Raw genomic sequence first — 72,089 nt, 5'->3', positions numbered from 1 at the left:
TGCATCTAAGGCCCTACTGGCTGATGGAGTTTATGGATGATAAAGGTGTAAGAAGATTTTTCAGATTAGAAGACCAATTGAGCATCTCAGCAATGAGACTCTTTTGGAAATGCAAGGAAAGCTAAATCTCTCAGAATCTGATGAACTGGAATTCCACAGGCAGCTCCAAAATCAGATTGAAGAAAATAACAGAAAGCTTAGAAAGAGATCCAGACCTTCAAGGAACTAGATAAATCTGCTCAGGCTAGAGGAGCATCTTGAAAATGACTGTGAGCAAAACTTTGTACATTTTTTTATTTGAAGCACTTTTCAGTAATATCTACTTTCTTTTTAAAGTTGTATTTTTAGGGTGTTTTGTTATCATCAAGTATCTCTTAATTTATGGCTACAATTCCAGTAGACATAAATTGGGGGAGATTGTTGTGTATATGTTGTGTATTTGATGATTTCATGAATAAAACACCTTGGAAGATTTTACTTAGTGAAATTATGTAGCACTCGACAGATAAGATTTATAGTCCTAAAGGATGACCCATTATAGTCCCGACGGATGATGACTTATTATCCATCGAGTGAGTATCTTATGTAACAATAAGTCTATAGCATATTTCTGCATACACCATTGTATAGATTCTGTAAGTAGTATTCAAGTCATGTTGACTTTAACTAGATATGCAGAATAGGTTGATTAATTGTACATAGATGATGTCTTGTAATTCTGCATAAATGAAATGAAGTCAAGTGTCAGATTGCTACCCGGCGGATAAACTACAATGAAGTCGACGGATGATCAACTAGAAAACCCGACGGATGATCAATGACTCGACGGATGATCATGAACCCGACGGATAAAGAATTCAAATATCTGTTGACAGTGACAACATAGTCACATGCATCGAGTGGATGCAAATGGAATGTGGTAGCCTATTCAACTGGGTTTTCGAGAACAAAGAAGCATTGCCATTTCCATGATATTATGAAGATATTCAAAGCTACTATAATAGAGCAATGAAGTAGCATTATAATAGACTAGATAGTTTTGTTTTATTATCATGTCTCATTACTTTGTAATCTTGGTGATATATAAACCAAGAAGTAGCAACTAAGAAACTATCGAACTAAGCAACAAAGCAGAGAAACATTTGTAAGCAGAATTCTTAGCATTTCTCTGTACTCTTAGTTGTTCAATTGTTGTAAGCAGCTGTGAGCATTTTGCACACAGGGTTCTCTCGATATATAATATATATCTCTGGTGGAATATTCAAATCCACCAGAAAGTTTTTAAAGACTTTTGTTTTTAATTACTTGTGATTTGATTTATTTAAGTAACTATTCCGCATTGTGCTAATCAATTCACACTTATATATATATTCGAGTTAGAACATTTTTATTTCAAGAAAAAGTTTCAAGAATTCCATTCAACCCCCCTTCTGTAATTCTTGTCATATTGTTAAGGGACTAACAAGTTTCATTCTTCTTGTGCAAGAAATACACCCAAGTGTACCATGTGAACTCATCCACTATAACAATAGCATATTTTTTCTTTGCAATAGACATGACATTGACTGGACCAAATAGATCAACATGCAGTAGGTGATAAGGCTCAAGAATTGATGACTCGGTTTTACTCTTGAAAGAAGATTTTCTTTGTTTTACCTTTTGACATGAATCACAAAGGCCATTCAGGAGCAAATACTGATTTTGGCAGTCCTCTCACAAGATCTTTCTTTACAAGCTCATTTATGTTGTTGAAGTTTAAATGAGAGAGTTTTTTGTGCCAATTCCAGCTTTCTTTAATTGGTGCTCTACTCAACAGACAGATTGCAGAACCATCAGAACTTGTTGAAAGCCTAGCTTCATAAATGTTACCATGCCTGTAACCTTTCAGAACCACTTTGCCTGTAGAATTGCTTACAACTTCACAGTGTTCTTCAAAGAAATCCACATGATAACCTCTGTCACAGATTTGACTCACACTTAGCAGATTGTGTTTAAGTCCTGAGACAAGAGCTACTGTTTCAATGATGACATTCTCAAGATTAATATTGCCATATCCCAGAGTTTTTCCCATGTTGCCATCTCCATAAGAAACTCATGGGCCAGCTTTCTCCACAAAGTCTGAAAGCAGGGCTTTATTTCCAGTCATATGTCCTGAACATCCACTATCCAGTACTAGGATGTTTTTCCAGTTGTCCTGCAATCACAAAGACCACTAAGGGTTAGTTTTAAGGACCCAGACTTGCTTGGATCCTTTGGCCTTTTTAAGTTTGTTAGCATTTGCAGCGGATTTAGTTTCAGAGATTATGCTAACATGTTTTTTATCAGACTTTATATCAGACTTTACATCATACTTTATTCGATAATAATCATTGTACAAACTATGATATTTCTTACAAGTATAAATGGAATGTCATAAACTACCATAATGAAAACAAGGATTTTATGGCTTAAACCTAACAGACTGATTCTTAACTCCCGACTTAGGAGGTAAATAGTTTATATTCTTATTCTAGCTGTAAAAAGAAGCAAGATGGTTAGAGTTTCCATAGTTATAACATTTCTTTCTAGGAGCATTAGGAATATGCATATAATTATTGCTTTTATTCACACCTTCCTTTCCATTCCTATTTTTCCTAGCTGCCTTTACCTTGTTGACATTCCTTATTTCTTTCAGCTTATGCCTAAGCTACTTCTTTGTCATTAAGCCTATATTAACTTCAGCTGGTTTATCCTGTTCTAATTTGTCAGAAGTTGACTTTTCCTTAACTTCTGCTACAGACTCTTTCATCTTTCCAGAATCAGACTTTACAGTTTTAGCTATAAACTTAACAGGATTCACCATTGGCTTAACAGTCTGTTTAACAACAATAGGCTCAACTTGTTCAGTTCCTTTTTCACTTTTATCATCTGTTAGATATATTTAATAATGTCATGGCTAATATGTTTTATGTTTAGCTTTCAGATCTTACGTGAACAGGATAAATCAGTACTTAACTGTTGATCAGTACTTATACTGGAAGTCAGGATTTAAGGATATCAGTACTTATATTATCAGGAGATAATCATCAGAAGATAGATATCAGAACTTAAGTGCTGAAGGACAATCAGATAAGGACAGTAGCTGATTAAAGGAAAGAAGATCGAGATAAACATAAGAAGAGATATGTATGAAGAAGGAATTCCGTGAAGAATGGAATACTTGGAAGAAAAGATATCTGATTGATATATTTTAGGAAGCAGAATTATATTACATATCAATTAGCGATTATCTTGTAACTGTGTAGTATATAAACACAGACATAGGGTTTACACTATAAGTGTTATCATTATTAGAAAAGATTATTCATTGTAACCCTAGCAGCTCTCGTGATATTTGTTCATCACTGAGAGGTAACAGTTCCATACTGTAACAGAGTTTATTGTTTCAATAAAGTTTGTTTTCTGTTACTTAAGATCTTAAAGTTCGATTTGAGTGTACTATACACTGTATTCACCCCCTCTACAGTGTGTGTGTGACCTAACAATTGGTATCAGAGCCTATCTGTTAACTTACATACAGTTAAAGATCCAAACACAATCATGTCGGACACAGAAACTCCAACTAAGCCTACCACAACTGAGGAACCACCAAAGACACAAATTCAGAGTCGGTATGAGACCATCAGAGTCCCCATACTGAGACCATCTGAATATCCCATATGGAAGGTAAGGATGACCATGTTCCTGGAAGCAACAGATCCAGAATACCTGGATAGAATCAAGGAAGGTCCTCACAAACCAACCAAACTCGCTGTTGCAGTTGCAGGTGAAGCAGCAATGACCGTACCAAAGGAGAAGAGTGATTATACTGCTGAGGACATAGCATCAATTGCTAAGGATGCTAAGGTACGACACTTACTGCATAGTGCCATTGATAATGTAATGTCAAACATGGTAATCAACTGCAAGACTGCTAAGGAGATATGGGATGCTCTGGAAACAAGGTGTCAGAGAACTGACACAATTAAGAAGAACAGGAAGACAATACTCACTCAAGAGTATGAACACTTTGACTCAAAGACTAATGAGTCATTGAATGATTTATATGATAGATTTGTCAAACTTTTGAATGATTTGTCATTGGTTGATAAAGAGTATGATCTTGAAGATTCAAACCTTAAGTTCCTGTTAGCTCTTCCTGAATGCTGGGATTTGAAGGCAACAACAATAAGAGATAACTACAATCTTGATGAAACAACTCTTGACGAAATCTATGGAATGCTCAAGACTCATTAGCTGGAGATGGAACAAAGAAGCAAGAGGAAAGGAGGAAAGTCAAGGACAGTTGCTCTTAAGGCTGAAGAAGAATTCCCCAAAGCAGCTTCCTCAAAGAAAGACAAGGGTAAAGCTCTTTTCATAAAGTCTGATACTGAGTCATCAAGTTCTGAGAGTGATGATGACTCAGATTCTGAAAGCTTGCCTGAGACTGATGCTGATGAGGAGATGATGAAGCTGTGTGCTCTTATGGTGAAAGGAATCACCAAGATTGCATACAGGAAGTTCAGGAAGGGAAAGAAGTTTTCCAGGAAAAGCATAAGTTCTGATAAGAAGAATTTCAGAAGATTTGAAGGCAGAGGAGGAAAGTATGACAGAGGAGATTACACCAATGTTAAATGCTATAATTGTGGTGAGAAAGGCCACATATCTCCTGACTGCAAGAAGGTAAAGGGTGACAGAGGCAAGGCTCTTGTCACAAAGCAGAAAAGCTGGACAGACACTTCAGACTCTGAAAGTGAGGAGAACTATGCATTGATGGCAAATGCTGATAAAGAAAGTGCTGAGAGCAGTTCTGAAGCTGCTGAAACACAGGTACCTCAGACTACTTATGCTTTTCATACTGATGATATTAATGAGTTGAGAAGATATTTAAAACCATGTTTGTTAGTTATAGAGATCAAACCTTAACATGTGAAAGATTAACTTCTGAAAATCTTGCTTTTAAGAAAAGAAATGATTTCTTAGAAAAAGAGTTAGTTATATTCCATCAAACTCAGAAGGATAGAGATGATGCTTTTTATGTTAGGGATGAAGTGCTAAAAATGAATGAATCTCTAAAAACTGAGTTAGAAAAGGAAAGAGAGATAATCAGGACTTGGACTAACTCTGGCAGAACAACTCAAAATTTGCTAAGTAGTGAAAATTGGAAAGAGGGCTTAGGTTATGGAGAGAATAAGAATGATAAAGGAACTGAAGAAATTAAGCCTGTTGTTAAGCAAAAGCCAAAGTTAAAACCTGTTAAGTTTGTAACTGTAAAGTCTGATAATGAGAAATCAGAAGTTAAAGAGGAATTAACTTCTGACAAACTAAAACAGGAAAAGATAGCTGAAGTAAACATAGGCTTAATGACAAAGAAGCAGCTTAAGCATAAGCTGAAAGATGTCAAGAATGCAAACAAGGTAAAATCACCTAGGAAAAATAGGAATGGAAAGGAAGGTGTGAATAAAAGAAATGATTATAAACCTGTTCTTGATGCTCCTAGGAAAACATGTCATAACTGTGGAAGTTCTAACCATCTGGCTTCTTTTTGCAGGAAAAATAAGAATATTAACTCCTTACCTTCAAAATCAGGAGTTAAGAGTCAGTCTGTTAGATACAAACCACAAAATCCTTGTTTTCATTGTGGTAGTTTATGGCATTCCATTTATACTTGTAAGGAATATCATAGTTTGTACTATGATTATTATCAAATAAAACCTTCTTTGAAGAAAGTTTCCATTGTTCCTTCTAGTGTAAATTCTGATTCAAAGTCTGATAATGTAAATTCTGATAAGAAAAATGTTAACATAAACTCTGATGCTAAATCCGCTGCAAATGTTAACAAACTTAATAAGGCCAAAGGATCCAAGCAAGTCTGGGTCCTTAAAACTAATAATTAGTGGTCTTTGTGATTGCAGGGCAACAGGAAAAATATTCTAGTTCTGGACAGTGGATGTTCAGGACATATGACTGGAAATAAGGCCCTGCTATCAGACTTTGTGGAGAAAGCTGGCCCAAGTGTTTCTTATGGAGATGGCAACATTGGAAAAACATTGGGATATGGCAATATCAATCTTGGAAATATCATAATTAAACAAGTAGCTCTGGTCTCAGGACTTAAACACAACCTACTGAGTATAAGTCAAATCTGTGACAGAGGTTATCATGTTGATTTCTTTGAAGAACACTGTGAAGTTGTGAGTAAATCTAAAGGCAAAGTTGTTCTGAAAGGATACAGACGTGGTAACATTTATGAAGCTAAGCTTTCAACAAGTACTGATGGCTCTGCAATCTGTCTGTTAAGCAGAGCATCAATTGAAGAAAGATGGAATTGGCATAAGAAACTCTCTCATTTAAATTTCAACAATATAAATGAACTGGTCAAGAAAGATCTTGTGAGAGGATTACCAAACACAGTATTTGCTCCTGATGGTCTTTGTGATTCATGTCAGAAAGCCAAACAAAGAAAATCTTCATTCAAGAGCAAGACTGATTCATCAATTCTTGAGCCTTATCATCTTATACATGTTGATCTATTTGGTCCAGTAAATGTCATATCTATTGCAAAGAAGAAGTATGCGTTGGTCATAGTGGATGAGTTCACCAGATACACATGGGTGTATTTCTTGCACACAAAAAGTGAAACTGCATCTATCTTGATTGATCATGTCAAACAGCTGGATAAAATGGTCAAAGATTCTGTGAAAATTTTAAGGAGTGATAATGGCACTGAGTTCAAGAATTTGATAATGGAAGAGTTCTGCAAAAGCCATGGAATAAAGTAGGAATTTTCTGCTCCTGGAACTCCACAGCAAAATGGAGTTCTTGAAAGGAAGAATAGAACTCTCATTGAAGCTGTACGTACAATGCTTGAAGAAGCAAAGCTTCCAACCTATTTCTGGGCTGAAGCTGTGCAGACTGCTTGTTTTACTCAAAATGCAACACTCATTAACAAGCATGGAAAAACACCATATGAGATGGTGAAGAAAAAGAAGCCAAATCTGAAATATTTTCATGTATTTGGATGCAAGTGTTTTGTTCTCAAGACTCATCCTGAACAGCTATCAAAGTTTGATCTAAAAGCTGATGAAGGAATCTTTGTTGGATATCCACTTTCCATAAAAGCGTTCAGAGTCTATAATTTGAGAACAAAAGTGGTCATGGAATCTATCAATGTCTCTTTTGATGACAAAAAGATCACTGGTCTTAAAGATTTCATTGACCATGATCAGCTGAGATTTGAAAATGAAGACTCATATTCTGATACTGAAAATCCTGACAGTCTAAGTCCTTATACTTCAAACTCTGATGGATTAAACTCTGATGTTATTGAAACTGTGGTGACTATGTTAAAGGAAGATGCACCTATGCAGGGGGAGCATACTCAAGATCCTACCACATCTCAAGAAACATCCGAACATGCATCTGGCTCTTCAAGTTCTGATTCGTCAAGTTCTGATAAGCCAAGTTCTGATAGTGCTGAAAATCTAAATACTGAAGAATCCAACTCAGAGAGCATAGTTTCAGGGGGAGCATCAGAAAATGAAAATGAAGATAGCATAGATCATGGGGGAGCATCCAGTTTTAGAGAAAACCTTCCATCTGCAAGGAAGTGGATAAAATCACATACACCTGATTTGATAATTGGAAATCCTGATGCAGGTGTCAGAACTAGAACAGGTACTTCAAATGAGTGTCTTTACAATTCTTTTCTCTCTCAGACTGAGCCAAAGAAAGTGGAAAAAGCTCTTCAAGATGTTGATTGGGTGCAAGCAATGCAGTAAGAGTTGAATGAATTTGAAAGAAACAAAGTCTGAACCTTAGTACCAAGACCAAAGAATAGATCTGTTGTTGGTACAAAGTGGGTATTCAGAAACAAAACTGACAGTGATGGCATAATTACAAGGAATAAGGCAAGGCTGGTTGCAAAAGGATATTCTCAACAGGTGGGAATTGATTATGATGAAACATTTGCACCAGTTGCTAGGTTAGAAGCCATAAGGATATTTTTGGCTTATGCTGCTCACAAAAAGTTTACTGTCTTTCAAATGGATGTGAAAAGTGCTTTTCTCAATGGAGAATTGGAGGAAGAGGTATATGTTGAACAACCTCCAGGTTTTGTAGATACCAAACATCCAGACTATGTCTACAGACTTGACAAAGCACTTTATGGACTTAAGCAAGCTCCTAGAGCATGGTATGAGACTTTAGCTCAGTTTCTTCTGGAAAGTGGATTCCACAGAGGGACAATAGACAAAACACTGTTCTACCTCAACCATGGAAAGGACTTACTTCTGGTCCAGATTTATATTGATGATATCATTTTTGGATCTACAAATGACAAACTTTGCAAGAAGTTTGCCAAACTTATGCAGTCAAGATATCAGATGAGTATGATGGGGGAACTTAGCTATTTTCTGGGCCTTCAAGTCAAGCAGAATGAGGAAGGCACTTTTATTTGTTAAACCAAGTACACCAGAAACTTGCTAAAGAAATTTGGAATGCAAGATTGTTCAAGTGCATCCACTCCAATGGCCACTGCAACAAAACTGGATAAGGATACCGGTAAATCAGTAGATATTACTGACTACAGAGGTATGATTGGCTCTCTACTCTATCTAACTGCTAGTAGACCTGATATCATGTATGCTACCTGTCTTTGTGCAAGATTTCAAGCAGATCCAAGAGAACCTCACTTAATAGCTGTAAAAAGAATCTTTAAGTATCTTAAAGGAACAGCTGCTCTGGGATTATGGTATCCTAGAGAATCAGATTTTAAACTAATAGGTTACTCAGATGCAGATTTTGCAGGTTGCAAAATTGACAGGAAAAGCACAAGTGGAAGCTGCCAATTTCTTGGAGGCAGATTGGTTTCTTGGTATAGCAAGAAACAAAAGTCAATTTCTACATCAACTGCAGAAGCAGAGTATATTGTTGCAGGAAGCTGTTGTGCACAGATTCTTTGGATGAAGAATCAGTTACTGGATTATGGGTTAACATATTTCAAAATCCCTATTTACTGTGATAATCAAAGTGCTATTGCTATGACAGGTAATCCAGTTCAACATTCAATGACAAAGCACATCAGCATCAGGTACCATTTCATCAGGGAACATGTGGATGAAGGTATAGTGGAATTGCATTTTGTTCCCACAGATCAACAGTTGGCAGATATCTTCACAAAACCATTATGTGAAGCTACTTTTACAAGATTGGTAAATGAACTTGGAATGGTTTCAGGTTCTTTCTCTAAATCTGCTTAGACTTGTTCTGTGTTATCAGACTTTATGTTTAGTATTTACAGAATTAATCTCATTGTGTATTCTGTGCTTAATTGATAAATGTCTTTAAGTACTGACTGTTATCTGATATATGTTTCTAAACTATGATAAGTGATATGTTTGTTCTAGTACCTATTCAATCCTATGAGGATAACTGTGCTAGATACTGACCTAGTAGTCTTCAATAAACAAAATGATTCCATGGAAGAAGTAATTATTTCAGTGGAAATCTTATGACACTAGCAAATTCTGATAACTGAGCTTAGTTAAGTTCACTTTGTATATCTTCTTATTAAGTCACAAATTAGAATAATGCTACTCATCTGTTAAGTTCTGATACTAGTAAAACTGCTGAATGTACTAAGTGCTGATAGACCTCTCTTATCAAAAGAAAAAGCAAAAAGATCAAAGATTAAAATTAGGTACTCCTTTGAGATCTAGAGTAAAAATGTGGAAGGGACGACAAGTGCATTGCTGGTATTAAGTAAATATGCATCATAAAAGCAAAATATTTTCTTGGTGACTTTTCACACTCTATGATTACTGGAGAAATACTCTGAAAATAGCATAAATTCTGATAAACAGTCGTGACTCACTTACACTGAGAAGCCACTGTAAAATAGAATTTCAAAAGATGCATAAAATTAGCACAAAACAGTTGAGGTGGACTCAAGCATAAACTCATTCTTCAGTAGGTTTCAGGACAATGACAGATCTTTAGCAAAATTTTAGTTATGCCTTATTTCTAAGATGTACTGAAGTGAATCAGACTTTACTCTTTGTCTATTTTTAGCTTCATGCACACACTAATCACTCCATCTGAATGATGAAAATTTATGTGGTGGTCTATGTTATTTTAGATAAACAGTCATTGTGTCATTATTGCACAAATTCTGAGGACAAGTTCTAAGTTACACGTTCTGATGATTAAGTTCTGACGTCCATAACTCAGAACTTGTATGAGTATTTACTAAGATAGGCATTCCTTTTTCGAGTGAAGAAATTATGTTCTGATGACTGTTAAGTTCTAGTATTGGTCTAAGTTCTGATTTCTCAGTCTAATCCTTTACTTGACTTATCTGTGAATAAAATTTGGTAACAGTCTCAGTTCAAACTAGAATATGTTGAAGTGGAAGTTTAATAGTCACTATGATTAGGATTAATGGTATTTGTACTTGAACAGTCCACTGTTTCTTGTGTCTTGTGCGGTCTAGACCATGATTCCTCCTTCCAATGACTGTTATTCTTTTTCAAAGTCTAGGGAGACGAGGTAGAATTAATTCTACCTGTCAGCATTAAATATCTTTGCGTCTCCTGGCATTCTCTTGCCTATATAAGCAGCCACTTCACATTAGTCTTCTCATCATACTTTTATCACAAATTCAGTCTTGTTTTTCATTTACTATCACAAATGGCTGAATTTGGCTAGTTCTACAATTACGGTGATGAGACTGTGCATGTCTTTTTGAATGGAATTCCAACTCCCTATCCTATCACCAACATCCCTCACAATCTCTGGATTCAATTTCCAGAGGTTATCAAACGTGATCTGGTGGCCGTTCGAAGAGACCTTCACCTTCGTCATATCCGTCAGCAAGAGCGAATCATACGACTCGCCATCTTGTTTGTCGAAGATAGGAAGAGGAAGATGACTTAATCTTGTCTTCTTCCTGTTCTTCTTCATCCTCAGCTTTGTCAGGCTTCTTAGCTAGGACTAAAGCTGTTGACGTTAGGATTAGAAGCTTAGGGAAAATCTTGTATTGATGTAATTTCCATTTCATAAATGTATTGACTTGATATATTAATGAAAATTGTTTTTACTTCAAGATTTTGTCTCTGAGTTATTTTATCTTCTGTTGATAAATCCTGATTGATATTCTGATGACCATTTAAATTTTGTTTTTATTTAAGTTATGATTCTCTGTCAGCACTTATTCATCGAAATTATCTCGGTCATTTTTAACATGATTTATTTTCAGAATATTAATGTTGCAGTGAAAAATAATTCAATCAGTGCTAATGGTTTAAATTTTGAATTAAAACTGTTTCTCTTGATTAATGGAACGGTTTTTCCTTGAAACAAGGCAACTGGGTAAGTAATCATTCCTGTTTTCTGGAGCCCAGTAACTATCCGTTATTACTGCATGTCTGACAGGTGTCCAACGGTAATATTTTTTTGTATAAGTACAGCAGAGAGAAGATTTCTGTAATCTTTTTAATTTCTTCATCTTTTATCTCTCTTCTTACTTTTACTCTCCTTCACTTTACTTTTTCCGTTGTTGTTCATACAGACATTATCTCAAACACCTAACAGGCATACTTGAATCTCAATATTTTTTCACATGGCACCAAAGGATTTAATCATTGATGGAGCAAAGTTTGTTCCAAACAACTATGCTGCAATTCTTGATCATGCTGAAGCTCCATCTGAATTGCACTTTGTGCAAGATCTTCTTGCACATAGTGAGGTTGGGTACGCCTTAACTCAGCCTGAATTATTTTCAAGTCAACAAGTTCTGAGGTTCTGGAGGACTGGCGTTTTTGGTGATGGTGGTAACCGTGGAACTCCCAGTATTATCTTCCAAGTGGGTGATTCATCTTTTGTAGTCACTCCTGGTACAGTACGCAGGGCTTTACATCTTCCAGAGGATTGTACTTTCTCAGTTCCAGAGGACTCAGCCCTTCAGGAGTTAATGGCTGAATTGGGATATGAAAAGAGTCTGACGAAACTTGGACAGTTGAAACGGGCTAATATCAGAAGAGAATGGAGTTTCTTCTTTGATTGCATCACCAAAGCTTTTGGGAACAAATGTTCAAATTTTGATGCTATCCCAATTTTGAGTCAGCACATAGGGTATGCTATTATCCATCAAACTCATTTTGATTTTGCAACTGGAATAATTGGTTTTATTGGGGATAGGATGACAGAGGATCGAGATGTTGTTTATTTTGCTAGATTCTGTCAACTTATTTACACTTACTGTACTGATGAACCTCATTTAGTCAGCACTCAAACCCCACCTTTTAAGGTTACAAAATGATACTTTAATGACCTGGTAAATGCTGATACTAAGAAGAAAGTGGTTAGACCATTACAGATTCCTAAGTCTGTAAAACAGATCCTGGTAAATGCTGATCCTGATACTTATAGATCTGTTTACTCTGATGTCCAACCACCTCCCACCATCCAAAATCCATCAACCTCAGTACCTACCTCTCATTCTACTCAACCTACCCTCAGAACTTATCTCAAATCCTATCTCTCCACTTCACAGACTGCTCAACCTTCTTCTTCAGCACCTACTGTGAAGCCTACATCCTCTAAGCCAAAGAGAACAAAGACTGTTCCTCAAACACCTCAAAAGAGGAGGAGATTTACTTTGAGAGATGAATCAGATTCTGAGGAACAGATATCTTCTTCAGAACCTGTGGTGGTTGAAGCTGAGAAAGCAACTTCTCAGAAGGATTCTGAAATTGGGGGTTCTAGGCTTCTCAAGAGGCTTAGACGTATGATAGTTCCTGAAACTCCCAAGGAATCCAAATCAACAAGGAAGTACAAGAAACAGAGGGCACAAAGGCCAGTTTCAGATGATGAGGAGGAAGCAGCTAAGGAAGGGGATCAGGAATCTCTGATCTCACAAGACAAGGAATTTGCTCCAGTCACTTCTTCTCCATCAACTCCATCTCAGGAAGCTGTATCTGACAAGGCTAACTCACCATCTGTGTCTCTTGTTGATCCAGGCACAAGTGCTGAAATTGATATTCAGAACCTGGTTGTGCCTGCAATACTTTTCTTAGAAGCTCCAACAGTAAATAATCCTTCCACAACACCTGTTACTGATGCTGTTCAAACTCCAGAGTTATCAACAACACCTTCTCTGCATCAAGATGCTGATGATCAGATTTTAGGTGAGCATCAGGATATGGCTGTTGATCAGAACTTAGTATCAGATCAGCAAATAGAGGATGCTGAAGCCTCCATTGCTACTCACACTGTTGTCTTATCAGAAGATACTAATTCTTTAAGTTCTGATGCTGCAAATGTTGGAGATACTGGTGAAGCTGCTACAACTGTAGATGCTGATGAAGCAGGTCCTTCAGGACATACTCCTCCACCGACTCTTCGTAAGTCTGAACTGGTAAAGGAGTTTGTTATCAGGGATGCACCAGTGCCTTGGAGTGAAACTCCTGCAGGTCAGGAGTGGACTAAGGAATGGAACTCAGTTTCATGTGTTCCAAATGCTTTACATCTTGCTGAGCACTTGACTAAAGCTGATGAAATGTTAAATTCTGATGATTTTAAAACCCAGCTTAGAGTCACTGCATTGAGTACTAAACATCTTCAAAGTCTTCATTCCAATACTCATGCAGAGCTACACAAGATTCAGGAGAACTTTATCAAACAGGAACAAGTTTGGAAAATTGATAAGAAAAAGTTCTTTCAACCTACCATTGACAGGATTGCTTATATTGAGAAAAATCAAGAGAAACAACAAGCTCAGATTGATCAAATTCTGACAAATCAAGCTTCTCAGCAATCGCAACTTACCGAAATCCAGACCTCAGTGGAACTACTTATCTCTCTTTTATTACCTGCTGATGCCAAAAAGGGGGAGAAGGTAATTAAGTCCAAATGCAAAACCAACAAGACACTACAAGGAAAGGATGATGGAAAAGATGACCAAGGAAACTCTGGAATGGGTAGTGGTCATAGTCAAGGTAGAAGGTTTACATCAAGACAAGCTAGTCACAGAACAAGTTCTGATACTGGGAAAAGAATAAGTTCTGCTGCTGGTAAAAGGATAAGTCTGATGAACTTCTAGATCTTGATGAGGAAATGTCAAGACAGTTATTTCTTCAAGAAAATCCAGGGATGGACTTGGAAAGTTTAAAGGAAGAAGAAGCCAGACTTAAATCAGAGAAAGTCACATCTAAATCTGAAGCTTCTGGTAAAAAGTTACTTCCAAAACTTAAAGGCATTGTGATCAAAGAAAGGACACATACTGAAGCAACTTTGGCTAGATCACAACCACAGATAGATCCAAGATCCAAGGGTAAAGAAAAGGTTGGTGAACCTATCAAAGCTTATGTACCTCCTGAGCAAGAAGAAATTACTGATGGAAAAGATGATCTTGCTCTGACTTCAAGAAAAGTTCTTAAAACAACCTCTAACATGGCTCAAGTTGTTCAGAGTCAAGAAATTGTAAGTTCTGATATTCAGAAGAAGCAAGTAACCTCTGACAGAGCTCAAGTTAACTTGATATCAGAAAATAGATCAAAGACACTCCTACCAGGATTCACTAAAGCAAAACAGACTCAATCTTTGAAGACTACTGCAAGTGGTTTTGAAGCAAGAGTAGTTACTGGAAAGGAAGCTAGAGATAAAACTGGATTGGGAAGTGCTGATGAAAGAAGAGTACACAACACTACCAATGATCCAACTTCCTTGAGTGAACCAGGTATTGGAGCAACTCCTGAGAGATTGAATCAACTGGAATCTGTACAGATGGTTTACCATACTTACTTGAAAGAATACATCATGTTGTATTTCATGACAGATGGTAGGGTTTATCATATAAGACAAAATGCCATTCCTTTGAAGTATTTTGAAGAATTGGAGCATGTACTTTTCTTACTTCAAGTGGATGACAGAATAATAGAGACTGCTGCAAACTACTTAAAAGAACAGATTCAGAGACAGAAAAGGCTTTATTCTGTTAAGTCTGACAGCATATATGTTCTAAAGTACAGAGATCACAATGGTGATATTGTTGATATGAAGCCTAATACTGCACAGATCAGAACGTATCTTGGTATTAAGGGACTTGAATTCAATCTTGAGTCTGACAAAGCTTATGTCATAAGACTAGATCAGGAGTTGAGAAAAGCAAAGATTAATGATCTCAGAGCTGCAATCTTTCAAACTGGTGAAGATACTGCAGAGCTTAAAGGTGTTAAAAGGAGAATGATTGATGAACTAAGATATGCTGAGAAATGTTTGTTGAAGAACTATCTCAGAACAACTCCTGACATCAGAGAGATCAGAAAATGAAGAAGCCAAGTCGAAGATCTACAACTGCTTAAATTCTGATATTTATGCAGATTGAAGTTGTTATTAGAAGTTGAAATTGGTAAAAACTTTAAGGACTGTAAGTTGTAGTTATCTAGTCTATTTCTTATGCATTTGTACTTAATGTTTTTGACATCATAAAATATCTGTTAAACTTGTATATTTTGTTAATTTACAAGTTGGGGGAGATTGTTAGATATATTTGATAATGTCATGGCTAATATGTTTTATGTTTAGCTTTCAGATCTTACGTGAACAGGATAAATCAGTACTTAACTGTTGATCAGTACTTATACTGGAAGTCAGGACTTAAGGATATCAGTACTTATATTATCAAGAGATAATCATCAGAAGATAGATATCAGAACTTAAGTGCTGAAGGACAATCAGATAAGGACAGTAGCTGATTAAAGGAAAGAAGATCGAGATAAACATAAGAAGAGATATGCATGAAGAAGGAATTCCGTGAAGAATGGAATACTTGGAAGAAAAGATATCTGATTGATATATTTTAGGAAGCAGAATTATATTCCATATCAATTAGCGATTATCTTGTAACTGTGTAGTATATAAACACAGACATAGGGTTTACACTATAAGTGTTATCATTATTAGAAAAGATTATTCATTGTAACCCTAGCAGCTCTCGTGATATTTGTTCATCACTGAGAGGTAACAGTTCCATACTGTAACAGAGTTTATTGTTTCAATAAAGTTTGTTTTCTGTTACTTAAGATCTTAAAGTTCGATTTGAGTGTACTATACACTGTAATCACCCCCTCTACAGTGTGTGTGACCTAACATCATCTCCATAACCTAAGCCCTCTTTCCAGTTTCCACTACTTAATAAATTCTGAGTTGTTCTGCCAGAGTTAGTCCAAGTCCTGATAATCTCTTTTTCTTTTTCTAACTCAGTTTTAAGAGATTGATTCAATTTTAGCACTTCATCTCTAACATAAAAAGCATCATCTCCTTCTTTCTGAGTTTGATGGAACACAACTAACTCTTTTTCTAAATAGTCATTCCTTTTCTTATAAGCAAGATTTTCAGAAGTTAATCTTTCACATGTTAAAGTTTGATCTATGTAGCTAATAAACATGGTTTTACGATATAATCTCAACTCAGTAATATCATCAGTATGAAAAGCATAAGTTGTTTGAGGTACCTTTAATTCAGCAGTTTCAGGGCTGCCATCAGCATTTGCCATTAAAGCATAATTCACCTCATCTTCAGAATCTGAAGAGTCTGTCCAGCTTTTCTTCTTTGTGACAAGTGCCTTGCATTTGTCACTCTTTCCTTTCTTGCAATCAGGAGATATGTGGCCTCTTTCACCATAATTGTAGCATTTGACATTTGAGTTGTCTCCTCTGTCAGACTTTGCACTTTTGCCTTCATAATTTCTGAACCCTTTCTTATCAGTATTTCCACTTTTCTTAGAAAACTTTTTTCCCCTTTTGAATTTTCTGTAGGCTATCTTTGTAATACCCTTCACCATAACAACACACAATTTCATCATCTCTTCATCATCATCTATTTCAGGTAAAATTTCAGTTTCTGAGTCATCATCATCAGAACTTGATGATTCTGAATCAGACTTTATGATGAGAGCCTTTCCTTTGCCTTCCTTTGAGACAACCACTTTGGGGGATTCCTCCTCAACCTTAAGAGCAACTGTCCTTGACTTTCTCCCATACCTCTTGCTCCTTTGATCTATCTCAAGTTCATAAGTCTTGAGCATACCATAAATTTCATCAAGAGTAGTTTCATCAAGAGCATAGTTATCTCTTATAGTAGTAAACTTCAAATCCCAACTTTTAGGAAGAACTAAAAGGAATTTTAGATTTGAATCTTCAAGATCATATTCCTTGTCCACCAGTGACAGATCATTCAAGAGTTTGACAAACCTGTCATATAACTCAGTTAATGACTTATCAACTTTTGAGTCAAAGTGCTCATACTCTTGAGTGAGTATAGTCTTCCTGTTCTTCTTGATAGCATTAGTTCCCTAGCATCTTGTTTCCAAAGCATCCCATATCTCCTTTGCAGTCTTGTAATGAATTACCTTGTTTGACATGACATTATCAATGGCACTATGCAGCAAATGCCTTAACTTTGCATCCTTAGCAATGGATGAGATATCTTCAGCTGTATACTCATTTTTCTCCTTTGATATGGTCTTTGCTGGCTGATCTGTAACTACAACAAAGAGCTTGGTTGGCTTATGCAGTCCTTCATTAATTCTATCAAGGTATTCTGGAACTGTAGCTTCCAGAAACATAGCCATCTTCACTTTCCGTATGGGGTTTTCAGAAGGTCTCAGTATGGGAACCCTAATAGTCTCATATCTACTGTGGATTTGAGTGTTTTTAGTTTCTTCAGTATTGGTGGGCTTGGTTGGATTTTCTGCTTCTTCAGACATGATTGTTTGGATATTTACTGTATGTGTATTAACGGATAAGCTCTGATACCAATTGTTAGGTCACACAACACTGTAGAAGGGGGTTGAATACAGTGTTTAATACAATCAAATTAATTTCGAACACAAGTAACAGTAAACAGATATATTAAATATAATAAACTCTGTTACAATGGAATTATTCTCTCTCAGTGATGAACAAATATCACGAGAGCTGCTAGGTTACAATGTATGATCTTCTCGATAATGATAACACATATAGTGTGAATCTATGTCTGTGTTTATATAGTACACAGTTAAAAGATAACTTCTAATTGATATGGAATATAATTCTATCTCCTAAAATATATCAATCAGATATCTTATACAATTTTTCTTGTCTTCTAACTCTTTCCATGCATATCTTCTTTTGTATTAGTCTTGATTTTCTTTCCATTAAATCAGCTTCCTTCCTTAACTATAAGTCCTCCCGTACTTAAGTTCTGATATCTATCTTCTGATAACCTAAGTTCTGATATCCTTAAGTTCTGACTTCCAGTTCCAGTAAGTACTGATATTTCTTGTTTGTTAAGATCTGAAAACTAAACATGAAACATATTAGACATGACATCTCAAATATATCTAACATTCAGCCTCTATTATAGAAGTTGACACATATTGTTATTTCTTGCTATACCAGGATACAAGTCTTTGTCCAAGAAACTAACAGCTTCTACTAGTGCTCTTTCTGTCAACCCTGCATCCAGCAAAAACTGCATTTGTGTAGCCAATAGCTTCAAAACCAGTTCCCTTAGGATACCATAATCCCAAGTTTGGAGTCCCCTTCAAGTATCTGAAAATCCACTTTACAACCCTCAAATGTGATTCCTTTGGATTGGCTTGAAATCTTGCACACAGACATGTAGCAAACATGATGTCTGGTCTACCTGCAGTTAAGTAAAGCAATGATTCAATCATCCATCTATAGCTTGAAATATCTATACTTTTGCCCTTTTTATCTTCATCCAACTTTGTTGTTGTAGACATAGGTGTAGATGCAGGTGAACAATCAACCATGCCAAACTTTTTTAATAAATCTTTAATATATTTAGTTTGACTGACAAAGATTCAATCACTTTTTTGACTGACTTGAAGTCTAAGAAAGTAACTTAATTCCCCCATCATACTCATTTCATATTCACTCTGCATAAGCCTGGAAAATCTTTGGCAAAACTTTTCATTTGTAGAACCAAAGATGATATCATCCACATAAATTTAAACTAGGATCATATCATCACCGTGTTTCTTGTAGAAGAGAGTTTTGTCTATAGTCCCTCTAGTAAAATCATGTTTAAGTAGAAATTCTGATAATATATCATACCAAGCTCTAGGTGCCTGTTTTAGTCCATATAGATCCTTGAGTAACTTGTACACAAAATCTGGATATTCTGGATCTTCAAAGCCAGGTTGTTGTTGCACTTAAACCTCTTCTTCTAGCTCACCATTTAGGAAGGCACTCTTGACATCCATTTGATACACTTTAAAATTTGAGTATGCAACAAATGCTAGAAAAATCCTTATTACTTCAAGTCTTGCAACTGGAGCAAAAGTTTCATCATAATCAATTCCTTCTTCCTGTGAGTAGCCTTTTGCAACCAACCTTGCCTTATTTCTGGTAACTATACCATTTTCATCCATCTTGTTCTTGAACACCCATTTTGTTCCATTTGATAGACCTTGAAATTGGCATGGTCTGCATAGGCTAAGAAAATTCTGATGGCTTCAAGTCTTGCAACATGAGCAAAAGTTTCATCAAAATCAATTCCTTCTTGTTGACAATAGCCCTTAGCAACCAATCTAGCTTTATTCCTGTCTACTATGCCATTTTCATCCATCTTGTTTCTAAATAACAACTTGGTGTCAATAGAATTCTTTCCTTTAGGCTTGGGTACCAGCTTCCAAACTTTATTCCTTTCAAATTGGTTTAGCTCCTCTTGCATAGCTAAAACCCAATCAGGATCCAACAGAGCTTTCTCTACCTTTTTAGGTTCTTCCTGAGGTAGAAAGCTACTATAAAGACATTCTTCTTGAGTTGATTTTCTTATTTGTACACTTGAAGATACATCACCAATGATTGGTTCAAAAGGGTGATCTCTAGTCCATTTTCTCTGTTGTGGTAAATTAGCTCTAGATGAAGAGGCCTCATTGTTGTCTTGATGTGTGACAAAGTTTCGATTGTCAGAAACTCCCCCTGAGTTTGTGGATCTTTGACTTGAAGTTGGGGTTCTTTCTGATTGTGATCTAACTTGACTTTCAACTCCTATTGATGGATCAACGGATGTTGTTCTTTGCCTTTTGACGGATGTTGTTCTTAGGTTTCTTAGGCTTGTCCTCATTTGACTTAGGCACTTGAAGTTCATCCTTAGTCAATTGAGTAGAACCTTTAAAACCATTCATCATTGCAGAATTATCATGTACTGGCTGGTTAACATGGAAAGGCATATTCTGTGCAAACATGTTATTCCAGTATGGTATGCTAAATGGCATTTGTGGCATACTAAATATAGCATAATAAGGATTTTATGCAAATGACATATTAGCAAACTGTGCATTCAAATTATGTGCAGGCATAACATTCACAGGCATTGTAGGCATACTGGAAAATGAAGGTGGTGTAGACATAGGAGCAGGCATAACAAGTTTGCAATTAACAGACAAATGATTAACACTACCACTCTTAACACAGATTTTTCTTGGTGCATATTTATCAAGTGTGTATTTGTTATATTTGTTAATTCCTACTTTCCCATTCCTATTATTTTTCTTTTTAGACTCTGCTCTCACTTCAATTTTCTCCAATCTGTCATTCAATTGCTTAAAAGACAGATGCCCTACATTGACTCTCTTGTTCTTGTTCACTTGACTTGTTTCTCCTCGAACAAAGTTCTTAGAAACTGATCCATATTTCTCATTAAGTTTAGCTAGTTTGGCTTTGCTAACTAGATTTCTTTTACTCAACAGATGTGATTCCTCGTCTTTCGATGGATAATCCTTTTTATCTTTCAATGGATAACGTTCATCATCCGTCGAATCCACATCCATTGAAAGTCCTTCTACCAAGTTAGAATCTATGTTAGGCCTCAATGATACTATAAAAGGGGGTTGAATATAGCATCTACAATCAATTCGATTATGAACACAAGTATGTAATAGAAAACAAGTTTATTCAATATATCAAACTCTGTTACAGTAGGCTTTTTTACTCTCTCAGTGATGTATGATATCACTAAGAGCTGCTAGGGTTCCAATGAATAATATTCTCGTGAATGATAACACTTATAGTGTAAACCCTAAGCTGTGTTTATATAATACACAGTTACAAGATATCTTCTAATTGATATGAAATATATCTCTTCCTAAAATATATCAATCAGATATTATCTTCTGTAGTCCTTAACTGTCCAACTCTCCATGCATATCTTTATTTGTTTAATCCGGATCCTCTCCTGTAAATCAGCCACTTTTCATCCCTGAAGTGTATCCGCACTTAAGTTTTGATATAAGTTATGATAACTTAAGTTCTGATAACTTCCTGTCTTCAGTAAGTTCTAATTTTCAATTAAGTTCTGATATTCTAATAATAAGTTCTGAAACTAAACAAATCAGATTAGACATGACATCACAAATATATCTAACAATCTCCCCCAACTTGTAAATTATGAAAAATATACAAGTTAATAGATTTGATGATGTCAAAAACATTTAAGTACAAATGCAATGAGATATTATTTTAAACAGCTAAATACAACTTGCAGTACATGTAGCTTTACCAATATCACTGGATCAATCTGAATCCAAAGTGATTCCTTGTTAAGTCTGTTATCAGCTTGTCCTCAGCATTTCTCAGAATTTCAACTAACTGTGCTTTGACTTGCATCAGCTGAGTGCATGAATTGATGTTCTTTCAAGCCCATCTTCAAGTCTGATAACTCTGGGATGTGAAGAGTCTTCATTATAACATAAGCATCTTCCTTTCAGAATTACTTCTACCTTAGCAGAATTCTTCCTCATTTTCCATCATCTTCGACTACCTTTGGAATAAATTGTGCAACCCTTGATCCAAAGATTCTGGCTTTATCCCTTATGGTCTTTATCAAGAAATTTGACCATCTTCTGGTAACCTCAGACTTTATCTCCAAAAGATAATGAATGAATTGAAGTTCTTTAAGAGACTTGTTCAGCACATCTGATTCTGACATTCTATATGTTCTTCCATCTTTAAGAAATAGAATAAGCTTTTCCTTGACTTTACTCTTATCATGAGTATCCAGTACCACTTGAGCAGATATAACCTTGTCAAGGTGTTTCTGTGTAACTTCCTCAAGTGGTTTGTCAGTTAATAAAAGTGGATCTTTGATAGTTACTTCAACTCCTGTTTTGATCGTGGCTTCGCTTGATCCTAACCCAGGTCTGTCTCTTGCTTCTCTGACATTCAATCCAACAGTCAAGAAATCAGATAGCAGGTTACTTTTCTTAGGATACGATGGCTTAACATTTTTCCATAGGAGTTTCTTCTTATCAGCAATTGTCATCTTGTTCAAATCAACTTGAGATCTGTCAGAGGTTGATGTCTTGATTGTTCAGGATTTGCAGATTCTTCTGTAGCTTGGTGTTCTGAAATATCTTCACTCTGAACAACTTGAGCTATGTCAGAGGTTGTCTTAGATTCTTCTATCATCTTCTTTCTCTTCAGAGTTTCAACAGTTTCATCTTCAGCAGCTGTAACATCAAAGACTTGAACCATCTTGCACACAGGATTCATCAGAATTTGAGGAATCTTCATCTCATGTTTCTTGACTGTCTCCCTAACTTTTCCTTTTCCCTTGTCTTTGGGATCAGTAGTAGTTTGAGATCTAATACTTGATCTAGGAATCTCTGTGGTAGATCTTTCTCTTATTACTATACCTTTCTCCTTAGGTCTGGGAGGCTTCTTTGCATATAAGCTTTAGATTTAGGATTTGTCTTCTCAGCAGCAAACCTAGCTTCTTCCTCCTTTAGAGTCTCTAAATCCATTCCAGGATTATGCTTAAGAAACAATCTTTTAGCAATTTCTTCATCAAGAGTCTGAATCTTGGGATCCTTATAGTAGACAGTAGTCTCCCTTCCCTTAAGCTTCAGAGTTTGTAAAAACTTCTGAGAGTCTTAACTTCAAGACTGAATTAGAATATCAGAACTTGATATCAGAGTTTGAGCATTCACAGCTTCAGAACTTGTATTCTTCTGTGTAAAAGATTTCCTAGAATCAAGAATTAGTTTCTGTGAAGAAACTTTGCTGCTTTGCTTGCATTGACTTTGACCTTTGCCCTTGCAAGGGTTTCCCTGGTCATCTTCAGAATCATCCTTTTTCTTCCGTGTCTTGATTGGTGAGCATTTGGACTTAACTACCTTCTCCCCCTTTTTGGCATCATCTGTCAGGAGTAGAGAAAGAAGGAGTTCCACTGAAGATTGGATTTCATTGAGCTGTGTCTGTTGAGAGGTCTGATAAACCTGTTCTTGTCTAGTTTGAGCATTAGGTCTAGCTTATCAGCTGCTTCCTGAAGTTTATCAACCTTTTCATGAGTCTTGGAGTGTAGACCTTGAAGATTTTTAATACTGAGAGCAGTGACTTTTAGTTGGTGCTTGAAATCAGAACTTGTCAGCAACTCATCAGCTTTTGAAATATGTTCTGACTGAACATGTGAGCTGGGAATGAAGTCAGGTTCATTCCACTTCTTTGTCCATTCAACTCCTCTGAAAGTTTCCTCCCATGGAACATGAGCATCTTCTTCAACAAATTTAAGCAGTGCCTCCTTGCCAAGAATTGGAGCATTAACTGGAGTACTTGCTGGAACACTGTCTCCAGAATTTGATAAAATCTCATCATTTTCTGATAACACCAGAGTGTGTGTAACTGAAGGAGATTCTGGAGCAACTTCATCTAAATTCTGATCTTTAGTTCCAAGATCAAGAATTGGTGTTGTTGGTATCTCAACCTGTAGAATTGGTGAAACAGGAGATGTTGGTTGTTTTGCTGGTGGAGCTTCCAGATAGAGAACAGAAGGAATTCAACCTGTGAATATCAATTTCAGGACTTAACCCTGAATCTTCAATAGTAGCATTTTCTTTGAATGGAGAGATAGGAGGTGTGATCACTGTGTCATGAACAGTGTCTTCAGGTTGAGGTAGAGCTGTCAAAGCTTCAATGACTATAGGTTCTGTTGAGATCAGGGATTCCTGATCCCCTTCCTCAGCATCTTCAGCATCCTCAAATTGAATTTGTGCAATTTGCACACCTGCTCTAGTCTTCCTTGATCTTCTAGATGGAGGAGTGACTTTATCTGTATCAGAACTTGAAGGTCTTTTCCTTTTCAAAATTCCAGAAACCTAAGCTTCATTCTCTTTCTGAAGAGTTGACTCTTCAGCTTCTAATGTCACAGGTTATGATGCAGGAACTTGGACTTGTTCATCCTCATCAGATTCATCTCTCAGAATCATCCTCCTTCTTCTCCTTGATGGAGATTTAGGCACATAGATAGTTCTTCTAGTTTTGGGCCTAGAGGATGTGTCAGATTTTATAACTGGCACCTTTTGAGAAGTACCAGATGTTGGTTTGGTTTTGGATTTGAGAGGTGAGGTTCTGATAGTAGGTGCTGATGGTTGTGGTTGAGAGGATTGTGCTGGTTGATAGTAGGTTCTGATAGTAGGCTATGGTTGAGTATTGGAAGGCTGGGTTGGTGGAGGTTGAGAAGTAGTAGGCTGTGTTGGTAGAGGTTGAGAAGTAGTAGGTTGTGTTGGTGCAATATCAGGATATATGGTTGTGTATGTGTGAGGATCAGAATTTACCAAGAACTGTTTTACAGATTGAGGAATTTGAATAGGTCTTAGTATGTCCTTATTATTATCAGCAGATAACAAGTCTGTGAAGGCCCTTTTATGAAGTTTAAAAGGTTGAATCAAATCACTAAAGGCTTGGGGCTTATCAGAACAACAAAACCTATAAATAAGCTGACAGAACCTAGCAAAGTAAACAGTATTTGGGCCCTCTTTTATCCTATCCCCAATAAAAACCAAAATAGCAGTAACATAATCAAAATGAGTTTGATTAAGAAGTGCATACCCTATTTATTGACTCATAATTGGAATAACATCAATTTTTGAGCATTTGTTGGCAAAGGCTCTTGTGATGCAATCGAAAAAGAAGCTCCACTCCCTTCTGATGTATGGCCTCTTCAGTTGTCCCAGCTTGGACAGACATTTCTCATAGCCAAGATTGGCCATCATACTATGTAGAAGTGGATCCTCAATCTGAGCATTGAGAGTACAAGTTTTCGGCAAATGCAGAGCTTGTCGAACAGTAGACAGGGTAACCAGGTGCTCATTTTCCCTAGTTTTGAAAATGATGCTTGGAGACCCATCTTCACCACCATCATCATAGACTGCAGTCCTCCAAAACTCCAGAATTTGTGTTTCTAAGAGTGCTTGTGGTTGGGTAAAAGCATACCCAATCTCACTGCAAGCCAGAAAATCTTGAATGAAGTGAAGATCTGAAGGAGCATTGTCCTTGCTGAGAATAGCCATATAGTTGTTGGGGACGAACTTGGCTCCATTAAAGATAACATCCTTTGGTGCCAATTCTGTGAGAAATTAAGTGAAATAATGTGTGTTCGCAAGGTGTTTGATAAAATGCCTGTAAGAAAGTCCGTATGAAAATAGAGAGAAAAAGAGAGAGAGTAAAAGAAATAAGAGATAAGGTAAGAGAGAAGTTAAAAGATTTGTATAATCTTTTATCTCTAATATTTATACTCTTTCCATTCAACGGCTCTTTTTGGAAGTAAAACCAGCATAATTAAACCCGTCATGCAGTAAATAGTCAAGGCAGTAATTAGTGGGCACGAGAAATGTGCAGTAATTATTGCACACATGCATATGCAAAAACCAACACACAACCCATTAACCAAATGATTATCACTATTTTAATCTCACTTAGTTATTTTATAAAAATATGACCGTTACAGTAAATATCAAGAATAAGTCAAGTAAATAAATAATGCCACGTAAGCATCAGAGTTTGCATCAGAACTTGACTATTATCAGAATTTAAAGGTCATCAGAACATGGCTTCTGTACTCAAAAAGTGAATGACTGTTTCTGTGATTCTTCACATAAATACTGACTGGTTTCTTCAGAGTTTAATCATCAGAACTTGTCCTCAGAATTTATGCAAATAATGCTGAACTGTTTATCTGAAATAACTTTATCACCACAGTAATTTTCATCATTCATATGGAGTGATAATGTGTGTATGTGTAATTGATCAGATAAAGATTAAAGTCTGATAAACTTTAGTATATCTTAGAAATAAGGCATAACTAAGAAAAATGCTTAAAATCTATCTTGAATTGTGAAGTCTACTAAAGAATAAAGTTATGCAAGAATCCACCTCAACTGTTTGTGCTTATTTTATGCATCTTTTGAAATTCTTTTGACAATAGTTTCTCAGTGTAAATGAATTATAATTGTCATCAGAATTTATGTTGTTATCAGAATATTTCTCCAGTAATCAGAGAATGTGAAAAGTCACCAAGAAAAATTATTGCTTTTCTAATGCATATAACTTAATACCAGCAATGCACTTGGATCTTCCCTTTCACATATTTACTCTAGATCTCAAAGGAGTACCTGATTTCAATTTTTCTTTTCTTTTATTATCTTCAGATAAGTGAGGCTTATCAAGCATGTAATTTATCTTTAAGATTTACTGACATCAGAATTTGACAGATAAGAAGTAATAATCTAGTTTGTGACTTAGTAATAAGATACACAAAGTAAATTTGACTAAGATCAAAATATAAATTTGCTTGTGTTATTGATTTCCACATAAATAACTAATTCAAACATGGGATACATAGTTTGTTAAAAACTACTAAGTCAGCATCTAACAAGATAATCCTCATTGGATTGAATAGTCACAGAACATTCAGAACACTTTTAGATTTTATAGAATCACATCAGATAATAAGCAGTGTTTTAATATGTTACAATTTAAGAACAGATCACATTGAGATATTAAAATCTGTAAACACTGATCATAAAGTCTGATGTATGAGAACAAAAAATAAACATATTTTGAGAAAGAACCTGAAACCATTCCAAGTTCATTTACCAGTCTCGTAAAAGTAGCTTCACATAGTGGTTTTGTAAAGATATCTGCTATTTGTTGATCTATTGGAACAAAATGCAATTCTACTGTACCTTCCATCACATGTTCCCTTATGAAATGGTACCTAATGTTGATGTGCTATGTCATTGAGTGTTAAACTGGATTTCCTATCATAGCAATATCACTTTGATTATCACAGTTTATAGGTATTTTAGAAAATTCTAACCCATAGTCCAGTAACTGATTCTTCATCCAAAGAATTTGTGCACAACAGCTTCCTGCAGCAATATATTCTGCCTCTGCAGTTGATGTGGAAATTGATTTCTGTTTCTTGCTAAACCAAGAAACCAATCTGCCTCCAAGAAATTGGCAGCTTTCACTAGTACTTTTCCTGTCTATTTTGCATCCTGCAAAATCTGCATCTGAGTAACCTATTAGCTTAAAATCTGATTCCCTAGGATACCACAATCCTAGATCAGCTGTACCCTTGAGGTACTTGAAAATTCTTTTCACAACTATTAGATGAGGTTTTCTTGGATCAACCTGAAATCTTGCACAAAGATAGGTAGCATACATGATATCTGGTCTACTTGTAGTTAAATAGAGTAAAAAGCCAATCATACCTCTGTAGTTAGTAATATCTACGGATGCTCCAGTATCTTTATATAACTTGGTGGCTGCGACCATGGGAGTGGATGCAGTTGAACTGTCTTGGATTCCAAATTTCTTGAGTAAATTTTTGGTGTACTTGGATTGATTTATAAAAGTACCTTCTTCAGTTTGCTTGTCTTGAAGTCCTGGAAAATAGCTAAGTTATCCCATCATACTCATTTGATATCCTGACTACATTAATTTTGAAAACTTTTCACAAAGTTTTATATTTGTAGAGCCAAATATGATATCATCAACATATATCTGTACCATAAGTAAGTCCTTTCCATGGTTGAGGTAGAATAAAGTCTTGTCAATTGTGCTTCTGTGAAATCCACTTTCCAGAAGAAATTGAGTCATAGTCTCATACCATGCTCTAGGAGCTTGCTTAAGGCCATAAAGTGCTTTGTCAAGCCTGTAGACATGATTTGGAAATTTTGGATCTACAAAGCCTGGAGGTTGTTCAACATATTGATAAGTGGATTTTATATCCACTTGGAATGCTTTATTACAAGCTTAAATTGGTGTTTTGGACTCAAGTTGTTGGTATTTTGATGTGTTTTTGTGTTATTGCATTTCAGGTATCAGTTATATGAAGAAATGAGCTTTTAAAGGATATATGATAAAAAGTGATCAGATTTAGAAGCCAAGGCCATTTTCAAGTTGTAGAGAATCTCGTTAGCTTCGCGTGGGCAGTTGAATAGCCTAATTCTGACAAGTAGAACTCAAGTTATGGCCAAAAAAAAATTCATCAGAAATTTTTCCAAACAGGAGCTGAGCGCCCGCCCAGAGAGCTGAACGTTCGCCCGGAGAGCTGAGCGGCCGCCCAAGGCGCGGCTGGTCGCTGATTTCGCTAAAAAAGCCTTTTTTGAGTGGAATTTGACGATTTTAAGGGTCCAGGTCCACTAGGGGCGTATATATACTTAAAAAAAGGGTTTTCATCATCCTAAAAGATTGGGATACCAAGGAGAAGACCTAGGATTACTGAAAACCTCTGAAAAAGAAGATCTTGTTTTCAACTTGTGATTCTTGAATTAGTTGTAACTTTGGATGCTCATTTTCGTTCTTGTTGAACCTATATCTCGTTTATTCGTACTTTAATCATTATTCAGTTTATTAAGACCTTATTTTATACCATGCTTTCATTGGAACCCATGGTGACGATGAGTTCAATTATGGGCTAATCATTATCATGGGATTCTAGTGGATTTACTTATGGATTTCAATAATTAATTTGTTTCAATATCTTAGTGTGTGGTGATTGATTGATATCCTAGTATTGGTTATGCTTATTTGTCTTATGTGCGTAGCTAACATATAAGATAGCGTGTTAATCTCTATTGAAGCGACAGTGAATATAGAGGTTTAGAACTTGCCATGCTAGCATAGGTTCATGTATGTGTATGCATGATTAGTGGGTAACTCTAACCGTTTTACTTTCCCTATGTAATCAAGATATATAACTTATACTTAAACCTTTATGTTGTCAAATTCTATAGACATATAGGGTCTCAATATAATTGGTGCCTATTTAGCTTTTATCTCTTTTGTGGATGTCTGGTAGAATGGTACTCGTGCAACGAAAGTTGGCGTTTATCAGTTTCGTGTTATCTGATTAGTGTCATCGTCATCACATTCTAAGGTTAAGAACAATAAGGCTATTGAATGAAGTAGTAATGAAGTTAGAATCCCATGTTTGTCATATATAGTAATTCAACCTCAATTCTCTTAGTTAATGTTATTTAGTTTAATCTCTTAGTTTAATAAAAACCCTATTGTTATTTGTCTTAGCATTGAGCGATAACCATACATTGTTGCATAGGTGCATAAATTGAACTTAACCTAAACCAGTCTCTGTGAGAACGAATCTGATTTATAACTTATACTACTTGCGAACGCGTATACTTGCGTGTATTTTAGCGCATGTTTTCGCCCTAACATATATACCTCTTCTTACAATTCTGCATTGAGAAAAGCACTTTTCACATCCATTTGAAAGACTTTAAACATCTTGTGAGCAGCATAAGCCAAAAAGATTCTTATGGCTTCCTATCTAGCAACTGGAGCAAATGTTTCATCATAGTCAATACCCTCCTGTTGAGAGTAACCTTTAGCAACCAGCCTTGCTTTGTTTCTTGTAATTATGCCATCACTGTCAGTTTTATTTCTGAACACCCATTTTATACCAACAATGAATCTTTCTTTTGGTCTTGGTACTAGGGTCCAGACTTTATTTCTTTCAAATTCATTTAACTCTTCCTGCATTGCTTGCACCCAATCAGCATCTTGAAGAGCTTCTTCCACTTTCTTTGGTTCAGTCTGAGATAGAAAGGAATGATAGAGACATTCATTTGTTGTTGCTATTCTAGTTCTGACACCTGCTTCAGGATCTCCAATTATTAAGTCAGGTGTGTGTGATTTAGTCCACTTTCTTGCAGATGGAAGTTGATCTCTAGAACTGGATCCTCCCCCATGATCCATACTGTCTACATCAACATCTTCTGATGCTCCCCCTGAAGTTATGCTCTCTGAGATTCCAGAGTTTGAGTTGGATCCTTCAGGAATTAAAGAATTAGAGTTTCCAGAATTGTCAGAATTTGGATCATCAGAACTTGATGAATCAGCACTTGAAGAGCCAGTGACTGGTTATGATGTTTCTTGAGAGTCTTGAGATGTGGTATGATCATCAGCTTGCTCCCCCTGAACAGGTGCATTTTCCTTTGGAGCAATTACCATAGTTTCAATGACATCAGAATTTAACCTGTCAGAACTTACAGGATCAAGATTCAGGTCATTAGAATTTACAGAATCAGAATTTATATCTTCATTTTCAAATCTCAGCTGATCATGATCATTGAAATCTTCAAGTCCAGTAATCTTTTTATCATCAACCCTTATTCTTAAATTATAGACTCTAAAGGCTTTTGTGGAAAGTGGATATCCAACAAAAATTCCTTCATCAGCTTTTAGATCAAATTTTGACAGCCGTTCAGGATGAGTCTTAAGAACAAAATACTTGCATCCAAATACATGAAAGTACTTCAGATTTGGATTCTTTTTCTTCACCATCTCATATGGTGTTTTTCCATGCTTGTTTATGTGTGTAGCATTATGTGTAAAACAAGCAGTCTGCACAGTTTCAGCCCAAAAATAGGTTGGTAACTTTGCCTCATCAAGCATAGTTCGTGTAGCTTTAATAAGAGTCCTGTTCTTTCTTTCTACAACTCCATTCTGCTGTGGAGTTCCAGGTGCAGAAAATTCATGCTTTATTCCATGCTCTTTGCAGAACTCTTCCATGATTGAATTCTTGAACTCAATGCCATTATCACTTCTTATTATTTTAACAGAATCTTTGACTAACTTATCCAGCTGTCTGACATGATCAGTTAGAGTAGATGCAGTTTCATTCTTCTTGTGCAAGAAATACACCCAAGTGTATCTTGTGAACTCATCCACTATAACCATAGCATATTTATTTTTTGCAATAGACATGACATTGACTGGACCAAATACATCAACATGCAGTAAGTGATAAGACTCAAGAATTGAGGATTCAGTTTTGCTCTTGAATGAAGATTTTCTTTATTTTGCCTTTTGACATGAGTCATAAACACCATCAGGAGCAAATATTGATTTTGGCAGTCCTCTCACAAGATCTTTCTTTACTAGCTCATTTATGTTATTGAAATTTAAATGAGAGAGTCTCTTGTGCCAATTCCAGCTTTCTTCAATTGATGCTCTGCTTAACAGACAGATTGCAGAACCATCAGAATTTGTTGAAAGTCTGGCTTCATATATGTTACCATGTCTGTAACCTTTTAGAACCACTTTGCTTGTAGATTTACTTACAACTTCACAGTATTCTTCAAATAAATCCACATGATAACCTCTATCACAGATTTGACTCACACTTAGTAGATTATGTTTAAGTCCTGAGACAAGAGCTACTGCTTCAATTATGACATTTCCAAGATTGATATTGCCATATCCCAGAGTCTTTCCCATGTTTCCATCTCCATAAAAAACTCCTGGGCCAACTTTCTCCACAAAGTCTGATAGCAGGGCTTTATTTCCAGTCATATGTCCTGAACATCCACTGTCCAAAACTAGGATGTTTTTCATATTGCCCTGCAATCACAAAGACCACTATTGATTAGTTTTAAGGACCCAGACTTGCTTGGATTCTTTGTCCTTGTTAAGTTTGTTAGCATTTGCAACGGATTTAGTTTCAGAGATTATGCTAACATGCTTTTTATCAGACTTTATATCAGACTTTGCATTAGAATTTATACTAGAAGGAATTACACTAACTTTCTTTAAAGAATGTTTTATTTCATAATAATCATAGTACACACTATGATATTCCTTACAAGTATAAATAAATTGCCATAAACTACCACAATGAAAACAAGGATTTTGTGGTTTGAACCTAACAGACTGACTCTTAACTCCTGATCTAGGAGGTAAAGAGTTTTTATCTTTATTTCTCCTGCAAAAAGAAGCAAGATGGTTAGAGTTTCCACAATTATAGCATTTCTTTCTAGGAGCATTAGGAACAGACATATAATTATTACTTTTATTCATACCTTCCTTTCCATTCCTATTTTTCCTAGCTTCATTTACCTTGTTCACATTTTTAATCTCTTTCAGCTTATACTTAAGCTGCTTCTTTGTCATTAAGCCAATGTTTACCAGAGATGGTTTATCCTGTTTTGATTTGTCAGAAGTTGAATTTTCTTTGACTTCTCTTATAGAGTCTTTCATCTCTTCAGAATCAGACACAACAGTATTTGCAACAAATTTAACAGGATTTACCTTTGGCTTTACAATCTGTTTGATAACAATTGGCTTAAATGGCAAAGTTCCTTTTTCACTTTTTTCATCTTTATAACTTAACCCCTCTTTCTAGTTTCCACTACTTAGAATATTCTGAGTTGTTTTGCCTGAGTTAGTCCAAGTCCTGATGATTTCTCTTACTTTTCTAATTCAGTTTTTAGATAATCATTTTGTTTAAGCAATTCATTCTTAACATACACAACATTATCTCTCTCTGTCTGAATAGTGTTCATCTTGACTAACTCTTTTTCAAGATAGCTATTTCTTGTTTTTGTACTTTAGATTTTTAGATTTTAATCTTTGATTTTCTAAAGTCTGATCTCTATAGCTAATATAAATGTTTTCCAGAAATAATCTCAACTTAGTAAATCTTCTGTATCAAAAACAAGGGTTGATAGAGGTACCTCTAGTTTAGTAGCATCGGAACTGCTATCAGCATTTTCCATTAAGGCATAGTTCACCTCATCTTTAGATTCTGTAGTGTCTGCCCAGTTTTTCTTCTTTGTGATAAGTGCCTGGCCTTTATCACCTTTTTCTTTCTTGCAATTAGGAGAGATGTGGCCTCTTTCACCACAATTATAGCATTTGACATTTGAATTGTCTCCTCTGTCAGACTTTCCTCCTTTGCCTTCAGACTTTCTGAACCCTTTCTTGTCAGAACTTCCACCTTTCCTGGAAAACTTCTTACCCTTTCTGAATATCTTGTAGGCTATCTTTGTGATACCCTTCACCATAAGAGCACACAGTTGCATAATCTCTGCATCAATATCCACTTCAGATAAATTTTCAGCATCTGAATCATATAGAAGGGGGTTGAATATAGTATCTACAATCAATTCGATTATGAACACAAGTATGTAACAGAAAACAAGTTTATTCAATATATCAAACTCTGTTACAGTAGGTTTTTCTACTCTCTCAGTGATGTATGATATCACCAGGAGCTGCTAGGGTTACAATGAATAATATTCTCGTGAATGATAACACTTATAGTGTAAACCCTAAGCTGTGACTATATAGTACACAGTTACAAGATATCTTCTAATTGATATGAAATATATCTCTTCCTAAAATATATCAATCAGATATTATCTTCTGTAGTCCTTTAGCTGTCCAACTCTCCATGCATATCTTTATTTGTTTAATCCGGATCCTCTCATGTAAATCAGCCGTTTTTCATCCCTAAAGTGTATCTGCACTTAAGTTCTAATATAAGTTCTGATAACTTAAGTTCTGATAACTTCCTGTCTTCAGTAAGTTCTGATTTCCAGTTAAGTTCTGATATTCTGATAATAAGTTTTGAAACTAAACAAATCAGATTAGACATGACATCACAAATATATCTAACAATCTAAGAACAAACGAATTAACTTTTTCACGTGTAAGACTATGTAATAAAACAAAATAATAATTCTATACAACTAAGAACAAACGAATTAACTTTTTCAGCCAAAACACATTATCTTTTCAAGCTATTTTTTTAACCAAGCCCCTCTTCTTTTCCAAAAAATAACAAATATAATTAATAAATTAATATTATAACAGAAGAGAATAATATACACTATTTATACGGGTTTAAAAAATTATATCATTGATCCGAGCTAAAATGACAAATAAAAAATAAATATATTTAATTGGATTTGTTGCATCAGGTTAAAATAAAATAATATTCAACCTGAACTAAAATGATATGCTACTCATCCATACTAAAACAAAATAACATTTAAACTGGACTAAAATATAACAAATATAATTGACAAAAAAAATGTAATAGAAATAAAAAAAAATTACGATGATTTAAAACAAACGTGCGTTACACGGGTTTAAGGCTAGTTATACTATATACGTGTTACTTATTAGTAACGTGTTTAATAATATAAGACTTTACATTTCTTAATTGAATTAAATTTTAAAATTTTGAACTTTAAAATTTATATATATTTAGAAAAAAATATTTTTTTTCGAAATATTGAAATCGAAAAAAATAGGGTGAAAAACCTAAATAACCATATTTAAATAACAATTGCCCAAAATAACTACCAGAATTTTAAACTGTCCAAAATACCCGCAAGATATTACATTTTTAGTGGAGTATCACTGACATAGAAGTATTAGGATGATATTCCTTTGTCAGTGGAGTATCGACCCATATACTCCTTTGTCAGTGAAGTAACATGTTAGTATCATCTAAATTTTTTTAAAAAAAAATATAATTTTTTTAAAAAATAAATTTAAAGTGATGCTTCACTGTGAAAGGAATATAAGGACTGATACTCCACTGACAGAACGGAAGAATATCTGCCATGATACTTTACTGACAAAGGAGTATCATCCTGATACTCTATTGAAAGTGGCGTATCATCCTGATACTCCAGTATCTGGTAGGTATTTTGGGCACATTTTTTTGAGAATGACTATTTTGGACAAAAGGATATCTAAAAAAAGATATTTAGGTCATTTTTAAAAAAAAAATATTATATTAATAAAATTATTATATTATCAATTATTAATTAATCGAGATTCAGATGTATTTCAACTTATAGGGACCGAAGACACGGTTATCAGATTCTTGGGCTAAAGTTTGGCAGCCCAACATTCAGATTTCTCATTTACCCATTCTCCGTATTTTACTCATTCATCGTCTCCATCTTTTCTGATATTGGTTTGTAAGAAGGAATAAGGGTTCCTGAATCCTGATCCGTGTATGTATATTAATAAATATTATCAATATATAGGTATTTTTTAAATAGAAATAAATCTTAAAATAAAAATTAATCTAATATAAGATACTTCATCAATGTAATCTAATGACCCCTATGAGCATCACACAAAATTAATTTATATCTTACCACACAGAATATCAGCATTTCCCTCTATTAGTATTGTTTAAAATCCGATTCACTGTATTTTTTTCATCTCTCAACAATCAACTTACATACTACATGTGTTATATTTCGATGTAATTTAGATTTTTTTTAATATATATATATTATGTAATAAAAAATTAGTACTGAATTAGCGAAAAATTTAGATATACATATTTTTTGTACTAAAATATTATTATATTTAGTTATTATTCCCTCGAATATATAAAATTTATAAATATGGTGATATAATTTATGATTCTATAATTTTGTTTTAACCAAAGACCAGATCAAATCATATCAAACTAATTATGTCTAGTTTTGTATATTTAATCTGACTCACTAGTATAATTTTATTTTCGTCGAAATGAATAGTGTGTTCCTTATTTTTTATTTTATTTTTAATTTTGCATTCATGTATTAAAATAATGAATTCATGTAATTTATAATTTATTTTTTAATAATATTTAAAAACCATTTTAATTTATAAGTTAAGATTTATCATACACATTATAAATTTATAAAATTATTCAAACACCTAAAAATCTTATAAGTATAAAAATTTTAACTTAAAATTATAATATTTTTAGAAAACCTCAAACTTCGTCTAAATTCAATCGACTACATTGGATAATCAAGGTAAATATGACATTAATGTAAAAGCCCAAACTTTAATTCGACGGGTTTAAGTCAAATTTAGTTGATTTTTTGTAAATCATCGGTAATGAATTCAATTTCTAAATTTCAGTTTTTAAAAAATTTCGACCAAAAGTAACATCAATGCTATCCAAAAAATTCCACAAATGCTAATGTGTGAGCTTACCTAATAATAATGTAGAACATGGCGTGTATAGATATTCTTTCAGAAATTAAAAATCGCCATGTATTTACTTTTTGATAAAATTTTAATTTTTTTTTTGGATAACTAGCATTACTCTTTACATTAAAAAAATTCAATTATTTTCGCTAAGTTCCGGTCATCTATAATCAACGATAATTTGGTGATTAAATTAAACTAGATCTGGATGAATGTCGTTTTCTTAATTGTAATTCACTATTAGTATTTGGTATCACTGTGCAAGATCGAATATATACTTATAAAATTTATAAAAATTTGCACCAAAAAATAAAATGTTAAAAAAAGTTATGCATGTTCGAGAATATATAAGTTTAAAAAAATATTTTTATTAATATATTTAAGAATTGTAAATCTCAAAACGTTTTTATTTAAAAAATAAAAAATGTATATATCTAAAGTGTAATTTAAGAAACCATACCGAATACTGATCTTGTTTGCTCTCTCCCAAATATCGGCGGCCCATTTGCTGCTTACCTTAATTATGGGCTTTCCTGGAAAAGCTAGCCTGGCTTTGTCCGTCGAATTATGAGATATATTCATTTAACATTTAAGCGATTTTTTGGGACAAATTTGTAAAAAATTCTGTAGGTATCATATTGGTACCCAAAATGGAAACCAAATTTCATGTGATGTGATCTAATTGACTATAAATTAATTAAAAATAGTGGTCCTCCCATGCCTTCACATAAATTACCACAATAAAAGCATCTCAAAGTGCAAAGTAACCACATCATATGATTTGGGACAAAATTTTGATACCAAATTTGATACCTCTAGTATTTCTAATGAGGATTAAGGAGCCATTTGTTTTTGGATTAACCCACTCGCATCAATTTATTTTTTATTTATTAAAGTATGAATATTTATATTTAATATTATTTTTTATCTTTTTAAAGACATGTACTCCTGAGCAACCTCCTGCATCTACAACCCCATGTTATACTATAATGTTTGTTAGTCTTTAATCATATTCACACTTATATATATATATATATAAATAAATATATATATGGGCTGAGTTCTATGGAGTCCACCTTTTTGTCGGAGTCCTCGGAGTCCATCTACGTTCTGCAAATAAAATATATTGTAAAACGTGTTATTTTGCAAAACATGTTACACAAATAGCATAACTTCAACAAAATCATGCAAATCTCATATATTTACAGTACAATATGTATGTTCTGCAATATGTTCTGCAACATAAACATTTATGTTCTGCAAACTAAACATATTTTGTAGAATAATATATTTTTGCAATGTTCTGCTTGTAAAATGTATGCAATCTACAAGATTTTTAATAGAATAGTGATGTTTGTCGAAAAATAAAATGTTTTGCAATATTTTAAGCTATATTTTACTTGCAGAACATATATGGACTCCGAGGACTCCAATTAAAAGGTGGACTCCATAGAACTTTACTCATATATAGTGCTACTCCACTAGAAATTTGTTTAGAGTGAAAACTAAAAATTGATGCCATTTTTGTAATTTATTAACAATTTTAGTACCTAAATATAATACATACATATACACACACACTCCACACTACCCCTACCCCTGTTTACAATCTCTCTCCACCCACGACCACCACTCCTGCTGCCCAGCCTCGACGCAGATGCTGTCGTCTTTTCGTCACCGCCACACCCCTCTCTCGCACCTACTCTCTCTCTCCCTTCCTTTACCATTTCATTTCACCTTCCTTAATCCACAAAAACTTCCGATCTACCATCTCCTACCCCTCCCCTTTCATCCATCAGATTATTCCTGCTGTTCCCGCCATCACAGCTGTCGCCGTTGACGGTCTCTCTCCACCAACAATCGCAACCTTATTTTTTTTATTTTTTCTTCTCGATCATCCTCAACAATTAATTTCAGATCTGTAATTTTGATGATTTTTTTTAACATATGCACATCAGATATGGTGATTGTGAACATATGTCTATAATGATTTTGGTGAAATTCCGGTGGTGATGTGTGGTAGTGATGATAGTTAACATCGTTGTGGTAGTGATAGTTATATGTGGTGGTTGTAGTTAGTAATAGTTTAGTGATTTATGGGTGGCCGAAAAAATATGATCGGAAGTGGTGACCGAAATATGTGTTGTGATTTTTTGTTTTTCAAATGTGGTGATTTTAATTTTTCGGTGATGATTTTTATTTTTAGTAGTGATTTTTTTTATCCTGGTGGTGATTTTTCGGTGATGACATGGCAGGGGGTCCTATTGCTGACATGACGATGACGTGGCAGTGGGTCCTTGTTGATGTTGCAGTGGGGGGCCACTATTAATGTATGGGCTAATATGTAAAATTAGGACGTTAAAGAATTGGACATAATTCATCTGAATCAGGTGTGGTTAAAAAATCAATTTGGCTCATATACGCGTGAATTGGTAAAACATGAAAAGGTCCAGATGAGGTCCACCTGATCAAGGGAGGTTCAAATATGACGAGGTTCAACTATGGAAAGATTTAATTGATTTGAGGTTCAGGTTACCATAGAATATTGAGGTAATTAGAGGAGTTTAAGATGTGTGCATTCACCTAACATGGTTAGAGTACACAATGACAAGATCTCCTAATTAAAATTTAAGGAGAATGGACTAACAACTAAAAAAATGAATTTTTACATGGATTTTATCACCTAAAATGTGATAACAATGTATATACATAATACATATATATATATATATATATATTCCAGATAATTATGAATTTATGCATGGATTTATGAGCTTATAATGTTGTGGTCAGACACTAAAAAACTCACCTTAAGTAGAGCTCTGAGTTGCTCACCTTAAGAGAGCTCACCTTATCAAAACATGTATATCGAATTACAAAATGTATAAAATATTGCCTACAAGTTGCAATGTTAAATTAAAGAGTAAAGTGCACTTTGTGTACTTACAATTAAGTTGTTAAACGACTTGGGATACTCACATTAAAAAACAACCAATTGAAATACCGAACTTTGGAAAAACTTGCAAAGTGCACTTTTTTATTCGTCTAGTCGAGGGCATTACAGTCTTTTCATTTCTTGGGCTTTCTAACATGGGTTAAAATTCCTCATTTATTCTATACTTTGCAATATTTCTCTCCCGCTATTTTACAATAAGACGATCCATTTTCTCCCTCTTAAATTGATGCTGATGGACAACCTACCAATGTGTAATATGTCGATACAACGACTATTACACTAATAATATCTTTTTGATGCCGATTGACAACCTACCAATGAGTTGCACCTTCACAAGATAAGAACATGCAATTTTTTGATCCTACCACTGAAAATGATCACAAATACCAGATGTTAAACTTTGAAGAAATGTTTGAAAAGATAGTGATGTTGATGACCAATATGTTATAGGTGAAGGTGTGTATAATGTTGATAGTGATGTTCTTGTGCAAGACATACCTGTATAATAACAAGACTAAGTCACATTGACAACCCTAAGATTAAGTTGTATGATAATGTTATTCCCAAAAAACTAACAATGAGATTTACAAAAGGGGGGTTTAATATAAATCTCAAAACTTTTTCAAGTTTTGAGTAGTTTCAAAAGCTAAGTGTATGATGAACAATTGTGTGTGAATTGCTTTGAGCAGGTGCATATAGATGTATATTCAAGACACAAATGTAAAGAACACAAAGGCTTCAAAAACTTTTCTGGTGGATTTGTTGTTCCACCAGAGATGTGTATTTCAGAAAATTCGTGATACAAAGAATTGATCATAGCTGCTTCCTAGTACAAACTAGATGATTTTCTCTCTATGTTTTTCTAAACAGCTCTGGAAAATTCACATCTAATTACTAGCTGCTACTTGGTTTATATATCACCAAGTTTATAAGTGAAGACAAAGATAAAATACAAATATAAAATAGTTCTTCACATGTTTCTTCTTCATTTCTCCATCCAATACAATCTAAGATAATCTGTGAATCTTTGAATACTTCCTTGTTTGCACTAGAATGGAAATGATGCTTTTTCTTAATTCCTCCAAGAGGCTACCACATTCCAATAGTCTCTGTCAACCCATGTGCCTCTGTCAGCTTATGAATTGTCACTATCAACTGCTATGGAACTAAGCATCCGTTGAAGCTTTCATCTGTTGATGGATTTATCCGTTGTTTATTTAGTGACCTCCGTTGATGCTCTAGCATTTGAAGCTTTATCCGTTGATGCACTCATCCGTTGATGGATGTTATCCGTTGAAGCTTTAGAGACATCCGTTGAAGCTTTGTTTCTCCTCTGTTGAAGGCCTTTAATCTATCAGTTGATACTACTTCATTTATACAAAATTACAAGGCATGAAATATTTACAATTAGCCCTTCTATTTGCATATCCACTAGTAGTCAACATGACTTATAATTTCCCACAACTTCTAAGAATTATAACTTAATGCAGAGACTGAGATGTGCTACAATACTAAACTTATTTCTAAGTAAAGCTACTCCATCAACGGATAACCAAGATGGTCTTATCCGTTGAGGCTAAAAATACTAGATTTCTACTTAAGTGTTTTGTTTAACTTATCATCAAACTAATACACATATTCCAAACAATCTCCCCCTATTTATGTCTACTAGAATTGTAGGCATAAATTCAGGGTTAACTTGATGATAACCAAATACTTAACAGATATATGAGTTGAAATTAAGTAGAAATTCAAAAGTGCTGCAAAAGTGTATGTACTGAGATAGAATTGAAGATTTACAGTGTTTCCAAGGGTGCTCCTTTAGTCTGAGCAAGTCATTTTCTTTTCCTTTGTTCCCTTATTTTCTTCCCTAGCCTCCTGTCATTTTCCTCTACTTGAAGTTGGAGTTGTCTGTAGAATTCAGCTTCATCTTCTTCACTGATATCCAACTTAGATTGCATGTCCTTGAGAGTTTCATTACTGGCAATTTTAAGCTGGTCTTCAAGTCTGAAAAATCTTCTGACTCCTTTATTGTCTCTGAACTCCATCAACCAATGAGGTGATTTATGAATTGTGATTCCATGCTCAGGGATGAGTAATGTTCTAGGCAAGGAATTTGACTCCCATCAATTTTTCCTTATGCTGGAAATCTTGTTGAGAATCTCAGTTTTGGCAGTCCTGGTAAAGCCAGTATCCCTTTTGATAGCTGAGTAGACTCTAACCAAGGTAGAATAGCCCTTATTTAGAATTCTTTGAAGAGGCCAAGTTCTTTCCACATTTCCTTTATATTTGAACAGTAGCCTTTCTGGTAGCTGTTTGTAGGCACTTATTCCCCTTACTTCTTCCAGCTCATCCAGGAAGAGTTCAATATCTGTATGTTCTTTTATGTCACAAATGTGAACATAATCATCCTTTGAGGCTTGTCGCTTAGGCTTAGGTTTTTGTTTCTGAGTGAATTTACTTGAGGTTAGGGGAGGTGTTGATTTTGATTTTCTTTTCAGTTTCTTTGGTGGTGGAGAGGTAGTTAGGAAGGTAGGCAATTTGATGGTGTCCCAATCAATAGGTTCCTCTTTAGGGATGATTATTTCACCATGAATGTTTATACTGGGATCAGCCACAACAGGTTCAGGAATAGAGGGTAGTGGTTTAGATTTTGATTGGGTTTCCTCAGTGTCATCTTCACTCTTCCTTTTTGCCTTGACCTTCTTTATGTTCCCTTTCTGCCATTCCTTTCTTTCCTCACTCCTTTCCTCCACACTCTCACCAACCATATTCCCCATATCCACATTTATGCTTTCAGTCTTGTCTCCTTCACTCTTGTCTTCAATTTTCTTCAATTTGACTTAACTCTAGCTATTTTTCAAGCTTTGCTTGTGCTCTTTTGTCAGCCTTCAGCTTTTTAGCTTCTTCCTTTAGCCTTTTAGTCTCTTCCCTCTTGGCTATTGAGAATTTGGGATGTCCTTGCATCACACAGATGCTCTTTCCCTTTCTATAGATGATAGCCATATTCATTCTTTCCACTACATCCTTGGTCTCTTTATGCTTTATGATATTACCACCCAAAACTTTGTCTTCATCAGGCTTTGGAAGAGGAAAATCCACTTCTTTTAGTTGAGCAAAGCTTAGAGGGTTCTTTGTAGAGTCCTTGTTGAATCTAGTGGTTGGCTTGAGTATCATAGGCTTCAGGTTTCTGAAAGAAGTTTCTCCAACCTTATTCCTCCTTACTGGCTTGTGCTCCATTGTGATTGGCTCAAATTTTATGCTATGTTCCACAGATAAGGATTTTGTAGTTGAAGAGCCAAACACTTGTTACATCCTTTTATCAATTTTTCTCCTTGGCTCTTTCACCTTCATCTCAGCTGCTGCTAGCTGGATTAGATCAATTCCATCAAGCTTTCCTTTGATTTGAAGTGTTGGAGAAGTAGTGATGGCTGGAACTAGCACTTTTGATATTTGTATATGTTTAGATGGCTCGCCTTCCCCTTCCCCTTTATTCTCCCCCTTTTTGTTATCATCAAGGAGAGGGGTTAAGCCCTGTGCTTTAGCCAGTTGCATGAGAAGACTAGTCTGAGACTATTGATTTTGAAGAATGGTGACCATAAAGTTTTTAATAGCTTGAACTCTTTCCTCCAGTTTGGCCATCTTCTTTTCAGCATCTGATTCTCTTCTCAGTCTCAGTAATAGTTCCTGCATGGTACCAAAGGGCATGATTTAATCCAGCTTCTCAGAATTGTAGGACTTCAAGTCAGCTATATCCTTCTTGAGCTCATCCACACTCAGATTATGTCTTAATTTCTGTAGCTTTATGAGATGTAGAGAATCTAGGTGGGCTTGAAGAATAGCCTTGGTACCAGCATTTGAAGTGTCCTGAATGGCCTTTTGGATAGACATGACTTGTTTGACTAAGGATACATTGAAATGCCCTGGTGTAGACTCCTTTGTCAATGCCCATTCAGGTAATTCTAGAATAGAATTTGGGCCTTCAGCCCCCCCTAAGTTCATGCTTCCATAAAAAGAATCAGAGTCATCATCATTAGAATTTACCTCAAATTCTTCAGATGGCTCACCAGCTGTAGAAGGCATCCTATTGACAACAACTTTATCCCTTTGTAGAGATTCTGAAGTATGTACTAGATTTAAGGTCTTTTCTGCCTCCTCATTGCCCTGAATAGGCAACAGTTGATAGGCTGACACAGGATGAGTAAAAGTGTCAGCATCCAAGGAAATGTTATCAATTACAGCTTTGTAATGTTGCTAAAATTGTCTTTCCTTTTCAGCATCATCCACAATCATTGACTCACTAGCAATGGCTGGATCCACCCTTATACCTCCTGTACCTGCTTTTCTCTCAATTTCTCTATTTTCTTGCATCAGGGGCTCCCCCTGGCTCACACTCCTCAGACCCTCACCTTCACCTACTAAGTTAGTAGTCCTCTCACTTTCTTTTTCCATGCTGGAAGAAATAGCATGCATATTTGGACTCTCAAGCTCTCCTTTTGCCTGGGAGCAACCCAGCCTCTCACTCAAGTTTTCACTCCATTCCCTTAATCCTAGAAGTGATTGTACAGTAACCATGTCTTCTACACTTGGAATTAATTCAGTTGTTTGTGTAGAGACCATCAACGGATAAGGAGTATCCGTTGAAGTTGAAACTGATGGTATCAACGGATAATTGCTGTTAAGCTTATCCGTTGAAGAACAACCACTTGTCAATGGATGAGGAATATCCGTTGAAGAAGGAAAAGAAGTGGAAATTGAAAGTGACATAATTGTTGAATCTGTATGAATTGATTTTAATTTAGGTGACACAGATTCTTCAACTAAGTCTGAAAGAATTGGCTAATGATCCAACAAATCATCTAAAAGATGATGATCACCAGTATTTGAGTGGGGCTCCTCCCTGAGTTGTAAAGAGGGAGAATCAGGAATTGATGTGAATATCATGTCCACATCCAGAGATGGTGATGGAGAATTTGGTGATTGATGTGTGTCAATTTTGAGAGAATGGGGCTGTGACTCCACATTTATTGGAGTCACATCAAGCTGAATTTGAGAAGGCATAGATACAGGTGGTTGTATCCGTGCAGTGTGTGCACCCTGTGTGGAAACTGGGGTTTTGACCCTCTTTCTTCTTGTGAAGGCTTTTACAGGTGAGTGTGTGGCTTCAGTGTCCCTCCCTCTTTTGTTCTGTGTCCCTGGTTGGGGACTATTTTCAATAGCTGCACCCTTTTGGGAGGATGCAACTAGGGATGAGTTTGAATCCTTTTCAACCACCACAGTCTTTTGAGAAACTATGGCTTGGCTAGCTTCGGTACCCCTCACCTCTCCTACCTTATTCTGGGGGTTTTCTTGATGTTCACCCCTCCCCTCACCACTAACACCCTGTACACTTCTCTCAAGGTATATGGTAGGTGTTACAACTGTTGTCTTTTGAGAGACACTAGAGGTGGCTTTCTTTGACTTGGGTTTTGAAACTTTAGGTTTGGTGGCCTTGGTAGGAATCTGTTGGGGCATTGAAACATATCCCATGGCCACACTTGAAGGCAAAGAAGTGATGGGGTTGGAAGAAGTAGGAGTTGAAGAAGTATTTACCTCACTTACCTGAGGTGCATTCATGATTGGTAAGTATGCACTTGACTGTTGAGGTTAATTCTCAAAAGGTCTGCAAGGACCCTCTTCTCTTGTGCCCAGCATTTGAGTTTATTACTCTCATTAGTTATGACCAAACCTTCAGCAACATGGTTAGCCAATAACATAAAGAATCTAGCATAGTAGATGTTATGAGGTCTATTTGCCTTGTTACCTAACCTAGTACCCAATTCTAGTATAACATAATTGCTAAAATTAAAGTACCTATCAAAAACAAACATATAGAGCATATTAACAAGAGATGAAGTTATTGCATCAAAATTACTAATTTTCCCAGAGAAAACCTTGATAAAGGCATCACTAAGAAAACTCCATTCTTTCCTAAGGCCTTTTCTCCTAATACTTCCTAAACTAGTAGAATCAAAGGAATAGCCTATGGAATCTAACATGCTAGATACATCATTATCAGTGTGTGGTGTCATGGCATTGTTTTCAGGCAATTTAAAACATGACTGTATATCATCACAGTTAATTCAGTAATCCTTACCTTTGAGAGAGAAAGTGATGGTCATATCAGTGGGGTTGAACTCTGCAGTTGTCCATATTTCCTCAACTACCTCACAGTAAATCATTGGGGCTTCCAGAATTGCATAGCTTAGTTTGCAGTTTTTGATGAAGTCCATCATCTTGTGATAATCTGAGTGGGCTTCATTCTTTTCCACCAAAGCTACGAAATTGTTTTTTCCATAGACAAATCCAGATTGGGACATTATCTTTACTACAGGTGCCATTGTTGTGAGTAGAAGTTGCAGAGAAAGGTTGAGAGTTTTGGGAGAGAAAGAGAGTAAAAGCTTTTGAAAATTGCAAGAAAGCGTAAAGTGAAAATAAGAATTCAAAGGGGCTTTTATACTTTCTTAAATTAAAACGTAAAGAGAATGATTAAACAATATTTTTAAGTGAATTACAGCCATTTGAGAATAAAAGAAAAAACTGTATGTATTCTAAAAACTGCCTTTAATACAAATACATAAACTGTGTATATATGTATGTATCAACGGTTAAGTACATAGAATCAATGACTGTGACTCACTTAAAACGACTGATGTGACACTTCAACGGATGAGGTAAATAGTTATCCGTTGAAGATTATCACAATTTTATCCGTTGAAGGATAAACTTACCAGAAATGTATTTGTCTTTCAACGGATAATGGACATCCGTTGATAGAACAATTTTGGCTTTCAACGGATAGGGAATTTCCATTGATAGAATAAACTTTACTTAAAGCCAACTTTGTTCTTGCAACAAATTCATTTCAGGCTACAAAACAAATTACAATTAGAACATGAATTTAGGAATAATTAAGCATACCTAGCTCACTTACTAATCTTGTGAATGTTGATTCATCAAGTGGCTTGGTAAATATGTCTGCAATTTGTTTTTCACTTGGAACAAAATGAAGTTCCACTGTACCATTCATCACATGTTCCCTTGTGAAGTGGTACTTGATGTCAATGTGCTTGGTTCTTGAATGCTGCACTGGATTTTCAGTAATGGCAATGGCACTTGTGTTGTCACAGAGTATTGGAATTTTGTCAACATTTAGCCCATAGTCAAATAGTTGATTCCTCATCCATAGTATCTGTGCACAGCAACTACCAGCAATAATGTACTCAGCCTCAGCTGTTGATGTAGAAACATAATTTTGTTTCTTACTGAACCATGATACAAGCTTATTCCCTAGAAATTGACAGGTGCCAGTTGTACTTTTCCTGTCTATTTTGCAACCTGCATAATCTGCATCTGAGTAGCCAATTAGATCAAAACCAGACTCTCTAGGGTACCAAATTCCTTGATTTGGAGTCTCTTTGAGATATTTGAAAATTCTTTTAATAGCAACTAAGTGAGATTCTCTAGGATCAGCTTGAAATCTAGCATAAAGACATATAAAAAACATTATATCAGGTTTACTAGCAGTTAAATATAGAAGTGAACCAACCATGCCTCTATAGCTTGTAATGTCCACAGACTTTTCGGCCTTGTTTAATTCAAGCTTGGTGGCAGTGGCCATGGGAGTTTTAGCAGATGAACATTCCATTAAGTCAAACTTCTTTAAAAGATCATAAATATATTTAGTTTTACTAATGAAAATTCCACCACTAACTTATTTAACTTGTAAACTAATAAAATAAGTTAGCTCTCCCATCATGCTCATTTCATATTTACTTTGCATTAACTTAGCAAACTTTTTACAAAGTTTATCATATGTAGAGCCAAATATAATATCATCTACATAAATTTGAACCAATATTGTAGAGCCATTAATATTACTTAAGAAAAGAGTTTTGTCAACAGTACCTCTTGTGAAGTAATTATCTAGGAGAAATTTTGACAAAGTTTCATACCAGGCTCTAGGTGCTTGCTTTAGTCCATAGAGTGCTTTCAACAGATAATACACATGATCTGGAAAATTTGGATCTTCAAACCCTGGAGGTTGGCTCACATAAACTTCTTCCTCCAATTCTCCATTCAGAAATGCACTCTTGACATCCATTTGATAGACTTTGAAATTGGCATGGGCTGCATAGGCTAGAAAAATTCTGATGGCTTCAAGTCTTGCAACAGGAGCAAATGTCTCATCAAAATCTATTCCCTCTTGTTGAGAGTAGCCTTTGGCAACCAATCTAGCTTTATTCCTTATGACAATGCTATTTTCTTCTATCTTGTTTCTGAATACCCATTTTGTGTCAATAGAACTCTTATTCTTTGGCTTGGGTACCAGCTTCCATACTTTGTTCCTCTCAAATTGGTTTAGCTCCTCTTGCATTGCTAAAATCCAATCTGGATCCAATAGAGCTTCTTCCACTCTCTTAGGTTCCTCCTGTGATAAAAAACTACTGTATAGACATTCATCTTGAGTAGCCCTTCTAGTTTGCACCTTAGATGTTGCATCACCAATGATTAGTTCAAAAGGATGATTCTTGGTCCATTTCCTTTGAGGTGGTAGATTAGCTCTAGATGAGGTTGCCTCAGTATTGTCATGATGTGAGATAGAATGTTGATTGGTTGAAACTCCCCCTAAATTATTGGTCCTTTGCAAGGAACTGGGAGTTTTATCAACTGATGATGTAAATTGATTATCCGTTGATGAATTATGATCAACGGATGCTCCATTATGTACTTCAACGGATGATGCACTTTGTCTTTCAACGGATGCTGCATTACTTCTATCAACGGATGTTGAATTATGACTTTCAACTGATGTAGTACTTTGTGCATTAGCCAAAGGTAGATTTTGAATCCTTTTTGAAGTGTCTTCTCCATCATTCTCATCTTCACTATCATCACAATATATCTCAATGTTGTCAAATTTGAGTCCTTCATGATGTCCCTCATCTGTTAGTCCATCAATCTTTTTATCATGAAACATAACATGCACAAATTCCATAACAATGTTGGTTCTTAGATTGTAGATCCTATATGATTTTCCAGCAGAATACCCAATAAAAATCCCTTCATCAGCCTTTGCATCAAACTTTCCTTTGTGATCAGGTTGATTCCTTAGAATGTAGCATTTGCAACCAAAGACATGAAGAAAGTTTAAGGTTGGTTTTCTTCTCTTGAACAATTGATAGGGAATCATGCCTTTTGCCTGATTGATTAGAGAAATATTCTGAGTGTAACATGCACAGTTAACAGCCTCAGCCCAAAAGTATGTTGGGAGTTTTGACTCTTCAAGCATTGTTCTTGCAGCTTCAATTAGTGATCTGTGCTTCCTTTCCACCACACCATTTTGTTGTGGAGTCCTTGGAGCTGAGAACTCATGCATGATCCCATTTTCTTCACAGAACAACCTCATGGTAGAATTCCTGAACTCAGTTCCATTGTCACTCCTGATATTCCTTACTTTGAAATCTGGATGGTTGTTGACTTGCTTGATATGATTGATAATGATTTCACTAGCTTCATCCTTTGATCCAATAAAATATGTCCATGAAAACTTTGAGAAATCATCTATAATCACTAGGCAATATCTTTTTCTTGAAATTGACAATACATTGACTGGTCCAAAAAGATCCATGTGTAGCAGTTGTAATGGTTCATCAATTGTTGAATCAAGTTTCTCTGAATGATGCTTTCTTTTGCTTTCCTTTCTGACAAGTATCACACAGTCCATCCTTTGAGAATTCTACTAGAGACATTCCTCTAACTAAGTCCTTTTTGACTAGATCATTCATTGTCTTGAAATTCAGATGGGACAGCTTCTTATGCCATAGCCAACTTTCATCTTGACTTGCTTTGCTGAAAAGACAAGTAATTGATTCTGCATCTGTAGAGTTGAAGTCAGCCAAGTACACATTCCCTTTTTTAACTCCAATTAGAACCACTTTGTTGTCCTTTTTACTGGTGACAACACAGGCTTCAGAATTGAAGGAAACAGTATTCCCTCTGTCACATAGTTGACTGATGCTCAATAGATTGCGTTTGAGACCATCAACCAATGCAACTTCATCAATGATGACATTTTCCTTTGAAATCAAGCCATATCCCATAGTGAACCCTTTGATGTCATCTCCAAAGGTTATGCTAGGGCCAGCTCTCTCCTTGAACTCTGTGAGCAGGGTGAAATCTCATGTCATGTGCCTTGAACAACCACTGTCCAAGTACCATAGATTCCTTCTTTTTCCCTGCACACAGCAAAATCAAATCAAGTTGATTTTGTTACCCAAGTTTCCCTGGGTCCAGCCTTGTTAGTCTTTTTCCTAGGCTTCACACTTCCTGCACCTTTTGACTTAGGTAACTTTGAGTCAACCTTGATCTCAGATGTAGTTGGTTGAAGTGTAGGGTTAGTCACAGAATCATTTAGCACATTTGGTTGAATTTGATAAGGCATAGATTGTGCAAACATATTATTCCATATAGGCATGTTATATGGCATTTGAGGCATACTAAATGCAGCAAAATAAGGATTATTAACATATGGCATGTTTGCAAAATGTGCATGTGGATTCTGTTGAGACATAACAGGCATAGCATGCAGTGGTGACATAGACATGTTAGGCATGGAAGGAGCTAAAGGCATGGGAGCATTCTTAACAGATTTGCAGTTAGCAGATAGATGATTAACACTACTACAATGCACACAACTTTTTCTAGGAGCATACTTATCAGGTGTGTAATTGTTGTGTTTGTTAATCCCTACCTTCCCATTTCTATTAGATTTTCTTTTAGTTTCCTTTTTATCCTCAACCAACTTAAGCCTATTTTTCAACTGATCTAAAGTCATGTGTCCTATATTCACGTTACTGGCATCTTTGGATGTGCTAGCTTCTTCTTTGACAAAGTTCTTGGAAGTTGAACCAAACTTCTTACTGAGATTTTTCAAATTATTCCTTTTAGAATTATTTGCCTGTTTCAATTGATGAGCCTTCAATGGATGCTACTTTTCTTCCTTCAATGGATGACTTTCATCATCCGTTGATTCCACATCCGTTGACAGTCCAGCAACTAATTCTATTTCCTTTTTGTTTTTCTTCCAGGCATTCTCACAGAGTGATTCAATTCCTTGAACCTTGACAATTTGAGCACTAACATCCCTAGATGTTTTCCAGGCCTTGATTACCTCTTGCTCACGTTCTAGTTGTCTAGAAAGAACTTCTACTTTCTTAACAGACTTTTCTAGTTCACTCTCAATAGATAAGCATTTGATTTTAATCTTTTCAAGCTCAATTACCTTACCCTCTAACACATCATTCATATCACTTAAAAACAAATTATTCTCTTTAATTCTTGTGTTCTCTTTAGCCAATGATTTAAGGGAAACACGTAAATGATATAATTCATTGGACATATCATTTATAGCTTCGTTGCATTAATTTTTAGAAAGATGAGAGAGGTCAGTAGTAATTACCTGGCTGCTTGATGAACTAGTTTCATTTTCATCAGAATTAGCCATCAGGGCTAAGTTGACATACTCCATATCATCATCTTCATTGGCTCCATCAGCTGCCCAGTCATTTTCCTGAGTCAGAAAAGCCCTTTCCTTTTGTTTGAGCAATTCAAAATATTTCTTTTTGTAATCCACTTGCTCAAATTTCTTTTTTCAGAAGTTGGCTTTCTGCACTCACTTGCAAAGTGTCCACTTATGCCACAGTTATAACACTTGAACTTAGATTTGTCCACCATGTTCTTGTTTGGCTTAGTGGCTCTAATGTTTTTCTTGAATTTCATCTTTGCAAACCTTCTGGACAGAAAAGCCAGATGTTCATCAACATCATCAGAGTCATCTTGACTGGAATTGTCTTCAACCTCAGCTGCTTGCTCCTTTCCCTTGCTTGATTCTGATTTTCTTGTGCCAATTTTGAGACTTGGCATTATCTTTTCTTCATTCCTGGCTTCTGTTCTCTCATTGTCAGCCACAAGTGCAACTGATCCACCTTTTCTCTTTACCTTTTCCAACAGCTCATCTTGCTCCATCTCAAGTTCATAGGTCTTCAAAATTCCATATAATCTTTCAAGTGTGAAGTCCTTATAATCTTGAGAATTCCTTAGTGAAACAGTCATAGGCTTCCATTCCTTTGGTAGAGACCTCAGAAATTTTAGGTTGGAATCCTTGACTTGGTACACTTTGCCATACAGCTTCAATCCATTCAACAGTTTCTGAAATCTATTGAAGGTATCATTCAATGATTCTCCTTCTTCAGAATGAAAATATTCATATTGTTGAATGAGATGCTGCATTTTATTTTCTCTAACTTGTTTAGTACCTTCACAGATAAGTTGCACAGTATCCCAAATTTCCTTAGCAGTTTGGTTGTTAATGACATTATCAAACATATCTTTGTCTAGGCCATTAACCAGAATGTTCATGGCCTTCTTGTCCTTGTGAACCTCTTCAATATCTTCATCATTCCATTCTGCTTTTGGCTTGGGAATAGACTGTCCAACAGCAACTGTGGCAGTGGCAGCTGTGGCCACTTTGTGAGGGATGTGAGGACCATTCTCAATGCAGTTGATGTAGCTTTCATCTTGAGAGAGAAGATGTAGATGCATCTTCACTTTCCAGTGAGGATAATTATCTCTTTCCAAGATTGGAATCTTCACTCCAATATCCTTCTTACTCATGATGTTAGTAGAATAGATCTTTAAACTCTTTGTATGTCAAGAGCCTGCTCTGATACCAATTGTTATTCCCAAGGAACTAACAATAAGATTTACAGAAGGGAGGTTGAATGTAAATCTCAAAACTTTTTCAAGTTTTGAGCAGTTTCAAAAGCTAAGTGTATGATGAACAATTGTGTGTGAATTGCTTTGAGCAGGTGCAGACAGATGTATATTCAAGACACAAATGTAAAGAACACAAAGGCTTCAAAAACTTTTCTGGTGGATTTGTTGTTCCACCAGAGATGTGTATTTCAGAAAATCTGTGATATAAAGAATTGATCACAACTACTTCCTAGTACAAACTAGATGATTTTCTCTCTATGTTTTTCTAAACAGCTCTAGAAAATGCACATCTAATTACGAGCTGCTACTTGGTTTATATATCACCAAGTTTACAAGTGAAGACAACGATAAAATACAAATATAAAATAGTTCTTCACATGTTTCTTCTTCATTTCTCTATCCAATGCAATCTAAGATAATCTGTGAATCTTTGAATACTTCCTTGTTTGCACTAGAATGGAAATGCTACTTTTTCTTGATTCCTTCAAGAGGCTACCACATTTCAATTATCTCTGTCAACCCATGTGCCTCTGTCAGCTTATGAATTATCACTATCAACTGCTATGGAACTAAGTCTCGTTGAAGCTTTCATCCGTTGATGGCTTTATCCGTTGATGCTTTAGTGACATCCGTTGATGCTCTAACAGTTGAAGCTTTATCCATCGATGCACTCATCCGTTGATGGATGTTATCCGTTGAAGCTTTAAAGACATCCGTTGAAGCTTTGTTTCTCATCCGTTGAAGGCCTTTAATCTATCAGTTGATACTACTTCATTTATACAAAATTATAAGGCATGAAATATTTATAATTAGCCCTTCTATTTGCATATCCACTAGTAGTCAACATGACTTATAATTTCCCATAACTTCTAAGAATTATAACTTAAATGTAGAGACTGAGATGTGCTACAATACTAAACTTATTTCTAAGTAAAGCTACTCCATCAACGGATAGCCAAGATGGTCTTATCCGTTGAGGCTAAAAACACTAGATTTCTACTTAAGTGTTTAGTTTAACTTATCATCAAACTAATACACATATTCCAAACAGATAATCTATATATATATATATATTTTATATTGTATTTCCTGTGTCTGTAAAAATAATTAGTAGATTAGACTAAGGTATTTTTCTGAGAACAAATTCAAGCTAAGAAATAAACTCTGGAAGAAGATCAAGTCATGATCATGTCTCAGAGAAAAGATATAGAAGCTTGGAGTTGAATAAAGTTGTTCTATGAAAAATGTTCTAAGTCAAGATATCGACAAGTCACATATCAAGTTATATCGATTAGTCATTTGAGAAGTCCAAAATGACTTGTAGAGAAGTCCAAAATGGCTTATAAAGAAGTCTCAGAGATATCGACAAGTCAAATTCATGTAGAGATCTTAGAGATATCGATAAGCCAAATGAAGATGTACACATGTAGAGATATCGACAAGTCAATTCTGCATGTAGAGAACTCGAGATGTCGACAAGTCAAAAGCTTAGATCGAGAACTGGAAGTTATCAACAAGTCACTTTACTTATCAAGAACTCATACATCTCGATAAGTCATTAACATATGTCGAGAACTCAAACATCTCGATAAGTTATTAACATATGTCGAGAACTTAGACATCTTGATAAGTCATTAACATATGTCGAGAACTCAGACATATCGATAAGTCACTATAGTTATCGAGATGTGATTTCTCTACAGAACCAAATAGGAGATCTCAACATACTTTCTCAAATTCAGAATACAGACAAGTTCAAGATTATCAGTCAACAAACAATTCATTCACTGAATTGAAAAGTCTACAAAGCAGCTTGAATAATACAAGATCAAGGGCCAAGATTAACTAGACAAAGGGTGGTCACAGACCTGCAAGATTATGCACAAAAAGGTTGTTTTAAAAATTGGTTTAGTACATTTTGGTGCAAGTTTTGTAAACCCGTGCTGCTAGTCTATAAAGCATGCACAGGTCCTCAGTTCATATAAAAACAAACAGATCTAGAATTTCTTTTATTCTCTCAAGAAAGAAGCCGAGTTCTTATTTTCTTAAGAACACAGATTTTGTACCAAGACAAACTTAATTAATACAATTGATTTTTTTGATATTTTTTTTCCTAACTGCTTTGTTCACCAAAATCCAAACAAGTTTTAAAAAGACTAAATTACTTAAGAAACACATTCACCCCCCTGTGTTATATTCCTAGCACTCAATATCTAAGAAGTGGTATCAGAGCTGAATCTAAAAGTAAACAGATAAAGATCTTGGAAGAATGAGTGCTCCAAAGATAAGTAGCATCAAGATACCAGCCTTTGACAAAGCTAACTAAATATTGTGGAAAAAGAAGATGATGCTGTTTATAAGAATGGCCAACCCCATGTACATTCAAATTCTGAAGAATGGACCTTTCATTCCTATGGAAAGGGTTCTTTAGTCCACTGATGGATATATGGTCATTCCAGCTCACTTTGCACCTAAAGACCCTACAACATACACAGAACCTGAAAAGAAAAAGGTCTCACTGGAGAGTGGCTTGCAGTTGATACTGATTGAGACACTTGATAATGTAATGTATAACAACATTATCAATTGTGACACATCCAAGCAGATTTAGGAGAAAATTAAAATTCTGTGTGAGGGTACAGAGGAAGTTAGATCAAATCAAAGGAGAATACTGGTGTCTCAGTATGAGGGATTTATGGCTAGACCTAAAGAAGGAATTACTGAAGTTTTTGAAAGATTCAAGAAATTGATTAATAACTTGCAACTTCATGATAAATTCTATGAAGTTGAAAAGGTTAACCTGAAATTTTTACTTACCCTTCCTGACCATATTGAACAAAAAATATCTGCTATTAGAGAAGGGAGAGACTTGAGCATGTGAGCTTGAGATGTTGTAGAGAAAGTCATTAAAGGAAAACCAAGGACATGTGATTGATGGATCTAGTGCCTTGATGGTAAATGACAGTACAATAGTTGAAGATGAACAAGAAGCTCAAACTCCAGTCATTCATGGAGTTGAGCAAAAGAACAAGGAGCCCTAGAAATAAGTCATATTGGAGCTAGAGGAGGATGAGTATTATACCCTTGATGAGCTAGATGAGATGGATCAATCTATGGCTTACCTTGCTATAAAATTTTCTAACATTAGGGTGAAAAAGCCAAAGTACTTCAAGAGCAAGGGACAAAACTCAAATAACAACAAATGAAAAGGAAAAACTCTATACAACTCAGGTGGCACAGATGGCTACAAAACTGGATCTATTGATAGATCAAAAATAAGGTGTTACAACTGTGATGAGTTGGGTCACTTTGCAACTGAGTGTCAGAAGCCAAAGAAAGTGAAAAATGATAAAGCTTACTTGGAGTTGGAAGTAAAGTATGAAGCTCTCTTGAAGAACCAACATGGAAATGCTTACATTATTGAAGGCAAGAGTTGGGATGACACTGATGAAGATGATGATAATGAAGAATTTGGAAATTATGCACTTATGGATTTATAGCAAGGAGAATTATCCTCATCAAAATCAGAGGTACCAACTCTAACTACCATTAATTTAAATATAAGCCAATATAAAGAAACTGTTGAAAAGATGAGTGTAAAAATGTTTCACATCCACACAAACATGGTGGTAGCTACTGAGAAAGTTAGTAGACTGTCAAAGATTAATGAGAAGCTTGAGATTGAAAAGCATGAAGTGGAGTTGCAACTTGTTGGGCTTGAAACTGTCAAGAAAGAAAATGATTATCTAAAAAACAAGCTCAAGTGTGTAAGTGAAATTGAAGCAGTGCTGAGGAAAAAATTGGAAACGAATGAAGTAAATGGAAGTCCTTTAAAAATGCATCTCAGTTGGTTGGACAATACCATGAGAAAAACAAACCATTTGCTAATATAGCTATTGGTTTGGACTATGATGCCTTGAACAGTAACAAGAAGAATGAAAGGGGCAAAGGGAAAGCAATTGCAAATCAAAATGTCCCAATTATTCTGAGAAAGGTAGATGCACCTTTGTTCAAGGCATGTGAGGTTAATTTCAGTGAGGTTGAGTTGGTCATCAAGCAAGAACTTGCAGATGAAGACAATGAAAAAATGATGCAGAAACCACAACCACAAATGAACCTAAAAAGAAGCCAATAGTCAATCAAGTTATCAAGACACCAACCAAGGAGGTTAAAACTGAGAATGCTGGGAGACAGTAAAAGAACGGAAATGGTAAAATAAGTATGAACAAGAGAAACAACTATGCCTATGTTACAGAAGCTCCAAGAAATCATAAATTGAGAGTAGATCTCAAAGAAGTTAATCTTGGATCTATAGCTAAAAAGGAAAATGCAAATCAATCAATAAACACTATTCTTTTTGAATCATCAATTTTTACTTCTGCTAGTTTAGTGAAAAAGAAGAAAGTACCCAACACTGCCTGGGTAGCTAAACACACTTAATCCTAATTGTGTGCAGGGCAAGATGAAGAGAGTCATATGAATCATTGACAGTGGATGCTCCAAACATATGACATGTGTTAGGTCAGACAACACTATAGAAGGGGGTTGAATATAGTGTTTATACAATCAAATCGATTTCAACACAAGTATGTAACAAAGATCAAGTATATTCAAATAAACTCTGTTACAATAGAACTGTTGTTCTCTCTCAGTGATGAACAATATCACTAAGAGCTGCTAGGTTACAATGTATAATCTTCTCGAAAATGATAACACATATAGTGTAAACCTTAAGCTGTGTTTATATAGTACACAGTTATAAGATATATTCTAATTGACATGGAATATAATTCTGTCTCCTAAAATATATCAGTCAGATATCTTCTACAAGTCTTCTAGTCCTCTAACTCCTCATTATATATCTTCTTTTGTTTTAGTCCAGATCTTCTCCTATAAGTCAGCCGCATTCCTTATCTGAAGTCTTCCCGCACTTAAGTCCTGATATATATCTTCTGACACCTTGAGTTCTGATATTAAGTTCTGACTTCAATAATTTCTGATTTCCAGTAAGTCCTGATAAGTCGTGTTGTTAAGTTCTAAAAACTAAACACAAATCAGATTAGACATAACATCTCAAATATATCTAACAATCTCCCCCAACTTGTAAATTATGAAAAATATACAAGTTAATAGATTTGATGATGTCAAAAACATTTAAGTACAAATGTAATAAGAGTTTATTTAGACAATTAACTACAACTTACAGTCCTTGTAGCTTTTACCAATCTCACTTAGTCAATCTGAATCCAAAGTGATTCTTGACAAAGTTTGATATCAACTTTTCTTCTTTATTCCTCAGGACTTGAGCTATTGTAGCTTTGACTTGCTTCAATTCTTCACCTTGACTTCCAATCTGGTAGATTGCAGTCCTAAGTGCTGAGATATGGTTTCTTTCCAAACCATCACCAAGTCTGATCACCCTTGGATTAGAAGAGTCTTCATTGTAGCACAAACATTTCTCTTTTAGAATGACTTCAAGTTTAGCAGAATCCTTCTTCATTGGAATTTCACTTCCATTATCTTCAACTATATTAGGAATGAATTCTGTAAACCTTGAACCAAAAATTTTTGCTTTATCTCTTATGGTCTTCATAATGAAATTTGACCATCTCCTGGTAATCTCAGACTTTATCTCTAAAAGATAATGAAAGAATTGAAGTTCTTTCAAAGATTTGTTCAGCACATCTGATTCTGACATTGATATGTTCTTCCATCTTCAAGAAATAGAATCAGATTTTCTTTGAAATTATGCTTATCATGAGCATCCAGTACCACTTGAACAGATATAACCTTATCAAGGTATTTCTGTGTAACTTCTTCAAGAGGTTTGTCAGTCAATAAGAATGGATCTCTTGTAAGCACTTCAACTCCTGTCTTGATTTTTGCTTCATCAGAACCTAGTCCAGCTCTGTCTCTTGCTTCTCTGGCTTTCAATCCAACAGTCATGAAATCAGATAACAATTGGCTTTTCTTTGGATCTGATGGTTTGACATTCTTCCATAGGAGTTTCTTTTTATCAGCAACTTTCATCTTGTCTAAATCAACTTGAGCACTGTTAGAGGTTGATTTCTTGATGACTTGATCATAATTTGCTGTTTCTTTAGTACCATGCTGTTCTTTACTCTGAACAACTTGAGCTATGTCAGTGGTTGTCTTGGATTCTTCAGTTATCTTCCTTCTTTTTAGAGTTTGAACATCTTCATCTTCTGCAGCTGTGTCATCATAAACTTGAACCATTTTGCATACTGGTTTCATCAGGATTTGAGGAATCTTCATCTCCTGTGGCTTTGTTGGTTCATCAACTTTTCCTTTCCCTTTATCTTTGGGATCATTCTGTGATCTTGTCTTGGGCTTTGAAGCCTCAGAATTTGACTTTTTCTTGATCACAATGCCTTTTGCCTTAGGCCTTGGAGGTTTCTTTGCATCAGAAGCTTTAGACTTTAGATTTGCCTTCTCAGCTGTAAATCTAGCTTCTTCCTCCTTGAGATTATCTAAATCCATTCCAGGATTATGCTTGAGAAATTGTCTTCTAGCAATTTCTTCATCAAGTGTCTGAATTTTAGGATCTTTGTAGTAGACAGTAGTTTGCTTTCCTTTGAGATTCAGAGTTTGCAAAAAATTCTGAGAGTCTTTACTTCCTCCTTGAATCAGAACATCAGAACTTGATATCAAATTTTGATTATCAGAACTTGCTATCAGAGCTTGAGCATTTACGGTATCAGAATTTATCTTCTTTTGAGTAGAAGATTTGCTTGAATCAGAAATTAGTTTCCTTGAAGAAACTTTGCTGCCGTGCCCTTGACCTTGACCCTTGCCCTTGCTAGGGTTTCCCTAGTCATCCTCATTATCATCCTTTTTCTTCAGTACTTGAGTATTAGAGCATTTGGACTTAAATACCTTCTCCCCCTTTTTGGCATCATCTGGTAGTAGGAGAGAGAGAAGAAGTTCTACTAAAGACTTAATTTCATTAAGTTGAGCTTGTTGAGAAGCTTGATTCTACAGGACCTCAGAAATTTGGGCCTGTTGTTGTTCTTGAACCTTCTCAATGGATTCAACTTTCTTAGAAATAGGTCTGATAAACCTCTTTTTATCGAGCTTGATCTCCATATCTAGCTTTTCAGATCTTTCCAAAAGTTTGTCAACTTTTTCATGAGTGATGGAGTATTGACCTTGAAGAGACTTGATACTTAGAGCTGTGACTTTGAGTTGTGTCTTGAAATCAGAATTTGTTATTAGCTCATCAGTTTTGGCAATGTACTCTGTCAGAACTTTTGAGCTTGGAATGAAATCAGATTCATTCCACTTCTTGATCCACTCCACTCCTCTATGAGTTTCTTCCCAAGAAATAGGAGCAACTTGTTCAAAAAACTTTTCAATCAATGCCTCCTTTTCAAGAATGGGAGATGGAGTTTTAACCGGAGATGACTCCCCAGAACTTGCAGAAAACTCATCATCTTCTTTCAGTACTAAAGTATGTGTCATTGAAGGTGATTTTGCAATAACTTCATCTAAATTCTGATCATCAGAATTGATCTTCAGAATTGGAGTTGTTGGTATCTCAGCCTGTAAGATAGGAGAAGTAGAAATAGTTGGCTGAGCTGTAGTAGGAGCTTCCAGATAGAGCACAGTTGGAATGATCAGCCTATGAAGGTCATTTTCAGGACTTAATCCTGAATATTCAACTGTAACATTGTCATGAATAGGAGAGACATGAGGTGTGATCACTGTATCCTGAACAGTGTCTTCAGCCTGAGTTGGAGGTGGCAAAGATTCAATTACTATTGGCTTTGAGATCAGAGATTCCTGATCCCCTTCCTCAGCTTCATTAGTATCCTCAGATGGAGGTTGTGCCAAATGCCTTCCTGCTCTCTGTTTCTTTGATCTCCTGGATGGTGTAGGAGTTGCTTGATTAGCATCAGAACTTGAAGTTCTTTTCCTCTTCAAAATATCAGAATTTTCAGCTTCAGTTTCTTTCTGAGAAGTTGCCTTTTCAGCTTCCACTATTACAGGTTCTGATGCTTAAACCTGGACTTGCTCATCTTCATCATCAGATTCATCCCTAAGAATCATCCTTCTTCTCCTTGGTGGAGATTTAGGAACACATTTTTCTCTTTTAGGCCTGGAGGATGAAGCTCTAATGGTAGGTACTGATGGTTGGGGTTGAGATGATTGAGCTAGATGGAAATATGTTCTGATGGTAGGTTGAGTTTGTTGAGGTTGAGAAGTGGTAAGTGGTTGATTGGTTGTTGGTGCTGATAGTGGTTGAGATGGTTGTACATCATGAAATATAGCACTGTATGTGAGAGGGTCAGAGTTAACTAAGACCTGTTTGACTGACTGTGGAATTTGGAGGGGTCTTAGTACAACCTTCTTATTATCAGTAGATAATAAGCCAGTGAAAGCCCTTTTAGCAAGTTTAAAGGGTTCAATCAACTCACTAGCTAGTTGGGCCTTATCAGAACTACAGAAACTGTAAATAAGTTGGAAAAATCTAGCAAAATATACAATATTTCTGTCCTCTTGCATCCTATCCCCAATAAATCCTAGCACAACACTAGCATAATCAAAATGAGATTGAGTAATTAGTGCATACCCAATTTGCTGACTAAGGATTGGAATTGCATCAAAGTTGGAGCACTTGTTTGCAAAGGCCTTGGTGATGCAGTCAAAAAAGAAACTCCATTCCCTCCTTATCTGGGGTCTCTTCAATTGGCCCAGCTTTTCCAAAGGCTTTTCATAGCCTAGATTTGCCATCATTTGTTGAAGAGCTGGCTCCTCAACTGTTGAATTAAAAATACAATCTTCTGGCAGATGTAGAGCTTTGCGAACAGTAGACACAGTCACCACATGTTCATCATCCCCTCTTGTAAAGATAATACTCGGGGACCCATTTGCACCACCATCATCATAAACACCACTCCTCCAAAACTCCAGCACTTGAGTTCCTGAGAGTGCTTCTGGTTGGGTCAAAGCATACCCAATCTCACTTCGACATAGAAAATCTTGGATGAAGTGAAGTTCTGATGGAGCTTCATCCTTAGAAGGAATAACCATGTAGTTATTAGGAACAAACTTGGCTCCATCATAAATCGGATCTTTTGGTGCCATTTTTGTAGAGAAATAAGTGAGAAAGTTTGTGTTTGCGAAGTGTTTGATAAAATGCCTGTGAAAAATAGAGCTTCATAGAATATTAGAAAGAGAGAGAGAATAATAGAGATAAGAAAAGAATTAGAAAGTAAGTAAAAGATTGTAAAATCTTTTAACTCCCATATATATACTCTCTCCACTCAACACCCCTTTTTGGAAGTAAAACAGACACTTTACACCTGTCAGCCAGTAAATAGTTAAAGCAGTAGTTAGTGGGCAGGGGAAATAAGCAGTAATTATTGTGCACATGCAGTTGTCAAGGAAAACACATTTCCCACTAACCAAATGATTATGACTGTTTTTATCTCACTTAATATTTTATGATAAATATGACCGTTACAGTAAAACCATAAATAAGTCAAGTACATAAATAATGCCACGTAAGCATCAGAGTTTCCATCAGGATTTGCATAAGAACTTGACTATTATTAGAATTTAACGGTCATTAGAACATGGCTTCTGTACTCAAAAAGTGAATGTCTATTTCTGTGATTCTTCATACAAATACTGACTGGTTTCTTCAGAGTTTAATCATCAGAACTTTCATCAGAACTTGTCCTCAGAATTTATGCAAATAATACTTAACTGTTTGTCAGCAACTTGATCACCACAATAATTTTTATCATTCATATGGAGTGAGAGTGTGTGCATTTGCAAATGATCAGATAAAGATTAAAGTCTGATAAACTTCAGTATATCTTAGAAATAAGGCATAACTAAGAAAAGTGCTTAAAATCTGTCTTTAATTTTGAAGTCTACTATAGAATAAATTTATGCAAGAGTCCACCTCAACTGTTTGTGCTCATTTTATGCATCTTTTGACATTATTTTTACAGTGGCTTCTCAGTGTAAGTGAGTTACAACTGCTATAAGAATTTATGCTATTATCAGAGTATTTCTCCAGTAATCAAAGAATGTGAAAAGTCACCAAGAAAAATTTATTTGCTTTTCTAATGCATATTACCTAATACCATCAATGCACTTGGGTCTTCCCTTTCACATATTTACTCTAGATCTCAAAGGAGTACCTGATTTTGATTTTCTTTTCTTTTTTTTAGATAAGTAACGCTTATCAAGCATGTAGTTCATCCTTAAGATTTACTGACATCAGAATTCGACAGATAAGAAGCAAAAATCTAGTTTGTGACTTAGTAATAAGATACACAAAGTAAATTTGACTAAGCTCAAAATCAGAATTTACTTGTGTAATTGATTTCCACATAAATAACTAATTCAAACATGGGATTTCTAGTATGTTAAAGACTACTAGGTCAGCATCTAGCACAGTAATCCTCATTGGAGTGAATAGTCACAGAACATTCAAAACATTATCAGAGTATATAGAATCACATCAAATAACAATCAGTATTTAATATATAACAGTTAAGCACAGATTACATGGAGATAAGACAATCTGTAAACACTGATCATAAAGTCTGATGCATGAGAACAAAAACTAAGCATATTTTGAGAAAGAACCTAAAACCATTCCAAGTTCATTTAACAGTCATGTAAAAGTAGCTTCACATAGTGGTTTGGTGAAGATATCTGCTAGTTGTTGATCTGTTGGAACAAAATACAATTCCACTGTACCTTCCATCACATGTTCCCTTATAAAATGGTACCTAATGATGATATGCTTTGTCATTGAGTGTTGAAATGGATTACCTGTGATAGCAATAGCACTTTGATTATCACAGTAAATGGGTATTTTAGAAAATTCTAACCCATAGTCCAGTAACTGATTCTTCATCCAAAGAATCCGTGCACAATAGCTTCCTGCAGTAATATATTCTGCTTCTGCAGTAGATGTGGAAATTGATTTTTGTTTCTTGCTAAACCAAGAAACCAATATGCCTACAAGAAATTGGCAGCTTCCACTAGTGCTTTTCCTGTCTATTTTGCATCCTGCAAAATCTGAATTTGAGTAACCTATTAGCTTAAAATCTGATTCTCTAGGATACCACAATCCTAGATCAGCTGTACCCTTGAGGTACTTGAAAATTCTTTTCACAGCTATTAGATGAGGTTCTCTTGGATCTTCCTGAAATCTTGCACAAAGACAGGTAGCATACATGATATCAGGTCTACTAGCAGTTAACTAGAGTAAAGAGCCAATCATACCTCTGTAGTTAGTAATATCTACTGATGATCCAGTATCTTTATCTAACTTGGTTGCAGTGGCCATGAGAGTGGATGCAGTTGAACAGTCTTGCATTCCAAGTTTCTTGAGTAATTTCTGGTGTGATTGGATTGATTTATGAAAGTACCTTCTTCATTTTGCTTGACTTGAAGTCCCAGAAAATAGCTAAGTTCTCCCATCATACTCATTTGATATCTTGCCTGCATTAGCTTTGCAAACCTTTCACAGAGTTTGGAATTTGTAGAACCAAAGATGATATCATTAACATATATCTGTACCAAAAGTAAGTCCTTTCCATGGTTGAGGTAGAACATTGTTTTATCAATTGTGCCTCTGTTAAATCCACTTTCCATAAGAAATTGAGTTAAAGTCTCATACCATGCTCTTGGAGCTTGCTTAAGGCCATAAAGTGCTTTATCAAGTCTGTAGACATGATTAGGAAATTTTGAATCTACGAATCCTGGAAGTTGTTCAACATATACTTCTTCTTCCAGTTCTCCATTGAGAAAAGCACTTTTTACATCAATTTGAAAGAATTTAAACTTTTTGTGAGCAACATAAGCCAAAAAGATTCTTATGGCTTCCAATCTAGCAACTGGTGCAAATGTTTCATCATAATCAATACCCACCTGTTGAGAGTAGCCTTTAGCAACCAACCTTGCTTTGTTTCTTGTAATTATGCCATCACTGTCAGTTTTGTTCCCATTTTGTACCAACAATGAATCTGTTCTTTGGTCTTGGCACTAGGGTCCAGACTTTATTTCTTTCAAATTCATTTAACTCTTCCTGCATTGCTTGCACCCAATCAGCATCTTGAAGAGCTTCTTCCACTTTCTTTGGTTCAGTCTGAGATAGAAAGGAATGATAGAGACATTCATTTGATGTTGCAGTTCTAGTTCTGACACCTGCTTCAGGATCTCCAATTATTAAGTCAGGTGTATGTGCTTTAGTCCACTTCCTTGCAGATGGAAGTTATTCTCTAGAACTGGATCCTCCCCCATGATCCACGCTATCTCCATCAACATTTTCTGATGCTCCCCCTGTAGTTATGCTCTCTGAGACTTCAGAAATTGAGTTGGATCCTTCAGGATTTGAAGAATCAGAGTTTCCAGAATTATCAGAATTTGGCTCATCAGAACTTGATGAATCAGAACTTGAAGAGCCAGTGACAGGTTCTGATGCTTCTTGAGAGTCTTGAGTTATGGTAGGATCTTCATCTTGCTCCCCCTAAACATGTGCATATACCCTTGTAATAGTTACCACATTTTCAATGACATCAAAATTTAACCCGTCAGAACTTACAGGATCAGAATTTAAGTCATCAGAATTTATAGAATCAGAATTTAAATCTTCATCTTCAAATCTCAGCTGATAATGATCATTGAAATCTTCAAGTCCATTAATCTTTTTATCATCAAAAGATACATTGATAGATTTCATGACAACCCTTGTTCTTAAATCGTAGACTCTGAAGGCTTTTATGGAAAGTGGATATCCAACAAAAATTCCTTCATCAGCTTTTAGATCAAATTTTGACATCAGTTCAGGATGAGTCTTAAAAACAAAACACTTACATCCAAATACATGAAAGTATTTCAGATTTGGCTTCTTTTTCTTCACCATCTCATATGGTGTTTTTTCATACTTATTTATGAGTGTAGCATTCTGTGTAAAACAAGCAGTCTGCACAGCTTCAGCCCAAAAGTAGGTTGGTAGCTTTGCTTCATCAAGCATAGTTCGTGCAGCTTCAATGAGAGTCTTATTCTTTCTTTCTACAACTCCATTTTGCTATGGAGTTCCAGGTGCAGAAAATTCCTGCTTTATTCCATGCTCTTTGCAGAACTCTTCCATAATTGAATTCTTGAACTCAGTGCCATTATCACTTCTTATTATTTTAACAGAATCTTTGACTAACTTATCCAGCTGTCTGACATGATCAGTTAGAGTAGATGCAGTTTTATTCTTCTTGTGCAAGAAATACACCCAAGTATATCTGGTGAACTCATCCACTATAACCATAACATATTTCTTCTTTGCAATAGACATGACATTGACTGGACCAAATAGATCAACATGTAGTAAGTGATAAGGCTCAAGAATTGAGGATTCAGTTTTGCTTTTAAATGAAGATTTTTTTGTTTGGCTTTTGACATGAATCACAAAGGCCATCAGGAGCAAATACTGATTTTGGCAGTCCTCTCACAAGATCTTTCCTTACTAGCTCATTTATATTGTTGAAATTTAAATGAGAGAGTCTCTTATGCCAATTCCAGCTTTCTTCAATTGATGCTCTACTCATCAGACAGATTGCAGAACCATCAGAGTTTGTTGAAAGTCTGGATTCATATATGTTACCATGCCTGTAACCTTTCAGAACTACTTTTCCTGTAGAATTACTTACAACTTCACAGCGTTCTTCAAAGAAATCCACATGATAACCTCTGTCACAGATTTGACTCACACTTAGCAGATTGTATTTAAGTCCTGAGACAAGAGCTACTGTTTTAATTATGACATTCCCAAGATTGATATTGCCTTATCCCAGAGTCTTTCCCATGTTTCCATCTCCATAAGAAACTCTAGGGCCAGCTTTCTCTATGAATTCCAGTCATATGTCCTGAACATCCACTGTCCAGAACTAGGATGTTTTTCCTGTTGCCCTGCAATCACAAAGACCACTATTGGTTAGTTTTAAGGACCCAGAATTTCTTGGATCCTTTGTCCTTTTTAAGTTTGTTAGCATTTGCAGCGGATTTAATTTCAGAGTTTATGCTAACATGCTGTTTATTAGACTTTATATCATACTTTGCATCAGAATTTACACTAGAAGGATTTACACTAACTTTCTTTAAAGAAGGTTTTATTTGATGATAATCATAGTACAAACTATGATAATCCTTACAAGTATAAATGGAATGCCATAAACTACCACAATGAAAACAAGGATTTTGTGGTCTAAACCTAACAGACTAACTCTTAACTCCTGATCTAGGAGGTAAAGAGTTTATATCTTTATTTTTCCTGCAAAAAGAAGCAAGATGGTTAGAGTTTCAACAGTTATAACATTTCTTTCTAGGAGCATTAGGAACATGCATATAATTATTGCTTTTATTTACACCTTCCTTTCCATTCTTATTTCTCCTAGCTTCCTTTACCTTGTTCACATTTCTAATCTCTTTCAGCTTATGCTTAAGCTGCTTCTTTGTCGTTAAGCCTATGTTTACTTCAGCTGGTTTATCCCGTTTTAATTTGTCAGAAGTTGACTTTTCTTTTACTTCTGTCTTAGAATCTTTCATCTTTTCAGAATCAGACATAACAGTTTTTTCTACAAATTTAACATGATTTACCTTTGGCTTAGTAGTCTGTTTAACAACAATTGGATCAATTTGCACAGTTCCTTTCTCACTTTTATCATCTCCATAGCCTAAGCCCTCTTTCCAGTTTCCACTACTTAGTAAATTCTGAGTTGTTCTGCCAGAGTTAGTCCAAGTTCTGATGATATTTATTTCCTGTTCTAAATCAGTTTTTAGAGATTCATTCAATTTTAGTACTTCATCTCTAACATACAAAGCCTCATCTCTTTTTTTCTTAGTTAGATGAAGAAAAACTAACTCCTTTTCTAAATAGTCATTTCTGTTTTTAAGAGCAAGACTTTCAGATGTTAATCTCTCACATATTAAAGTCTGATCTCTAAAACTAATGAACATGGTTTTAAGGTATAATCTCAACTCAGTAATATCATTAGTTTGAAAAGCAAAGGTTGTTTGAGGTACCTTCAATTCAGCAGTGTCAGTACTGCTATCAGCATTTGCCATCAAGGCATAGTTCACCCCATCTTCAGAATCTGAAGTGTTTGTCCAACTTTTCTTCTTTGTGATAAGTGCCTTGCCTTTATCACTTTTTTCATTCTTGCAGTCAGGAGATATGTGGCCTCTTTCACCATAATTGTAGCATTTGACATTTGAGTTGTCTCCTTTATCAGACTTTCCTCCTTTGCCTTCAGACTTTCTGAATCCTTTCTTAACAGAACTTCCACCTTTCTTGGAAAACTTCTTGCCCTTTCTGAATTTCTTGTAGGCTATCTTTGTGATACCCTTCACCATAAGAGCACACAGTTGCATCATCTCTGCATCAACATTAACTTCAGATAAACTTTCAGTTTCTGATTCATCATCATCAGTATATGATGACTCTGAATCAGACTTTATGATGAGAGCCTTTCCTTTGCCCTTCCTTGAGATAACAACTTTAGGAGACTCCTCCTCAGCTTTAAGATCAACTATCCTTGACTTTCTTCCATACCTCTTGCTCCTTTGATCCATCTCAAGTTCATTAGTCTTGAGCATACCATAAATTTCATCAAGAGTAGTTTCAGTAAGGTCATAGTTGTCTCTTATGGTAGTAGACTTCAAATCCCAATTTTTAGGAAGAGCTAAAAGAAATTTTAGATTTGAATCTTCAAGATCATATTCCTTGTCCACCAGTGACAGATCATTCAAGAGTTTGACAAACCTGTCATACAAATCAGTTAATGACTCATAAGCTTTTGAGTCAAAGTGCTCATACTCTTGAGTGAGTATAGTCCTCCTGTTCTTTTTGATTGCATCAGTTCCCTGGCATCTTGTTTCCAAAGCATCCCATATCTCCTTTATAGTCTTGCATCTAATTACCCTGTTTGACATGACATTATCAATTGCACTATGCACCAAGTGCATTACCCTTGCATCCTTGGCAATATATGCGATATCTTCAGGTGTGTATTCACCTCTCTCCTTTGGTATGGTCTTTGCTTATTGATCAGCAACTGCAACAGAGATCTTGGTAGGCTTATATGGTCCTTCATTAATTCTGTCAAGGTATTCTGGATCTATAGCTTTCAGAAACATAGCCATCTTCAATTTCCATATGGGATACTCAGAAGGTCTAAGTATGGGAACCCTAATAGTCTCATATCGACTGTGGGTTTGAGTGTTTTGAGTTTCTTGAGTTTTGGTGGGCTTAGTTGGGATTTGTGTTTCTTCAGACATGATTGTTATTTGGATCTTTACTGTATGTGTGTTAACAGAAAAGCTCTGATACCACTTGTTAGGTCACACAACACTATAGAAGGAGGTTGAATATAGTGTTTATATAATCAAATCGATTTCAACACAAGTATGTAACAAAGATCAAGTATATTCAAATAAACTCTCTTACAACAGAACTGTTGTTCTCTCTCAGTGATGGACAATATCACTAAGAGCTGCTAGGTTACAATGTATAATCTTCTCGATAATGATAACACATTTAGTGTTAACCCTAAGTTGTGTTTATATAGTACACAGTTATAAGATATATTCTAAGTGATATGGAATATAATTCTGTCTCCTAAAATATATCAATCAGATATCTTCTACAAGTCTTCTAGTCCTCTAACTCTTCATTGTATATCTTCTTTTATTTTAGTCAAGATCCTAATCTATAAATCAGCCGCATTCCTTATCTGAAGTCTTCCCGCACTTAAGTCCTGGTATTTATCTTCTGATGCCTTAAGTTCTGATATTAAGTTCTGACTTTAGTATGTTCTGATTTCCTGTAAGTCCTGATAAGTCCTGTTGTTAAGTTCTGAAAACTAAGCATAAATCAGATTAGACGTGACATCTCAAATATATCTAATAACAGGTGATAAGTCCCTTCTATCATAATTTGAGGAGATGGCTGGCCCATTGGTGAATTTTGGAGACAACAACAAAGGATTCACAATGATAAATGGCAAGCTAGTTTCTTGAAATGTTGTCATAGAAGATGTAGCACTAGTTGCTGGAATTGAAGTCAATCTTCTAAGTGTCAGCCAATTTACTGACAAGAGATTCAAGTTGAACTTTGAAAAAAAAAGACTGCTCAATTATCAACAAAAAGACTGGTGAAACTGCTCTGAAAGGAATTAGAAAAGGAAGCTTGTTTGTTGCAAATTTGAGCTCAGCAAACAAGGATGGAATTTGTTGCTTCTATACCAAGGCATCTATTGAGCAAAGCAAGATGTGGTATAAGAAACTCTCTCACCTGAATTACAAAATAATTAATACCTTAGTGAAAAAGGAATTAGTGAGAGATAATGCCAAATCTGAAATTTGCTCAGGATGAAGTTTGGGAGGCTTGTTAGAAAGGCAAACTGAAGAGGTCTAGTCACAATAGCAAAACTGTGAATTCCATAAGTACACCATTACAACTTATTCACATGGACCTGTTTGGAATAATTAATGTCTTATCTAAATCTAGAAAGAAATATGCACCGATGATGGTGGATGACTACTCAAGGTATATATGGGTAGAATTTATGCATTGAAAGGATGAAACTCCACACATCATTATTAAACACATAAAGAAAGTTAAAAAGCAAGCTGAAGAGCAAAATTGTGTAAAAAGATTGAGAAGTGATAATGACACAGAATTCAAAAATGCAGCATTGAGTGAATTCTGCAAAGACAAAGGCATTGTTAAAGAGTTTTCTGCTGCAAGGACACCTCAACAAAATGGTGGGGTTGAGAGGAAGAATAGAACATTGGTTGAAGCTGCCACAACTGTAATATCCGGGATATGATGTGTAATTATTTTTATCAATAAATAAATATTCTGTGAATATCATGTGAATTTTGATGAATTATCTGTTAATTGGTAATTGTGTTTGGATGTTTAAATGTGGTAAAATTTGAGTATTTTAATTTTTATATGTCCAAAATAAAATATAGATAATTTTTATATATTTTTTATTAATTTTTATGTTGTTATATGATTTTTAAAAAGGATTTATGGAATTAATAAATTATTTTTCTGAGTATTTATAAATTATTTTGTATAATCGGGAATAGACTGATTTCAATTGTTTATACATTTTCACAACCCGGAAGTCTCAGGAAAACTCCTTTTTAACCTAATTTGATTATTCCGAGCATTTTTCTTATTTTAACTTTTTTGGTCCGAAGTACGTTTTACCCGTGCAGGTCCGACGCACATTTTACGATGCAATATTCATTTCGGTAAATCGATAAAACCCGTATTTTCAAGAAACGGGATATTTTGATTAAACTATTATATTATCTTCTCGTAATTCATGTAACCAAAGCGCTGAGACTAAGACCGTATTTACAAAAAGCCTGGTTTTGATAATTATCCTAAAACCGGTACCGAATTTGATCGGTTTTGTTAATACTTAAAGATTAAGTATTCTATTTTTATATCCGATATGATCCAACGGGGTACCAATATTTCGTAAATATAAATAGCCCTCACCGTATTTTATTGTGTACAGATAATTGATAAGTGGATTTTATATCCACTTGGAATGCTTCATTAAAAGCTTAAATTGGTGTTTTGGACTCAAGTTGTTGGTATTTTGATGTATTTTTGTGTTATTGCATTTCAGGTATCAGTTATATGAAGAAATGAGCTTTTAAAGGAAATATGATAAAAAGTGATCAGAATTGGAAGCCAAGGCCATTGTCAAGTTGTAGAGAATCTCAATAGCTTCGCGTGGGCAGTTGAATCGCCTAATTCTGACGAGTAGAACTCAAGTTATGGCCAAAACAAGATTCATCAGAAATTTTTCCAGACAGGGGCTGAGTGCCCGCCCAGGATGAAGGGTTTTTAGCACATAAACGCAACGAAAACGTAAATTTAAATCTTAAAAAAAACGAAACCCTCCGCAGGATCCATGCGAAAAATAATATTTAATTCGTAGTTCAGTATGTTTACCTTAAGAAGCTTTACGTTAATGGAAAGATGGAGGTCTTTAATGGCGATCCAAAAATGATGAACGGAAATCCTTAGCAGCTGCTCCTCAAGTGTGAAGCACTCCACCGGTATCCACCAAGAAAACTATGTAATGGAGGAGGAGATGGAGAGAATTAGGGTTTTGTAAATCTTTTTTTGGTTGAGGCAAAAATAGGGTCTATAATAGTATATTTACAGGCAAAATTTTCAGCTGAAAATTTTCCCATAAAATATAATTATTATTAACCCTTTATTATTCTCATTAATAATTAACACACCTTTTAATTATTAGTCCTTTTTCTAAACACTTTAGAAATAATTCTCTCTCTTGATTTAATTTCCAAAAATTAAATTCTTAATTAATAATATTAAGAACCTTTTCTTAATTAATTTATAATCAATTAAATCTAATTTAATCAATTATTAAATTTGCCAATTAATTATTTATTTCATAAATAAATAATGATAGATCCTATTTCTGAAGCATAAGGAATCTTACTCATATGCTCTCTTTCCTCAGGTGTCTTAGGAGACATTTTTCGGAAAGGGACACTCCATGGCTCATCAGTATGAGACCTCTTTTGGAGTTTTCCATGCTAAACCTTTTAAGCACTTTCTGGATGTATGTACCCTGGGTAAGACCTATCATTCTTCTAGATCTATCTCTATAGATCTTCATACCGAGAATGTAGGATGCTTCTCCCAAGTCGTTCATGGTGAAGTTCTTTGATAGCCATACTTTGACTGATTGTAGCATCGGTATATCATTTTTTATAAGAAGTATGTCATCCACATACAATACAAAAAATGTTACCCCGCTCCCACTAACCTTCTTGTAGACACATGGTTCATCTATGTTTTTGATAAAACCAAACTCTTTGATTGTCTCATCAAAATGGATGTTCCATCTACGAGAAGCTTGCCTTAAACCATATATGGTTCGCAGCAGCTTACACACTAGGTATTCATTTCGCTTGGAAAGAAAATCCTCTGGCTGTGTCATATACACTTCCTCCTCAAGTTCCCATTGAGGAAGGCCGTTTCCACATCCATTTGCCAGATCTCATAGTCGTAGTAAGCAACAATCGCAAGCAAAATCCGAATTGATTTAAACAGGGCTACAGGCGAAAAAGTTTCATCAAAGTCAATC

The sequence above is a fragment of the Apium graveolens genome, chromosome 4, assembly GCF_009905375.1.
Source record: "Apium graveolens cultivar Ventura chromosome 4, ASM990537v1, whole genome shotgun sequence".
Taxonomy (NCBI): Eukaryota; Viridiplantae; Streptophyta; class Magnoliopsida; order Apiales; family Apiaceae; genus Apium; species Apium graveolens.
This window is presented reverse-complemented; position numbering follows the sequence as displayed.